The sequence below is a fragment of the Colobus angolensis genome, unplaced genomic scaffold, assembly GCF_000951035.1.
Source record: "Colobus angolensis palliatus isolate OR3802 unplaced genomic scaffold, Cang.pa_1.0 Scaffold264, whole genome shotgun sequence".
Classification (NCBI taxonomy): Eukaryota; Metazoa; Chordata; class Mammalia; order Primates; family Cercopithecidae; genus Colobus; species Colobus angolensis.
Genome location: NW_012115866.1, coordinates 2,557,020 through 2,628,861, shown reverse-complemented (window position 1 = coordinate 2,628,861; position 71,842 = coordinate 2,557,020). Strand labels below are relative to the sequence as shown.

Here is a 71,842-nt window from a genome sequence, read left to right as displayed (position 1 = left end):
TCCATTTAAAAGGAAGATACAAAACAAATAGCTAACTGGACGGCAGAAATCCTACCTTATCCATAATTAGTTTAAATGTAAATGAACTTAAATTGTTCATTTAAAAGGAAGATACTGAGAGATTTGATAAAAATAACATGACGCATATACTTCCTATGAGAGACATGATTTAGAATCAAAGACACAAATGGGCTGAAAGTAAATAGTTGCAAAAACGTATATCATGCAAATAATAACCAAAAGAGAAGTAGAGTGGCTATACTAGTATCAGGCAAAACAGACTCCTTCAAATTATCTACAGATTGATGTAGTCCCTATTAAAATCCCAATTTATGTCTTTTCTTTTTCTTTTTTTATTTTTCTTTTTTATTTTTATTTTTATTTTTTTGAGACAGAGCTGGAGTGTAGTGGCATGATCTCTGCTAACTGCAACCACTGCTCCCAGGTTCCAGTGATTCTCCTGCTTCAGCTTCCCAAGTAGCTGGGATTATGGGTGCCTGCCATCATGCCTGGTGAATGTTTTTGTATTTTTAGTAGAGACAGGGTTTCGCCACGTTGGCCAGGCTGGTCTCGAACTCCTGACCTCAGGTGATCCACCCGCCTCAGCCTCCCAAACCACTGGGATTATCGGCATGAGCCACTGCACCCAGCTCCAGCTGATTTCTTCACAGAAGGCATTAACGTTTGATATTTCTGGCTCTTGTTATAATGAGTGATTTTTTTTTTATTGTATCCTAGACATTTTGTATATTATGTTAGGGGGCTCTGCTTCTATATAAATGTTTTATTCGAGCAGGGAGTCATCTTGTTTACCTTGTTTATGTTAGGAGGCAGGTCCTGGTCTACTTTTGTGGGCCGTGGTTCCAACGACAATTTAATTTTCCTTATGATCTTTATGCTGCTATTTTAATCTGCTTAATTTATTTGGTGCTTCTGGGGCCCCAACTTGCTTCTGCTGATGCTGCCTGAGGGGTGGGAGGAGTATTCCCTAGGCCAAACCACCTGGCAAATCTAGGTTAGGGCAAAAGAGTCATTGTCCTGCAGGGAGAATGAGCACTTCCCAGGCAGGGCTGGTTATTTTGATGGGACAACCCTGCTGATGCCACCTAGCCACCTTGTGTGTCTCAGTGGGAAAGGGGAGTCTCAGGCCTGTTAGGGAAAGGAAGTGGTTCCTTTACCTGCTTGTTGTCAGTGGGGCTCCCAATCAACCCCCTTTGACTATGCTGCCAAGATCACCTGATGTTGGGACACCTATTCTATCTTGGGGAAGGTTGAGCCTTCCTGGGCTGCCTTTTGATGCTAGGTTGACAATTAGGAAATGCCAGGTTGTGGTTGCCTGCTTCTCTTGGATGGGTGATCCGTGATGCCCTGCAGTTGTGCTATTCCTTCAATCCTGTGGTCCCATCCCAGCTTGCTTTCTTCTTATCACTTTTTCAAGTATTGGTGGTGTCTTGCACTATTTTCAGAGTTTATAGTTGTACTTTGAGAGGAAGAGCAGGGAGAAATTAGCTGAAACTATCTTTTGTAGACCAGAAGTTCCTGTGAAGCATTTCAAAAAATCCTTATTAATTGTCACAAACGATGAGCAATATGTGATTTCTATCATCAAGGAACTATGGTCTAGTGGAAAAGATGAGACAAGAGTATAAATAATTCTAATAGCTGCATTTACTATTTAACATATTTTAGCTTATAGTTAATAAATATTCAGTTTCAAACATTTATTAACTTGTGCAACTTCTGAGGGAAATACTTATATGTTGCCCATTTTAAGGATGATCAAGAAAATTTAAGCAACTTGTTCAATGTCACATAGCCAATAGGTAGCAAAGTCAGGATTGGGACCTAAGCAGTCTAGCTGAAAAGCTGCTGCTCTTACGACTATGCTAAGTCACGTGCCAACAGAAAGAGACAAATGAATGACTATAGTGTTTAGGAGAGCAAATGAGCCCATCATGATGTGGAATTCAGGAGGAAGTGGCCTTTAGGGGGCATCATGAGAGATAAATAGGATTTCCAATGGGCAAAAGTGATGGAAGTCTAGATGGAGGGAACAGCATGTACAAAGGCCCTGTGGTGCTAACAATGGGGGCCTACCAAGGAAACAGCTGAAGTATCCAGTATATCAAGAGGTGGGAGTTAGGGCTGCAAAGGAGGTTGGAGCCATAAGAGAAAAGGCTTTTAATGTCAGCCTGAAGAAGTCATTCTTAATTTCATAGGCAATAGTGACCTCACAAAAGGCATGGTCTGAACAGTTGGGTGATACTTAAAGAACATTCTGGTGGCAGTAGTTGAGAAGGATGGAGCCCAGTGGAGGCTAGGAATAAAGGCCTGACCTAGGACCATGGCAGCTGAGATGAAGAAGAAGGGACAGATTCACGAGATATTTAAGAGGTAGAATCAGCAGAATTCTTGCACTGATTAGAAATGGAGACTGAGTGAGAGAAAGGAGTCGATGATAACTGTCAGTTTAGGAGCCTGGAAGACTGGAATGTTGAATTCTTCTGGCTTCATGAAATGGAAAAGGCAGTATAGATCCTCTGTATAGCAATTATTTTGAGACATAAAGCCTATTCTGTTGACAGACAGACAGGCAGACTTCTTTTTTCAAGGCAAAATTACTTTCAACTTTCCTCATGGATTCTATTTCCAACTGCTATATTCATTTTCCTTTGCTTTCTTCTGGACATGCTTTAATCTCTGACACTCTCAGAATGCAAGACACAGGCAGAGTGGTGAGGGTAGGGTGGAGGGAGGGAGGCAGAGAGAAAGAAAAAAAAAAGTGTGTTGGGACAATGAGTCTAAGACGTAAGAATATCCGCTGGATTCTAACCTTTAACTCAGAGGAGACAAAGAGACAAAAGGACACTGTGGATAACCTATTCCATCAGTACTACAGTTCCCACGTCAGAGCCTTGTCCATTTTGACAAAGAATCAGAGGACAAAAGAGTGATGATGAAGCCTTCAGGGTTAAGACAACGAACCATGAGTCCTGGAGCCTAACTCCAGCTCAGCCTCAGATCATTGGAGGGACCTTGGAAAATTCTCTTCTATTCCAGGTACTCTCTTCTGCTATAAATACTCAATTAGGTTTAACCATATGTAGTTGTCAATACTAGGCTAGTTTTGATTGACACAAATAGCAATATCTCATGGTTCAACTTAATACTCTTATCTATTGTAGTCATGTGCCTGCTTATTTTACCAGCCTGTATGCATGTGCATTCACACATAGATGCTAGCATGCATGCACACACAGACAGACACACACACATACACACACACACACACACACACACACACACACACCACTGCTAGATTGGCAACTCCCTTGTGGCTGAGACAGGTCTGGATCTCTGGGGAAAATAAAATAAAAGCCCTGATTTATAGTGTCTTCTGATTTCCATTGTGGAAATTACTCCCACCATAGCCAATTTCAGTCTACCAATGTGAAGTCACTGGATGTAGAGTTAAGAAGAGATGTGTACAATTGGCTCTTGAGAGCTGTTACCAGCTGACCCTGGCACATCACTGTTTGTTTCCATATCTATAGCACCTAGCGCAGGATCTCAGACTTAGCATGAGGGCAGTAAAAATTTATTACTTTGGAGATGCAGCCTCCTCCCTGAGAATCCAAGCTGCACAGATAATGCCAGTAATAATGACAACCATTTTGTCTTCTTCCTTTACAGCTTTCAAAATACTCTTTATAACCATTGCACAGGAGGGGGATATGGCAGAGATCTGTATTCTTACCTAATGGCTGAGGAAGCTGAGCTCTAGAGCAGTGAGGGAAGTGCCCAAGGTCACAAAGATGAGCAGGCCAGAACCAGAAAGGCAAGTCTTTGATCTAACTCCCAGGAGGATAAGTGAACACTCCTACTGCCATTGGACTGTACTCATTGGAGCTCAGCTCTATCTCAGGTTATGGTGAAGATACTTTATGACTCATGAGCCTAAACCTGGGATGCTGCAAACAGTTTCCACCACCTGCCCACAATTACTCTGAATAGTGGCTGCCATGAATAAAGCCAGCCAAGGAGGAAGCTACATGAGACCATCTGTACCCTGCATGGTCCTCTGGCTAAGCCAAGAACATAGTCAGTCTTGATACTGAGAATGAGAGCGAGAAAGAGAGGAATATCAAAAGATTGAAATTGAGGAGTTGGGAGCAGCAAGAGAGTGAATTCCTCTAAGTATGCCAATTTTTCATATTCCTAAAAAAAAAAAAAAAAACCCCACTCACAAGTCAAAAATAAAACTCTAAACTTACTGTGTCCAATGACTAGCCTATCACAGTGTTGGTCTCACTACTGGCAGGTTTAAAGGATTTTTTAAAAAATTTTTTCTATTATTAAAAAAATAAATTGTGGGTATGCAGTAGGTGTATATACTTATGGGGTTCTTAACATGTTTTGACATAGGCATGCAATGTGAAATAAGCACATTATTGAGAACAGGGTATCCATCTCCTCAGGGACCAAGCCTCGTGACAGAGATGAATTCATAGAGGGCAGAGGACAACCAGTGCCAGAGTATTCGCATAATACTACCACCTTGAATTTCTATATCCTTTTACAATTTTCAAAAATTAATTTAATATCCCGTGTCTACAGCATTGTTCAGTGGGGGAAATGAGAATGGCCTCCACTGGATCACAGGGCTGGTGAGAGGGAGGATCACTGGGCATTACTGATCCTGTTTAGCAGCTAAGAAAACAGACTCAGACCTATCCAGGTCTCAAAGACTTGCCTGTTACTCTGGCTGCTCCCAACACAGGCCTGTCCCAAACAGTTATTTCAAGTTCCAAGTGAACAGGGTTACTTCTCAGACTGGCCTACCACTAAGCCCAGCCCTAAAGGTGGAACCAGAGATATCCTACAAATACTTGGCTTTATGTCTGGACTACCCTGAAAGTAGTGCTCAATGGACCCTGAGGAAAGCATCTTGGTGGATCCCCTGTTTGCAACCTGTATGCAGATATGGCTCATTCGCTCACACACAAAGCTACTGGAGATTCATAAAAGCCCAGCCTTGGCACCAAGCACTAGCAACTGTCATCTCCTTCCTGCTCACCTGTTTGGTCCCACTGTTATGCACTTGCTTCCCCCCTTGGCACTAGACTTCTGATGCCCACTTTAGGTTCCTTACTTACATGATGATTTTAATTCTGATTAAGCAGTTCATATCTTAGCCTGGTTTTTCAGGTACAATGTGATGCAGGTCTCTGGGCTTTCAATTGCAGGTCAAATAAACACTTGCCACTGACTTCGTTTGAAGTCTCCATTTCAACCTTCCCTGAGAAAAGAGCATTAAACTTTGAGCCTGAATGCTGACAGCCCTGGGTCTCCTGAGACCCCGGGTCTAGCCACCAATAGACACTCACATAACTCAATGAGAGAAGCACACGAGGTCCACACTCTTACATTTCCATCTGCTGAGCCCTACAAAAATGTGATCATTTTGACCAAATTATCTCCAACTACAGGGTCCTACCAAAGATCCAAAATGAGGCTGCCTATGTGTCAAGGATAGGAGACACAATGATAGTCAAGACTGACCACCATATGTGCAGGGCCTGCATGGGGCAGGCAGTAGACAGAGAGGCTTTATACACATTATTGCTCTCTCCCATGACGAGGTGAAGATTATTTCTTCTATTTTGTAGATTAAGATGCTGAGGCTTAAAGAAGGTCTCATTTACGAAGGTCATACAGCAGGTAGGTCACAGAGCCAGGAATAAGACTTGGGTCTGTTTGACTCCAAAATTCATAATATCACTTAGACTCTTACAGGTATCCAGGAATCATGACAAAGAGCTTCGGTAAATTTATCCAAATTGTTCACCTTAGCATACTAAAATATAGAATTACCTGCTCTATGATGGTGACTTTTTAAACCTTATTCATTCTTCCTCAAAGAATGTCAGCATTAGGCCAGGCACAGAGGCTCATGCCTCTAATTCCAGCACTTGGAGAGGCTGAGGTGGGCAGAGAGCTTGAGTCCAATAGTTGGAGACCAGCCTGGGCAACATGGTGAAAGCCCAGCTCTACCAAAAATACAAAAAAATTAGCCTGGCGTAGTGGCCTGTGCCTGTAGTCCCAGCTACTTGAGTCTGAGGTGGGAGGATTGCTTGAACCTGAAAGGCGAAGGTTGCAGTAAGCCAAGATTGGGCCACTGCTCTTCAGCCTAGGTGACAGAGTGAGACCCTGTCTCAAAAAAAAAAAAAAAAAAAAAAGTCAGTGTTAAAAGTATGCTAGAGAACATCAAGGAAATAATGGCCCCATACCTCCCTGCCTAGGTTAGGCAGTCCCTAAGAGATCATATCCTATTCGGGGACCCATGCTTGAAGGGGGCACCAACACACTGGGGTATATCTAAGAGGGAGCAAGAAGGCTGGGGAGGGGGCTAAGACCCAAGGCACATAAGGAAGGACTGAAAGGAACTTACTTGTTATGGTCTGAATGTTTGTGTAATCCCCAAATTCATATGTTGAAACCTGGCCCCCAATGTGATAGTATTAGTAAGTGAGGCCTTTTGGAGGTGATAGGTCATGAGGGTTCTGTTCTTATGAATGGGATTAATGACCTTATTAAAAAGGCCCAAGGAAGCTGTTTGCTCCTTCTACCATGTTAGGACAAAGTAAGAAGGCACCAGCTGGGCATGGTGGCTCACGCCTGTAATCCCAGCACTTTGGGAGGCCGAGGTGGGCAGATCACCTGAGGTCAGGAGTTCGAGAGCAGCCTGGCCAACATGGCAAAACCCCATCTCTAATAAAAATACAAAAATTAGCTGGGTGTGGTGGTGCAAACCTGTAATCTCAGCTACTCAGGAGGCTGATGCAGTAGAATCACTTAAAACCAGGAGGTGGAGGTTGCAGTAAGATGAGATCACACCACTGTACTCTGGCCTGGGTAACAGAATGAGACTCCATCTGAGGGAAAAAAAGCAAGAAGGGTCACCATCTATGAGGAAGTAGGCCTCACTAGACACTGAATCTGCTGGCACTTTAATCTTGTGCCACCTAGCCTCCAGAACTGTGAGACATAAATTTCAGTTGTTTATAAGCTACTGAGTATGTTATAACAGGCCAAATGGACTAAGACAGAGCTGAAGCTAGTTAGGCATGGAAAAGACACTTCTACAGGTGACTTGAGTCAGCTCATGTCACTGCTCCCACCTCAGGAGTCTTTACAATATACTTACAATTATCTACAAGGCCCTGTTTCATCCCTCTAGCCCCAACACTACCTCTACGATATTGTCTCCTAGCATTGTCCCCCTCACTCACTCTACTTCAGCCATACTGGGCTTATGTTTGTTCCTCCAATACATTATATGGTCTCACCTCAGAGCCTTAGCTCTTCTCTCAAATGTGACCTACTCAGTGAGTCTTCTCTAGCCACTCTATTTTAAACTGCAACCCCTTTCTCTCCTCCCCTACTTAATTTTTCTCCTTTGTACCTATCATCATTTGACACACTATTTTATTTTATTTTCTGCCTCCCTACTCTCACAAAAAAGTAAGCTCTGTGAAGGTAAGGGTTTTATCTCTCCTGTTCACTTCCATATGCTTGGCATGGAGAACAGAGTCTGACACAAAACAGGCACTCTAATATTTATTGATCCAAAGAATACCACCTCTGCCTTCAGATCTGGAAGGGCTATGATGGGATAGATAGCAGACAAGATCTGTGTGGCACCCAAGGACTAAGCTAGGCCAATTCCAGCTCAATATAAGAAGGGGCATCTTAGGTATTAAAACTTCTCCAGGAGTCTATGCCAGCTGCAGTGAGCAAGCAGAGGACACATGGTGTATGAGGGGACTTCAAGCATCAAAAGGGGCAGGGTGAGACAAGAACTGCAGCTCAAAATTCTATGTTCTCCAACCCCCGCTCCCCACATTTACAGTGAGGAAACTGAGACTGAGAAATCACCCAAGTTCCCAAGAGTTATAGGAAGAGCAATGACTAAAATCTTGGGGTCTTGAGTTCTAGGATAGTGAAATCACTTTTTTTCCCCAATGAGAAAGTCTTCTGTGGCAGAGTAATTTCTAGAAATATTTATGCTTGCGTATGTTGTCTCTCTATGTCCCCCTTCCCCATTTTTCTGCTCCATGGAGGTAATCAGGCCCTTGACAGACCTCTTACAAGAGGGATTTTGCAGTGTAGAAAGAAGAAGCAGACTGAAGCCACTAAATCTATCATTCTTTTATAAAACCCCCCAAACCACAGTGAAGACATAATATCCTACAGGCAAAGGAAAGATGGAAGAGACTTCTGAGAGCCCAGAGAGAGAAAAGAAGAAAGATTCCTACCATTCCCAGCCCCAGCTGGGAAGGGAGAGTTCCTGAGTCTGGGACTGTAGGAACCCTTAGCTGTAGAACCTCCTCCTCAAGGAGATGGTGGACATAGTCCTAAGGTGCTCAGAGGGAGGAAGAACCTAAGATCTCAGGGCTCTTACTACTATTAGTGTAAAAAATGAGGGTGTCAGTGACGACTGGAACAGATGGGAGATTAGTTGCCCTTGACCTGGTTTTTGAGCACCACAAATAGTCCCTGGATTCCAGTGCCACCCTTGAGGGAGTGGGGACTCCCAGTCATGACTGACATGGAATTTCCCACTTCCCTGTTTGGACGGGGAGTCCGGGGTCAGAATTCAGTTACTTCAAAGAAAACAAACAATGGCTGTTTCTTGCCCTGACACATCTGAGTCTGAAGATGCAGATGGATGCCCATTCCGTTTTCGGCCTCTTAAAGGACATAACATTACTTAGAGCATCCACTTCCTGTTGGTGATGGGTGCTGCACAGGAGCCCTTGGAAAGCTGCATGAAGTGCCCCACGGGCTGGAAGGAGCAGAGAAAATGTGCTCGGGCATCCAGAGGGAGCAAGTGGGAAAGTAGGAGAGAAACTGAGTGAACAAAGAACAGCCTTCAAGAGCCCATCAGACAGCAATTATTCCCCCAAAGAAAGAGACTATTTCCCACTGTGGCTATTAAGTGATTTACAATTAAGTAGCTCCTCATGAGGCAGTGCTCCAATTGATGATAAAGGTCTGAGTGGCGAAAGCAGAGTGGTGGGAGGCCCTGTCTCCAGGCATGTAAGTGCTTATGTCTATTGACTCACTTTGCTATTCATCATCTTTCCCAGGCCACTTATCAGAAGATTTAAGTGAGAGTAGTGTTGAGCTCACCTGGAGGGAAACAATTCTCAGAGATCCAAGGCTGGGGGTTGGGAGGGGGATGGGAGTCCCACCCTGGACTCCACCAGGGCCACAGCCACCAAGCTCCCCTGCTGACTGGGGGTGGGGGCCTTGGAGCTTGGAGGCTGGGCTGGGCACAGTGGGATAGGGAGGCAGCTAGCAGTCCCTTTCAGCTTTCGGATGCTCTGACCTGAGGCCAGCTGCTGGGACCATTGCTGTGAGTTAGCCCTAATGTTCAGCTGACAGCTTCACTAAAAGTGCAACGGTAAAAGCACAAGATATGGAGTCCAGTGAGCTAGTTGGGTGAATTTTGGAAAGGGTCTTCACCTCTCTGAGTCTCAGTTTTCTCATCTGAAAATAGGGATAACAACAAATGTCAACTTCATAGGGTTGAGGATTACACAAGAAAATGTAGTGTTTAGTGCCCCGCACATATCGATGATATTATTCATTCTGTGCTTGGAGAATTATTAGCAGTAAACTTTCTCTTCTACCACCTCTTCTACCCCAGCCTGCCCTACCATCTTTTCCACACTGACTTGCGGTCAGTATTCTGCATAATCTTGTAACAAGTCACTCTACTTCTCCATGACTCTATTTATTCATCTATAAAGTGGGGATGAAATTACCTGCTCTTTTCATCTACTTTGTAGGGCCATTTAGAAGATAACAAAGATGGAAGGAGTTTGCAAACTACAAAATGTCACCCTCAGGTCACTTGCTCTTACTAGCTAATTTTGGCTCCCAGAAGCCAGGCAGCTCAGCTAAAGCCTAGGAGTTATTAAGCAAAGGAAGAACATGATCAGTAGGGCCCACAGCCCAGTCAACCTCCTTGGGAGTGGGGCAGTGGGAAACTAGCAGCTTGCCCACAGCAGTTTCCAAAAGGCTTACAAAAAGCTCTCTTATCTGTTGGATTTACGTCTGCTTTAAACATTAACTGGGAACAAGGGCAGACCACTTGCTAGGCACAACCCCAGCCCTCAAGCAGACCATAGAACAGTGCTGGAGCTGACCAAAGTGAATTTCTTGATGATAAAAGGAAATTCTTAAGAAATTCCCTCCATTGCCACCACCCACCCCTCTGGCCCCCCACCCCAATAAGCACTGCAAAGCACTCCTCAGGGGACCACAGCAAAGGCAGCCATCTGTCATGGCAGAACAAGAAGAGCTCTTGTCCAGTAGGTTCAACACACCAGCATCATGTGGGTAAAACAATAAATACTCCCTCCCAGGCCACCTGAGTCAGAATCAGGGTGAGAAATCCTGCACTTAGGTAGTTGAAAACGTCCTGAGTCATTTGAGGTAGCCCAGTCTTCTGACTTACATATGGGAACTAGTCAAGTAAAGTCTAGCCCAACATTTGGCAAAAATGAGATTTGCCCACGGCCCAGTTGATTAACTGGGGGCAAAAACTGGGCAGAAACCCAGGCCTCTCAGACTCCAGGACCCCTAGAATTTCTAATGGATATAATGAGATTTTATGGACTTTCCCAGAGGTTCCTGCTCCAAAAGTTCCTTTAGCACCCATGCCTGCTCCTTCCCTCCCTGGACAGCCCAGGAGAGTTAATCCAATTTCTATGAAATATCAACTCCCCTCCCATAAGTTTCTCTTTTCTTTGTCTTGCTAACTTGCTTTTAATTGGCTTTGCTTGATTCATGAAATACCGAGGGCCACCAAGCTTCTTTGTTGGTCTGGGAAGGGGCCCTAAGGATCCCTTCAATTATATCCATGGCAGCACTGCCCACAGCACTTTCAAGCAACTGTGGCTTGCTTAGAGATTGCAGTTGGGGGGAACTCAGGAATGCATCTACAGCAGGTGCCAGATGCCCTTGCTTGCCAGGGACTAAGGGTAAGAATCTGGATTAGAGAAACCAAAGCCATGTGCACAATCACCTTCTCTTGGTTGGTGGCACAGGTAGGCATTTGTGTGGTAACAGAAAGTGGCAAGTGATTCCTACCTAGGCTAGGACAGGCCTGGAAATCAGCACATGTCCCCAGGGTGACTGATTGTTGCTGTGGTATACCACTGGTGCTCACTGGATAAGATGCCCTGCAGTAAGTGGTAGAAGCCACATTCCCCCACCCAGCCCAACAGCTGAATAGGTGGGGCAGGCAGCTATCTGGCCAGCATCTCTGCCCATAGGCCTGGATAAAAGATGCCATTCCTGCAGCTTGGCCTGCTGGTCCCACCATTAGACATAACCTTTTGATTGAGCCATCAGCAGGAGGTACACATCTTTGTCTCCTGGCTGGTAGGGAGACCGCATACTTGCAGAAATTGAGGCTAATTTTAGAAGTGCTAGCCAGCCCCTGGCAGTGCACAGGGACGTAGGGGGCAGGTCTTAGGGCATAGAAGGCGTGATAGAGTGTTTACCAATATGGCATCTGACTGGGATGTAAGGCATGGCTTTGATGAAAAACTGCAATTTCCTCTACTTTCAATTTCAGCCCTGGCTTCTGTTTCCCCTGCTAGGTTCTCCCCACTCCACCTCCACCCACCACCTCCTTGGTTTCTCAACTTCTCTCTAAGGGCAATCTCAACAACCATAGGTTACAGGCACGCTACTGTGGAACAAACCACAAGAATGCACATTAGTGACTGAGGGGTTCCCTCTTGAACCCAGAAGTTTATTAGCATTCAGCAAAGAAGTATATGTTGTTACAAACAGGCAGTGCATCCAGATATCCAGATGTCAGTGAGAGCTAGAAGTGGAGAGGTCAGAACCCAGGTGATTCTGTGATGTCTCAGAGATGGAGAAGAGGAAGCTCAGGTACAGCCAGGGGCCACACTCCCCTTTCTGCACTGGGAGAGAAATAACTCTTACACCTGGGGTGATGATGTACTGCAGTTCCTAATTTCTTCCCTCCTTCCTCCAGCCATTTTATTTAACATGACCTAAATATACATTCCTGTCTTATTCCCCCACCCCCACCCCCATATACAGCAGGAAAAATAAGCACCAATAATAATAACAATAATTAAAATCCCACCTCTCAATAGACCCAACCCTCACACATATACATACCATGTGGATTTTCTTCTTTGGAGTGACTATAGGATTGGAAAGTTGGGGATCAGGCCAGCAAGCCATCACCCTGAAAGTCACTGTTCCCCAAAGTACCATCCACGTGTGAGCTGGAGCAGGGCAGGGGAGGGGGAATGGTGGTAGGGGAGGAGATTCCCCCAAAGCAGCAAGAGGGGTGAAGGAGTTCCCCAAAGCCTCTTCTGGGCAAATGTCACAATCAACTGAGCTCCTAGGAAGTCCTATGCAAGGGTTTCCTCAGCGAGATGGTAAATTCCTGATAGTGCAAGCATCATTTTCATCTGTCTCCCACAGCTTCTCGGGGAAAGGGGACATGGTTGAAACCCCCTGCCTTCCCCATTGGGTGGAGAATGTCCCCAAAATGCTCCTTTGGAGAAACTCAACAAGACAAATAGCACAACATGGGCACTCTGATTTCAAAACAAAAGCACAAAACATAAAGGGGGAAAAAAAAGGCACATGAGTACTCTCAGAAGGTCTAGACGTGGGGAAGGAGGGTTCAAAAGAAAGAAAAACATAAAATAAAGCCAGAAAATGACAAGCTGTCTACCAGGTCCCACAAGCCTGAGTCACCTGGCGTTTGTCTTCAGTACCTGGGCATCTTCTGCTGTCCCTATCATGAGGGGAGGGAATGGACAGTGTGATACAGCTAACATAGGGAGAGGGGAAAGAGGGAGGGCCCTAGGCAGTTGAGATGCCAGCCCTCTGCACAAGCAGCAGCAATTTTTGTGTCATCTTTGTTTTGTTTAAAACTGTAAACAGCACCACTTAAAAATAAATCAGAAAAGAACAATTGATAAACATTGTTTTCCATGAATATAAAATGCAAACAATATAAAAATAGATAATTGACTTTTGATATATATATATATTAAAAACAACTTGAATGCAACATACACATGGGTAAACTTGAAGTCTCCCTGCTAAACCCCATGCCTCCCTCTAGCAACTGGGCCTGGGGGCTGAGGACAGGTGGGGTGGTGGCACTGGCACAGGTAAGGAAAGCTGCTGGCAGCAGGATGAAGGGTACATACCCAGCCTCCTGAGTGTGTGAAGCTACTTCCCTTCTTGGCATAGGACTAAGGATGGAGAGAGACTGGTGTTTACTGAACCCATTATCTGGGCAGTCTTGTGGCCTGGTACCCAAGTTGAGGCCAGATAGGTAGGGCTGGCTTGAACTGGGCCCCAAGGCAGTGCTTCCTTGGAGACTCTAAAGCACCAAGAAACTGGCATCCTGGCCCTGGGAGAGACCTACTAAGTAGCCTTCTCTAGCCACATTCACTAGTTCTCCAAGGATCAGTCTCATCTGGGAATTCTCAGGATCACAGCTGTCTGGCACTAGGCCTATTGGGTAACAAGATGAAGGCAGCTGCTTTCACTAAGTCCCATTTTCCCTTAAAGTCACATCCAAAAGCGTTATTCTAGGACCTTGCAATGGAGACATGGTGTTCATTTAGTCATAGTCTTGGAGGTGTGGACATGATATCAACAGTTTTAGTGGTCTGGGGCGTATTTGCTGCCAACCAAGTCAGCACTGGTCTGTGTCTGCAAACAGGCCTGAAGCTTGGCTGGCTCTCCCAATGTCACCCTGTGCTGTCATCACCATGGGTCCTCAGACAGGTCTTCCTTCCTCCTCTAGGCTGCAGTTGGATTTCAGCCATAAACTGCTTAGCTCTAGAGATTCAAAGGAACCTGCTTCTGCAGCCACATATCTTGGCTGCCCCACTGCAGGTGGTAAGGATCCTATCTCTGGGCTGGCTAGGGCAGTGAAGGGACTTGCAGGCAGCAAGGCTGTCCAAACCATGAACTCTCACTCAGCCCCAGGCCCTACTCTGTGGTGTGTGACCTTCCAAAGCCCATCAAAGTGTGTCAGGGCTATGCCAGTGCCCCTCAGAGACAATGCCTCATGCTGCCTTCCTGACCCTGAGGGCAGCTCTCAGCCCTTAGCCAAAGGTTGACTACCTCCTTTTTCTCTTCCCGGATGGGCTGGTGGCCCTTCTCCAGCAGGGTCTGGAGGCTGGTGATGGCTCTACTGCCTGCTGTGGCTGGCATAGTCCACATGTAGACAGGAGCTCAAGCTGCCCTGAAAGAAGAGGCAAGAGGTGGGTTTTTCCCTGTTGTAAAGGCATTTGGTGAGTGTTTACTTCCTGCCAAACAGCCAGGCCAATTTCAGCCCCACCATTCCAGAGCAGCTTTGGTAAGAGGCCAGAAAGTTGGAATTCGGGCACTTCTCTCTTGGAATGCTGTGCTTGGGGTAAGGAGGGCCTTCCTCACCTTCTTTCATTCTCCAGCTCCACAATAGATACATTTCTTCACAATGTATCTGTAGCCAAAGTCAGCTTGAAGAGCTGGTCTGGGTCCCTTGAGTGGTGGTGTTAGTGCCATGCAAATTCATGTGGTGCTTCCAGGGGTGCAGCTTCTACCAGCCAGGTCTGCTATTTGTGAGTAAGGGCCAACCCCAATCTGAGAAATGGTGACAAAGACCAGCATGGACACATCCCCTGGCCAAGAAACAGTTTACCCATAAAGTCACCTTGACTTAGAGGGCAAACACCATCTGTTTCCAAGCTAAATTGCTGTATCTCAGGAATGGCAAGAACCCTGTTGACTTCTTCTCTCAACAGGCATGGAGATGGGGAGATGTGGGGGCAGGGGTGCAATAATCATAATTTGAGTGAACACAGCCAAGCAAAAAATGTTCCATATGCCATTTCCAATAAAGACATGTAAAAGGAACCCTCTCCTATAGGTGACTGAGAGGTTGGGCTTGGCAAGGTTAGCCTGTTCCAGTGGCTTCCTGACAGCAAGCTCTTCCCCACCAGTATTTCCAACCTAGTTTAACATGAAAACTGCATGGATGCAGGAGAAGGGAGGGTGCCATTCATTCCATAAAGGGCTGCAACTGCCAAGAAGCCCTGTCCTTTGATGATGCTGAGGACTTGGCTAATTGGAAGATAAAAGGGCCCAGAACAGCAGCTGAGATGCCTTTGGTATCCTGTCTTGGGAGTGCAAAGCTGGGGCCTTATTGCAGAGTTCAAATGATGGCGTGGGCAAGGCTTAAGGAACTTTTTGTGTTGGGAGGCTTGAGAAGGGAGTAGTTTTCCCTTTTAAGAAACTGAGATACCTCAAGCTCTGCAAAGTCTGAAATCCCCTCTCTTGCTGGCTGTGATAAAAGGACCCTCATTTTCTATCTTTCCTCTACACCCCACAAAAACCCCAGTCCCTATAGTCAAGCCTAATTTAGGTTGCTTCTCTTCCCTTATCTCAATTAAAAGACCAAATTCCTTGTGATGAGATTATGAAAACTTCCTTTAGAGGAAAAAAGAGCAAAAATTCAAAAGTTTCTGCAACTCAGGTAGTCACAGGCTTAAAAGAAAGAAAAAAAAATCCTATCATTCCAGAGCTCAAGACTCTACGGCAGTGTCCACAACAGAACTTTGTTTTGTCTTCTGTTTGCAAATGGATGAATTTTATCGCTCCATCAAGGGGATTAGCGTTTTTGTCTTTAACCCAAGCTATGGCAGGACAGGTTAAAAGGCCCCCATCTGGTCATGATGCCGAAGTCCACAGCGATAGGCTATGAGACACATGCTACTTGATCCTAAGGACAGCTAGCTGGGATGAATAGCTTATAGTCATCTGATATAATGATGGCAGCTACGCCAAGGCTAGAAGGAATAGGGGTGGGGAGGATCTGTACCATAATTTCACATTGCTAATAGCAAATAAGCCCCACTTCCCCAAGTGGGAGGCAATGCAGACTTGGCTGCTAATCAGTGGTTCATCATTCACTGGGGGAAACGGGCAGGGGACGCTAAAGGTTTAGCCTGTGTCAAGGATGCATGCTAAATATGTGTGTGCGTGTGTATGTTTGTGTGTGTGTGTGTATGTGTGTGTGTATGTATGTATATATATATATATACATACATACACACACACATATATATAATCACTAACTTGGCAACTGGAATAGGCACAAAATTACAGCATCCCAAACCTGGCATGGGGTCACAAGAAGAAACCTCAAAAGCAAAAACTGGAGTGCAGTAGCAGCAGCAGCCTCCCTGGGCAGATGCACTTGAGTTGAACGTGGCCATAGATGGCAGAAGAGGGAAGTGGGAAAACCAAGGTGAAAACTCATAGGAGTTTTCCTTGGCCCAGAGGGTTTTCAAGTTAAACAGCAACCCCCACCCCCCCACCCCTCTGCCCAACCCCTGATCCCCATTCACATGCTCAGGCCCGTGCCCCTACTCCAGAACTGATGATAACTACTTGGCTAGGTTTCCATTCATGGCAGTAGAGGAGTAGCTGGTGGCAAGAGAGGTACCTTGCTCGGACCTCTCCTTTGACAGGTCAAGGCTGGAAGGTCCATAGTGAGTGGGCTGAGGCTGGGGGTGCTCAGGCTGGACCCTGGGCAGCTGAGGAATGCCATGGGTGATGCCCACAGGCTTGGCCTGTGGTAGAGGGCTGGGGCTGAAGCCTTCAGAACTGGAAGAGCAACTGGGCTCATCAACAGGCAGCAGCACATCTCGAGGCCTGGCCCTCACACTCTGGGAGGCCTGTGGCTGGAGGTTATAGCAAGGGCCCATGGGCAGGTGTAGGTGTGAGGGACGAGCTAGCTGAGGCCCGGATTCCCCAGGTGCCCTTGACTCTGGCACTGATAGTGACATTGACGTGGTCATAGGAGGTATGCAACAGGTTGCCTGCTCATATGGAGACTGGCTGGAAGGTCTGTCCAACTGGTTAGGGCTTACCCAGGCAGGACCTGGCCCCACTGGAATAGGGCAGGGAGCCCAAGCAGGCCAATCATAGGCCCCTGGGGGTTCAGTATAGAGGGAAAGGGGACTGTCTCGGCTCCATTCTCCTTCTTCCTCCTCTTCGTCTTCTTCATCTGAATCTTCCTGCTGGGCCTGCAGCTCATCAGACTCCAGGTAGCCCTGGGCCAAGTGGGAATTGGAGAGCTCCATCTCCAGGGTCTCTGCAGTGTCGAGAGAGCGGCTTCTCCTGTTGAGGGCCATAGCAGCAGGTGGAGGTCGAGGGTGCAGGCCAGGCAGTCCCAAGTATCGAGGGAGGCTGCTCACACCCCAAGGCAGGCCTTGGTAGAATCGACTATGGTAGTTGTTGAAGGTATGTTTGTGATAGTAGCCCAGCTCAAAGGCTTCCAAGGAGGCTGCAAGATCTTCATCATTGTGGAACTCAGGATTCTCTTCACACTTGCCTTCCCCATCTCGTTCCACATCAGCGATGTCAAAGGTCACCATGGGAGGCAGCTCAGGGAGGTTTTGAGTGAAAGATGAGTCAGAGTCAGAGCTGTACGACATGCTGGAAAAGAGGTTCCCATTGCTGGTGAACTCTACCAGGGCCTGTGAGAAACTCACAGTGGCATTCCCTTCCTTCTCAACCTCCTCTTCCTCTGGATCTTCAGGGGGTGAATAAGTAGGGTAGGCCCTCCTGGGAGATCCTCCAAAATTTGCTTCTTGCATATCTGGCTCAAACATGGCATCACTCTGGAAGAGCTGCATCAGGCAGGTACTTTGATCTTTCTTGGAGCAGGTTCCTTCATAACGCTTCTCCAGAGGACGGAAGTCCCTCCAGTCTGGCTCGCTGCTTGCAGTGGTGGGAAAAGCTGAGGTAATTCCCCGGTGGGAAATCTGAGAGGTCCCTGATAGCCCTGCTGCCAGGCCCATCACTGATGGGCCTAAGGGCCTCATCTGATACTCTAAGACGGGCTTCTCCTGCCGGGCCTGGGCCTCTCGGACTTGAGTCTCTCTGGAACGAGCCTCTCGGGCCTGGGGTTCTCGGGTTCTGGCCTCCCTGCCATGAGCTTCCCAAGTGTGGGCCTCCCTGGCATAGGCTTCCCTGCCATGAGACTCTCGAGTATAGGCCTCCCTGGTGTGGGCCTCCCTGGCATGAGCTTCTCGGGCACGTGCCTCCTGGGCCTCAAGCTGCTCCCGCCGAATCTCCCAATACAACAACTGTTTCTGGATGGTCACTAGCCGTTCTTCCTCTGTCTCCATTGCCCCAGGTGGCCGGGAGGAAGAAAAGGGCTCAAAGTTTAAGAAGGGGTCAAACATCTCAGAGCTTCGACCATGGAGGTCATAAAGGCAGTCATCTCCAGGTGGAGAGTTCTCAAGGCTGTCATCTGGCTCATAGAACTCATATAGGGCATCTCCACTGTAACTGTCTCGGGGTAGACAATCCCTGTGGACAAGCCCCAGGGCCTCACCTGAATCATCCTCAAATCCAGGTGTGGTGGAGTCATAATAACCTTCATCACTATTGGGGGCGGATTCTTGCTGGTCACTCTGAGGAGTCAAAAGTTCCCCAGGGGCTAGGCCAGGATAAGACCTAACTGGGTCAAGGAGCATGTAGCCATGGTGGCCTGGGGATGTGGTGGGATGGTAGCCCAGGTTCATATCGGGCCTTGGATACATCTGAGCAGTTGCCCACAGATATTCTAAGTCATCATCTTCTTCCTCCTCTTTAACCTCCTCTTCTTCCTCCTCTAATTCTACCTCTTCTTCCTCTTCCTCTTCCTCCTCGTCATCATCATCTGGCAAGGCCATCTCCTCCCCACCTCCTTGGTAGGTCACCAGGCAGGAACTTCGCTTGGTCCCATCTCGGTTTGCTCTCTGGCCCCCAGAGGCCATGCTGTCTGTCATACTGTCCATGTCCTGTTCTGCTATAATGTCACCACAGCCTGTCAATGAGTCAAAGCTTTTCAGGGATGTCACATCCCCAAACAAGAGGCTCAGCTGGTCCCCCACAGGGCCATTGGGTGGGTTTACCTCTCCTGCTACTACCTTCTCCCCTGTTTCTGGGCTATGGGGTTCCTCTAGGCTACTGGATTCAGGGGCAGGTTTAGGTTGCACATGTGCTGAGGCACAGGCCTCCATGGGTTTTTCTGGATCTTTACAGGCCATTTTCTCAGTAGTTGGTGGAGAAGGCTCTGGTGTTGGAGAAACTTTTGGCCCAGAGGCATCTTGGGGGTTAGCATTTTCCTTTCTAGGGGCTTGGAAGGTCTCTTCAGAGCAGGGCACCCGAGGGGCTGAGCTCACGTGTTCATGAGGCCTGGCTTTGACCCTCTCAGGCCCCTTGGCCCCTGGCTCACTTTGCTCAGCCCCAGTGACCTTGCTCTTCCGGTGACGGCGGATACTGCTAAAAAAGCCTTTTAGGCCTTTCTTTGGCTTGGGCATAGAGGGAACCTTCTCAGCCACAGCTTTCTCTGTGGCTCCAGCCACAGACGTGTTACATCTGGAGCCTGTCTCCAAAGCCCCATGGGCACTCTGAGAGCTGGGAAATCGGCAGGGTAACTCAGGCAAAGGCAGGGAGAAGCCAGTTCCTTCACTGACAACATCTTCAGGGCCATGGGCTGCTTCACTCAGGCCATCGTGGGTCTTGCTCTTGCTGAGACTTTTCTTGGAGCTGCCTTTCCCAGAACCTTTGCTCCGTCCCCCTCCAAAGAAACTAGGCAGAGTACAGATACCCTTCTTGCCACCAAAGAGTTTCATGGCAGTTTTCTTCAGCCTACCTGGGCCGGATGAGGATGGCTCCAATGTTGGTCCTTCTGTCGCCTTAGCTGCCTTGTTCTTGGCTCCTTTTTCTGTCGTTTGTTCATGGGTACTCCCAGAGGCTGCAGCTCCTTTGGCCTGAGTAGCTTCATCCTTTTGGGTCTCCATGATGATGGGGACAACTGAGGTACGTCCAGCTGGAAATTCAGCCTCAGGCTTCCAGGCACTGTTATAACATTATCAGTCAGGAAGCATCACAGTGGGGTCTGGAGGAGATAGGAGAGACAAAGACAGAGAGACAGATACTAGTGAGCAAGCATCCAGGCTGGGTTTGCTTTCACCAGACATCAGGCTTGAGTGGAACGAGAAAGAAAGTAAGGGAAAATGTGGGGCAAATCTTAATCTACTCGATATGCTTGGCTTGCTGGGCCAGCTCCCTCTGGGCCCCAAGGCAGTAAAACTCTACACTGAGCAACAAGAAGCCTTCACCCACTACCTTCTTGCTGGGTCCACTCCCTTCAGACCATCCTAAGCTCAGGGGACCACTGGCAGGGGGACCTGCAGTTGTGTGAAAGGCCTAGTGGTGCTATTGGTTGTGGGAGGTATTATCAATTATCAAAGGGGATGAGGATAGGGAGAAACAAGAAAGGAAAAAGGGATGTTGGCTCCAACATCACAGAATTTTTGAAAAGTATCTGGCAAAACAGTCTATTGAGTCCTCACAGGGTTCTGTTGGATTCAAGCTTCAGTTTCACATTAGTCTGGGCTCTTACTGACATTTCATCTGAGACTGAGAAGTGGCCCTGAAGTTTCACCTTCCATCCATAGCTTCCTAAATTGCCTACAGAACCATGCTCAGGCTTCAGAATCTCAGAATTGGCTGTCCTGTTGGGAAGATATTTTAATGTGGTCATCAATGGAACTCCAAATTCCCCTTGAGAACCATGAGGTGGCCTGTTTCTCCTCTACTCTCCTCCTCTTATTATTTTTGTCCCCATCTAGCTCCCTATCTAGGAAGGGAACTTCTTGAAGGCCTTACGTGATTCATATTCCTGGTGTGTGAGATAGGTTCCCAATAGCTTTTTAAATAAATAAATCTGGTGCAAGCCACACCCTTCTGGTTAAGGCTGTCAATCCTCCAAATGCCCAAATACCAACAAAGATGGAATAAAAACCAGACCTAGCCACTACCCACCACAATATACCTCTGCACCTCTGGTCATCGGCTAGCTCAGTGACCAGCCTGCTAAAACCCAATGACCCCTCCCTGGGAAGTCCCTCACCAATGTGTCCCCTCTCTGTATAGTGGCACCAGCAGATGGGGGATCTGGGAGGAGAGGAGAGAGGGGAAGGGGAAGGGGAGGGAAGGAAGAGGAAGAGAGGGGGAGAGAAGCAAGCACCCTTGGTCCAGGAACAGCTGGACAGTACACCAGGCCTGTGATTGCTTGCCACAGTAATAAGATTCACACATTCACCTGAAGTGGAAGACTGTGGACCAGCACTGAGCGTGGAAAGAGGCTGGCAGCTACACTCTAGCCTTGGAGCTCCTGCTTCTGTCTGGCAAACATTAATTTTGTGCCGGCTGCCTTGCTTGGCTTGACACTTGAATCATTAGTGTGATAAAGAACACGCTACATAACTGAATATTAAAATTGGAGCAAGATAACAGCTGGCTATCCAGAAAAGAAAAGAGCAGGTGAAAAGGAAAGTTCATTTGAACCTCTCTCTGCAGAGATCTGCATTGCCATTTGCTCAGGTTAGAGATTTTTCTGTGACATATTTTGACATTACACTATTCCAACTCAGACCTGCAACTGATAGTCCCACAATAGACAGCACCCCCTCCCACCTCCAAATACACACACAATCATACCTAAACACACAATCATCTAGTTTCCTGCCCCTGGGTCTAGTGGGAATAGGGGTCCTATCATGTCTGAATGCCCCACTTTCCACAGCACATTTTTACCTCAGCCTTAAAATTACTGGTAAGGTTATCGTCACGGTGTTGGGGATAGGGGATTGGGGTGGCAGTACTGGAGTTGTTTGTGAAATTCTATTCCTCTCTGGAATTCAGTGCTGCAGGGCAGATCAAGAAGGGAGAACTCCCAGCCTTTGCTTCTAGGGAACTCCTAGGCTAACAGGGAGAGTCCTACATGTAACAGTCTGTTAGAAACTGGACCACACAACAGGAAGTGACCAGCAGGCAGGAGAGCGAGGTGAGCATTACCTGAGCTCCGCCTTCTGTCAGATCAGCGGAGGCAGATTCTCACAGCAGCGTGAACCCTATTGCAAACTGCACATGCAAGGATCTAGGTTGCACTCTCCTTATGAGAATCTAACAAATGCCTGATGATCTGAGATGGAACAGTTTTATCCCAAAACCTTCCCCCTCTCCATCCGTGGAAAAACTGTCTTCCACGAAACAGGTCCCTGGTTCCAAAAAGGTTGGGGACTGCTGCCTTAAAGAATAGCCCGTTATTTCTTAAGCTGGTTGGTGGAGTATTATTCTTTATACCTTGTAAACATATTCAAAGATAAATGTGAAAGGGAGAAAGACACTTCTTGGGCAGTAAGGCTGGACCTCAAGTGAGAAACTTTATGGACCTAGACATCCTTGTGAATCAAAAGCTGACTTGTCCTGCTGGGTTTGGGGCTGGAGTTCCTGGGAACAGTGATTAGGCAAATTGAATCACAAAGAAGGCTGCTTTCTGGAGCCTTGATGCCCCAGTTGAAGGACAGTCTCTTTGGGCTTTCCCTTTCCCTTGCTCCTATGCTCTGTGGAGTAGAGGCCAGCCCATCCACCTCTCTCTGTATTGTCCCCTTTCCTGCCACAGGGAGCTGCAGTTTGTTGTGGAAGGAGCCATGGACCACAGGGCTGGGGTCTAGGCCATGTCAGCCTCCCATCTGCCAAGGGACCCTGAATGTGCCAATGTAGCCTGCTGAAACTCAGGTACTTGTGAGCTATTTTGGGATCAAAACAGCTCCCCTACCTATCCTTCTACCTGCCCACTACAGTGGTGTGACGATTTGATGTGATAATAGGCACAAAAAAAGCACTTTATAAACTGTATAGTACAGTGCAAATGAGAAAGACTGTCATTACTGTTATTATTACTCCTTCTAGGTCAGATCCCAGTTTCTTAGGAAGCAACTGACCATGTGTTAAAGGCTGTTCATTTGGGAAAGCTATTCACTCACTGTGGGAAGCTCAGGGACTTGCTGCCTTGGTCCATGCTGAGAGGGAGACAGATACGAGGGGATTTTAAAGAGGTGGGTGTATCTACACAAACTCCTCTGCTAAGAGGTTTGAAAAGTCCTCTGTGTGTGTTGTGGGAGATAGATGAATTAGGCAGGGTGTCCCTGGGATGGAGTTTCTCTCCCTCCAGTTCAGGCCCTTCTCCTAACCAAGTCCAGGGTCATCTTTGCTGGCAGGTACCAGCCTTAAACTGGTACTCTGCGTTCTCTCTCCCAGAGCCATGTACCCCTATAGCCATTCACAGTGTCTCTGCCTATGTTACCCAGAACACTGGGAAGGAAGGTAGCAGGGTCACCCATAGCTGGTAGCTCCCTAGCCTAGCCCCACCTAACTACCTCTGCCCTAGGCCTCTTCTCCATACTCTTTGCTATCCAAACAGGTGCCAAAGCTATCCTTCCTCAATGGGTTATGCTGCCTTTACTTAGGACCACAAGAGTTCACCAGGAGAGTCAGGTGGGGCAGAAAGCAAAGGAAACAGTTAAGGACAGACTCTGCAGATCCCCTAGGCTGGGACTGGTTTTCCCTGGGGGTCCTGCCAAGAAAGTGACACTGCCAAATGCAGGGCCCCATAACCCTCATGCTCCTTAACCAGTGTGGCTGAGTTTCAAGTGGGTTGGGGGTTAAGAGAACCCTCCCAAGCCACTCTGTGGTCCCTTGCAGGGGCTGCCTGCTGCAGTTGCTGCTATCATGGCAGAAAGCAGACTGTGGTAGAAAGTGCTGGGGCCATTCCAGCTCCCTGAGCCAGATTTAGGCCATTCTGGGGCCAGTGGAAGGCTGGCTACAAAGGAAGAGCTTCTTCCTTCTCCTCTCCACTTAAAACATAGGCAGGAGGCCAACCACATACCCGCCCTAGAGACCCTTCTCAAGGAGAAGGGACAGCTGCAACATGAGCCTTGCACATTCTGCTCCAAATCAGCTTCCTGGGGCCAGCTTGGCCAACTTAGAGAGGGCTGAATTGGGGGAAGAAACAGAAGCATGTGGATTTATGCAGTAGCTCCAGAGACATGGCCTTGACTAGCCATAGTTCCTCAGGCCTGTTCCAAGCAGTCTTCCTGAAAGCAAGCCCACTTCAGGCCCACCTGCCCTTCTGTATGTTGGGGAGGGTTGGTTAAAGAAAAAATGGTGAGGATGGCCCTCCAGAGAGCTGGCCAGTTCTGCGCTAGAATCAACTCTGCCCAGCTAGGGGAAATCCAGGAAATTTTTTTTCCCATGTTTATGCCTCAGTTTCCTTAACTGCAAGATGAGGCCATTGAGAGTGCCTACCTCTTAAGGCTATTGTAAGAAGTAAAACCAATCCACATAATGTACCAAATCAAGTGCATTACATAGCAGAAGCTCAAAACGTTATAGTAACTAACTTTTATTCATATTTTATTCAAATTATGGTAGAACAATTTCTAGAAGTAAAATCATCTCAGTCAGGTTCAGTAGGGTGCTCCCTCAGGCTCTGTGGGTAAGTCACCAAACCTCCTTGGGGCTCAGTTTCCCCAAATGGCAAATGGTAAATGAGGATAACTGTATGGTCATGTCATAGGAGGCTTTACTTGCTCATTTAGCCAACTTTCGATATTCAGGAACCTAAAAGAGTCAGCTAGCTACTGGCTAGCAGCCCAGGATTATGTGGGACTTTCAACTAGCCAGGTTCTCTAGCCCAGGTCAAACTCAGCTAAAAGTACCAACATCAAAGGAAATGCAAATCAACAGATATTCTTCACACTCGGGGTATTTATCACTTTATAAAGCACTTCCTACTCCCACACACCCCATTTGCCCTCCTCAACCACCCCATTAATCAGGCCTGGTGGGGGATGGCAACTCCTTGTCACAGAGAAGGAAACTGTGCCTAGACTTGGGAAAAGACTTGTCCAAGGTCACATAGTGAAATGGTGACAGAGCCACACTAGCTCCCAGGACTGTTGAGTCTCAATTTCATGCCATTCTGCTGCACCGTGCAGGCCACCAGTCAAAGGAGGAAGACTGAGCGAGAGAACTGCAAAGGTTCCCCTCACACCAGTAAGAACTATAATCTCCCACTCCCATCCCACCTCTGTCCCAGCCCTGCTAAGCCTTCTTTGCCATATTTCCAGTCCTCACTGGTTGCCACTGTTTGGATCCTACCAAACATATTCCAGAAAGCCTGGTGACATCAGAATCTAGGGGCCAACAACCCAGCCTGTGGCTGCTCTCCTCATCAGCAACCCTACTACCACTCCTCTCAAACTACAGGACATGTCACTCTACTCCCCTTTTCCTTAAGAGATAGGTTTGAGTGGCCCAAAAAACAGAAACCTGCCAACATGGACAAAGATGCAGAATTTGAGCTATTTAAAGAAAATGACTTATCAGATCATCTGGAACTTGAATGATCCATTTCTAACACCCATAGCCAAGTACTGCTCTCAAAGCTATTTGGTCAGAGCCTGAAGGAAGGGCTGCTTGGCTTGGTACCCTCTGATGGAGTTGCAGAGGCAGCTGGCAGAGCCCCCTCAGCTACCCCTTCATTTACTCCTCCCCTACTTTGCAGCCTTCCTGCTGAGGGGCACCTCCTGCCCAGGGGGCATCTCACCAACTCCAGATTCAGCAAGACCCCAAACTGGGACTTCTCTCTCCTGTCCCTATTCCCCCACTAGCCCCCCTCAACTGACTTGTTCACATACTGAGCTTTGTATAATTCATCCTGACAGGCTTTGGTCTGTTCATTCATCTCTCTCAAATGGACCCTCCTTCATCTTACAGTCACTACATCTAGCACATAGCAAGAGCTCAAACAATGCTGATTCAACTGAATTCTAATTCAGCTGAAGTTTCTTGGTCCAGAACAGGAATGCCAGTCTCACCTTCTATAGGCTGTGTGGTTTGAGAAAGTGACCTAACCTCTCTGACACTCAAATGCCTTATCGGCAAAATGAAGAAAATGCTATGAACCATGCAGGATTTTGGTAAGGATTAGAGATGACCAATGTAAAAGCAAACTGGTAACTACATACTAAGCAGATATTCAATAAAGGGCTCTTGTGATGAGGCCACTTGCAGGCACCTTTTCCCCTCCAGTTCCTCAATTGCCACCCCACCTTCTCCGAAGATGACACAAGCCTCTTAGCTGAGCTCCCTCTAGTCCCTCCCTGTCGTAATACCCCTTGGCTCCCCTCTCCCATCTCATTCATCCTGTACATTGTTGCCAGGTTTATTTTCTTACAACTCCTATTTCAGCACATCACTCCTCCACTTACCAAATTATTCTGCACTGCCTATAGGATAAGGGCCAAACCCCTATGTCTGACGTTCAAGGCTTGCTCTCCCTGAGTGCCCCTTGGAAGTTTCTCAGCCTTGTTTCTCCGCCTCTTGGCCCCAGCCCCAAATACACAGAGGTTTGCCCAGTCTGGGAGATGTGGTCACCCAAATACCACCTCTCCCTAGAAATGGGCTTTCCTGGTGAGTCCTCTCAGTGCCCCAGGTTTGTCCTCAGGCTCTTGAGGTCCCCTCCCTGCCCAGCTTGCCTTGAATGACAGGGGCTTTGGGAGCCACTTACTTGCCACTCCCATCTCAGGCTCCCAAACTTTCTTAGAGAGAAGTGTATCTGAAGTGGGTACCATGCCTGCCTGCATAGGCTTCCACTAAGTCAGTACTAGCCCAGCTAGAGTGAGATCAGACAGGCACCAACCCTTCCCCAACCCCTGTTCAAATGAAGAACAGGAGAGGAGTTAACTCCAGAGAAACAGATGTGACAGAGCAGCCAAGGAAAGCCTACAGAGGAGCAGCTGGGTCAAGTGAACAACAGATACCTCTGACTTTCCTATGTGTCCACTCCCTTCTACTAACCATGCCCTGTATGAGAGGCCAAGTGAGGAAACTGAGGCTTGGGAGGGGACTAGGAGAGTGTAATTTGAGGAAGAACTCTGGAACTGAATTGGGGACCAGGAGCTTTGGACTTCTGAGTAAACTTGAGCAAATCCTTTCCCTGTTCTGGACCTCAGTTTCTTCATCTAGAAATCGGAGACTGGACCAGGCAGTCTGCTTGCTCCAGGTTGCTCTGAGAGGCTGGGGGAGGAGTGGTCCTGTGCCCAGTTTTCTAATGGCTGCTGAGTCAGAAGGCATAGCAGGGGGCACTGGATTGGCTTTGGGGGTCCTCGGTCTTACTGGTAGGCCTGGTTACCTAGCTGGTTGGACCTAGTTCACCACTTCAGGACAGAGGTGCACTGTGGCCCAGCCTCACTCCTTGCACCACCCCTCAACATTTTGCTCTTTCAAAATGCACTGAGTTTGGCCTGTGAATATTTCCAACATATCCAGAAAGGATGGGGCCCAGAACTGACCATGCCGTTCCTCATTCCCCTGAAAAGAGCCACAGCCCCCAGCAAGAAGGACTGAGCAGATGGAGAGGGAGGCTTGAGGCATGCTCACTAGGGATGGAGGGTTAGTATCCACTTGGAAGCCCAGCAGGGGGAAAAACTGTAGGAGATGAAACTTGGGAGCTTCATAAGGGGAACCTTTCACTCGTTTCATGTCTCTTTTGCCTCTTGGTCTTGGTCTACAGCTCTGCCAGGACTGAATATTTCAAAAGGAGAGGAGGTAGTTGGAAGAATTTGGCAGTCTAATGATCCCCTCCTAGTATAGTGGAAGTGTTAAAAATTCCTTAAGGGCCAGGCATGGTGGCTCACACCTGCAATTCCGGCACTTTGGGAGGCCTAGCCAGGTGGATCACTTAACCCCAGGAGTTCGAAACCATCCCTAGCAACATGGCAAAACCTCATCTCTACAAAAAATACGAAAAATTAACCGGGTGTGGTGGTGTGTACCTGTAGTCCCAGCTACATGGAAGGCTGAGGCAGGAGGATCTCTTGGGCCCGAGACATCAAGGCTGCAATGAGCCATGGCCACGCCACTGCACTCCAGACTGGGCCGCAGAGCAAGACCATGTCCCAAAGAAACAAAATTCCCTCAAGAACTGTTACATTTCCACTCGTAGATAGTGTGTATGGGAGAAACAACCCTGCTCTAGCAGTGAAATCTCTATTTCAAAATGCAGATCAAAGGGTCACAAAGGCCACTGCAGCACCAGTATGCCTGCCTATGACCACACCAAGTCCCTCAGGTCATTTCTCCATTGTTCATATTTTCTCCTGATTCCAAAAGGGGAGGTGGAGGGAGCAATGTACTCTTACTGGGCTAGCATCTGTACCTCTGTAGTGGTTCTGATTTCCCTGCCTGCCTTTGCTAGAAATACACTTATACATGCACAGGTTTGAAAAATGAGACAAAGCAGAGGAGACGGAAGACCCTGAGATTATTTAATTCAGAGAACACAAGTTGGGGATGGAGAGAGAGTTTAATGCCTATGAAATCTCCAATAGATTGTTAAGCAGAAGAGCAATGGAGGCCAGCTATTCACAGCTCCTTCCCCCAACACACACACACACACACACACACACACATATGCAAGGTTTAACTACAGCATGACAGGCTCAGATTAGCCCTGAGAAAGAACTGGGCAATGAGGCAGGTGACCCAGGAATCAGTGACACAGAAAGGCTATGAAATATTGCCTCAGGGGCTTAACCCTTTATCACCCACACTGTATCTTCCCAGACAGGATTCAGGCAGGGAAACTGAAATAACGTTGGACATTCTTCTAGCCTCAGATAGCCTATCTGTTAAGCAAGGGGGCTGGAAACCCCTTCTCCCTCTTGGTTCTACCTGCCAGGCTTGCTGCTGTTTCCTAGTGGAGCAGGGTTGTTTCTCCCATACACACTATCTACGAGTGGAGATGTAACAGTTCTTGAGGGAATTTTGTTTCTTTGAGACATGGTCTTGCTCTGCTGCCCAATCTGGAGTGCAGTGGCGTGACCATGGCTCATTGCAGCCTTGATGTCTCGGGCCCAAGAGATCCTCCTGCCTCAGCCTTCCATGTAGCTGGGACTATAGGTGCACACCACTACACCCGGTTAATTTTTTGTATTTTTTGTAGAGATGAGGTTTTGCCACGTTGCCAGGGCTGGTCTCGAACTCCTGGGGTCAAGTGATCCATCTGGCTAGGCCTCCCAAAGTACTGGAATTGCAAGTGTGAGCCACCATGCCTGGCCCTTAAGGAATTTTTAATACCTCCACTATACTAGGAGGGGATCATTAGACTGCCAAATTCTTCCAACTACCTCCTCTCCTTTTGAAATGTTCAGTCCTGGCAGAGCTGTAGACCAACACCAAGAGGCAAAAGAGTCATGAAATGAGTGAAAGGTTCCCCTTATGAAGCTCCCAAGTTAACTCAGTCCCCATTTCCTCTTAGGGAGTGAGGGAGGTAAGATGAGGGGGATGGTTAATGAAATCTGCATTGATTGGAAGCTGCTGGTTCCATGGGACACAGTGGAAAGAGCCACTGTACAGGAAGCAGGAGCCTATCCTTAAATAGTTGTGTGATCTTAAGCAAGCCCCTGATGCTTTCCAAGGTTCAGGATTCTCATCTGTAAGCATAGCAGTTCAAACTGGTGCTCCCCAAGGACTGCCCATCTTAGAGGAAGGTGTTCAGCAGAGGCCTGGGGAATACTTCTCCGCCCCAACCATGTTGGTATTTTGGCCCCACTTCCCATCTCTTCCTGCCCTTTCCCCTGCAATGCCAAAGGGAGGCTGACATAGTAAAACTTTCCTTTGGAGGTAGGCTGCCCACAGCTCTACTTCCAGATCCAAAGGTGGCCTCTTAACTGGCTGACTTTGCAGCATGCTTCTGATCCCTTTCTAAGACCCCATTCTAACACTCATTCAAAAACCTTGTTTGTATTACAGCATATTTATATACAAAAATAGCAACTCCCTGCCAATTCCCTACTCTTTGATGCCCCCTTCCCCTAAAAGGATCAGATTCCCATTCCACAGCCTGTCATCTGGGAAACCCCATCACTGAGCCTCAACCTCTTCTCTACCTCTGAGCCACACCATCTCAACCAGAATAGACTCATTCACTCCCCTCTCCCTGCCTGTCAATCACTTTCTCTTCTCCCATTCCTGGGTCTGCTTACCCTTTGCCTACCAAACCCCTCTACTTTCTGGCAGCTTCCAAGGATGATCCCCCTGCTTATACAGATCTTTCATCTCTCTTCACATAGTTTGTCTCTAGGCTCATGAATCAGCAACCAAAGATATGCATGGTCTGGGATCTGAGCATTCCAAATCCTGAGCCTGTTGTTGGGGGAGGATATATCATTATTTTTTTTTCTTGTAGTTGCAATCATCCCCCTTCTAATCCATCCTCATTAGGCACACTCAATACAATACATATCTGAGCCTTGAGTACCATTTCTCTAGTCACTTTCATATGAATCAGGACAAGCACAAGTTGGAAAGGTAAAGGTCTACTCGAAAACTCTACAAAGAAAGCAAGTTCTTCCGGAACAATCGTTAACTGCTCTGCACTGCTTGGCTTTGAGAGGGTTGTGGCTGAGGTCCAGGTTTTATTTACTCCTCCAAAGGGTTCTGAGAGAACCCAGACATCCATGATATCAGACAAAACAGAGGCAGGCCAACTTAATTATAGTCTGCATCCTATTATAATTTAAGCCTGAATATGCCCAGGAGAAGTAGGCAGTCCTGGAGGAGTTCCAAGAAGAAAGAAGTCATCATGGGTGGGCAAGAGCCAGGCAGGAAAGGCACCAAGGAAAAGGTAGGCCCAGAACTGAGGTCTGAGAAGGAAGAAGATTTGGACAGGTGTAGGCTGAGTGGGTTTGGGTGTGGGCAAGGGAGTTACACAGAGCAGATACATTAGGTGCCTGTTGGCCTGAGACAAGGCAGAGGGCAGGTGCAGCCCTGGGCTAGAGATGCCCAGCCGCAAGTAGAGGTTTGTGTTGGGGCCTAATCAAGGTGGGAGGAGGTGACTGTAGTGTGATATCTGAGGAATTTACTGGGTCTCATTGCCCCTCCTCAAAGTGCCCAAGCTTTGCTTGGGCCCTGCAGCCCACAGGACTCTCCACACCAGAGATTAATCAAAGGTCCAAGAAGAGCCTACCAAGTCCCTCAGTGGCTTCCTCTGTCCTATTCCTCAAAAAGGCCTAGAGAGACCACTGCCAGAGGTGCACCGTGGTGCAGTGACTGTGCAGTGGGTGGGGCCGAATGAGGGAAACCGCACTGGGGGAGGGGGCTCTGCTGGAATCCTGGTGGGACAGGCAGTCCAACAGTGCAGTGCCCTCCGCCTTGCCCATGCCCACGCCGCTGCAGCAGGTAGGCAAGCAGAGCCGCAGAGGGAGGTATCTGTGTGTTGAACAAGGCTCGCCTTGACCCCGCGGCCCTTGCCAAGAGAAGCCTGGCCAAACGGAGACCAGCTCTGAGGGACCAGTCCAGCTGCCGCCTAGGCGCTTGGGCTGTGACGCATGTAGCGGGCGCAGCCCCTCACCACTGGGGGAGCCAAGCAAAGTCCAGCGTTCAGGCGGTCACCAGTGTCAGAAGTGTCTCCAGCAGACAATGACAGTGGCCTAGAGGGCTGGGTATGTTAAGTAACTGCGAAGTTGGAGGGCTTGGCCACCTCGATAGCTCTCCTGTACACACAGAGACTGTATGATATGTTCCGTACTACAATGAGGGCTCCTTCGGCCTCAGGCAAGGAAATGTCCCCCAAACACCGTGCCTATCGCTATTTTTAAACGGGAGACTGGAGAGAAAAACGCGGCCAGTATCCTCCAAGGGAAAAGGAGGTGAGGTGAGGCGGGAGACAAAGCGGCCTTGCAGCTCTAACTCAAGGACTAGCTTGCGCCGCTGCTCTAACCCAAGGACCAGCAAGAGCCCGGCTGCCAGCCAGCCTGCTCGACCGCGGGGGCGGGCGCCAGATGCGCCGGGAGGCCCAGGAGGAGGGGCGCGGCTAGTTGGGGCCGCAAGGCCAAGGTTCTGAAGGGAAGTGTGCGACTGAGCTCAGCCCACAGGCCCAACTGAGCTCCTCTGGAGAGGGGGCAGTCTGTGGATGTCCTAATCCACGCCAAAGCCGGTTTCCGTCGGGCCCAAGCCAGCACGCCAGCTTGAGTCCGCAGAAAGTGGGGAGAGGCTGGAGATGCACAGGGGAGGGGAGGGGCGGCAGCCAGGCAGCCGGGGTGAGGGGTGAGCGGTACCCGCGTTACACAGCTGTTCCAGCAAATGTGCTACAACAAAGCTGCAGAGCTCCCGGCCTACAAATGCATGGCTTGGGGTGCTGGCTGGCGGCGCCCTTCCCGGGACTGTGCGGCAGCACGTGCGGGCCCATCCCCGCCCCCCCGAAAGCCGGGAGGCATGGCCCAGGCTAGCCTGCCTTCCTACCCTCCCTCCCCAACCTCCCCCCGCTCCCCAGCCGTGGTCGCTTGTGCCCAGGGGACTCAAGGCCGCTCGGCCTCTCCACCGGACACTCCGCAAAGCGGCTTCCAAAGGAGAGGGGCGAGCGACCAGGACTCCGACCCGCCCAGTCCTTAGCGCCCTTCTCCAGTTCGTAGGAGCAGAGCACGCGGGAAAGCACCCGACCGCGGGCAGGCGGAGGCGCCTGGCTGTACGCAACGCTTACCCGGCCGGGTCAGGTTCCTAGCCCGGTTATTGTCCGCTGAGCCGCCCTGGGCCGGGCTGCAGCCTCGGCTGCCGCGGCTGAGAGCGCCGCCACCGCAGCTGCTGCTGCCGCCGCCGCCGCGGCTCCAGTCACCTCCAGCACTGACTCCCCTTCCCCAGGCTTTGGGTAGCTCCCCCATACCCCCTCCCCCAGTACTCCAAGGCCACCGGGTGGGGCAGCTGCGTCTTGATTGGCAGGCGTGTGGTCCAATCGCTATGGTGGGAAGGCGTGCCCCGGCCCGCCCACTGTTTTCCTTGGTGCGTTTCTCTTTAAATGCAAATAAGTGCAGGCGTGGTGTTGGCAGGGGGCGGAGAGGGTGCGGAACCACTGGCTGGGGCTCCCCACTCCCGCCTCCTCGCCAGGCTGGTAGTGGCGTGGCTGCACCGTGGCTTCAAGGAGCCGGTCCTGCCCAGATGGGGCTCGCAGGATCCCTGGAGCTCGGTTTCGGTTTTCACGCACTGCCATTTCCGTGGCCGCTGTGCATTCGCGTGTGCCCTGGCCGCCAGCAGGCCGTTTATTCCTGAGCTAGAGGCCGGCGGGGAGTAACGAGGCAGAGAGGTTGAGGAACCTGGGGAGACTGCAGAAACCCTTAGCACCTCCGCCGGCCCTTCCTTAGTCGTAGAGACAAGGCCCTGCGGATCGCGCCGCCAGGCCACTCAGAGGAGGGACTCACCTGCCAGGAAAGCCAGCTGCAGCGCCTGCGCCCTAACTTCGTCCGCCTCTCTGGCACACCAGTGCCCCTAAGACCATAGAGGCCAGCTTCCACCCGTTACCGACGGGCCCTCTGCTGCCCCGAGTAGGGAAAGCCCCTCCCCACAGTTACCCAGCCTGCCTGCGACATGGGCCAATTTGGAATACAGAGCCCCGGGCTCCCCTTCCACTATTACTTTCACTTTTCTTCTCTGAGATGATACCTGTTTTCCATAGTTTGACCCTCACCCAAATTTCCCACCTTCTATGGAATGTGGAGGGAATCCCCAAGGTCTTCAGAGTCCCCCTTCCCCCATCCTTTGTGAGCCTGGCTTTGTGCAGGCCTTTTTTCCTGAAAAATCTAAATATCGAGAGGAAAATCTTGTTTGGGCCCAAACCGGAGGTCAGGCTGAGGACAAAATGAGGAGGCCTGTACCAGCCTTGTCTGCTACTGTGTGTGGGATGTGGCAGGGAGCCAGCCGAACTTGGGTCTCTAGCCTAAGGACATTAAGTGGCATCAGGGGCTGCCAGGGCCAGGTGAGAGGAGGCAACAAAGAATCTAGTTCCACCTCTAGTTCAAGAATATCCAGAAGGCCCAGCCCTAAAAGTCTGTGCTTGTCTAAAAAGGGAGGTGGGTGGATTAAAGTTGAGGATAGAGAGAAGGATTAGAGAACAATGCGTGCTATTTTTGCATTGCAGGAGTGTTCTCTGCTGCTTCTGGGTCCTGACAGTCTTGAAAAGATCCAGCTGCTGAACTGGTAAGAGGTGGACTTCTGCCTCTGCATGTGTAGAGCACAGGAACTGACATGGCTGCTAGGGATCTGACTCTAGCTCTACCTCAGACTTGCTGGACACCTTGGCCAATTAGTTTTTTTTTTCTCTGTGCCATTCCATCACCCCGCCTCCACAAGGAGAGGGTAAGCATCATCAGGCTCCCTTGATATCTTTGAGATCTGACAGTTCAACTCATTTTTTTTCTATAGTATTCCATGACCTTCCACGGAATATTATAGAAAATATAGATGTTCCATGACCTTCCATGACATTCTATACATTGCCAACAAAAATCAATATTGAACATCAGACTCCCTTCCTAGTACCGAGTCTAAATAAATGGTGAGGAGTAGGGAGCTGCTGCTGGCTCATTATGTCATTTTTTTCCCATCTGAATGGCTGGACTATAAAAGTTTCCCTGAGGCTATGCTTTCCTGCTTTGCAAAGTCCTGATTCTCATTTGTAGGCCTGATTTGGAAGTTTATTTTGTTTTCCAGAATCTCCATTATAGACTTCCTCCCTACCTCGTGCCTCTGGTCACTGCCACTTGCTCGCATTTCACTCAGAACCTTGATTCTCTGAATTAGACCAAGATTATGATTTGGAGACGGCAGTTTGCAAACCTGGGGTCCACGGAAACAAAGGGTGAAAGCAGTCTCAGTTGTGGAAGCAGGGAGAGAGGAGGTGTGCAAAGTAGTCAGGTGGCAGGCTTGAAATAGTCCCAGGCACTATTGTGCTTCTCCTGTCACAGGGACTAGTCTTCTATGCCTTCTGCCCAGTCACCAAACATTCTGTCACACCAGGATGGTCTCTATCTCCTGGCCTCGTGATCCGCCCACCTCGGCCTCCCAAAGTGCTGGGATTACAGGCGTGAGCCACCACGCCCGTCCGAAACCAGTTTTTAATATAAACACACATAAGCCTATGATTTCTTATGCACAGATTCACTTTATTGTGCAGACCTAGACCCAGTTTTCCAGGGCAAAATATTTTGTTCTTCTTCATATCCTCGGCACTCAACAGAGAGTTTGGCACAAACTTGTCATGAGCATGTATTTACTGAACATAGTCAAATGAGGCATTTCAGGCCTACTATCAAGCTTAAGTGCCAGCATCCACCAGTGAAGTGTGATGTTACCACTCACTGGGCATCTCCTTTGTGCCAGGCCCTGTGTTAAGTGACACACTCATTACTCAGAATGATGGACTACACACAGCTTCTGGTCTCAAGGGCAACCAGTCTAGTGGAAGAGGAAGAAAACTCCTGAGTTTCTTGCTTGGGCAAGGGACTGCTGGATGGTGTTGTCATCAACTGAACTGAGGAATATAAGAACACAATTAGGAAAATGTAATGATTCTGTTTAGGACATACTGAATTTGACTTGTCAGAAATCCCACCTCAGGGCCTTTGCACTGGCTGTTCCTTCTGCCTACAGTGTTTGTCCTCTGAATATTGGCATAGTTTGCACCTCATTTCCTTCAGGTGGCTGCTCAAATGTCATTAATAATGACACCTTCACTGAACAGTTGATGTATAAAATAGCAATTCCCATTTCCACCCCCTTCACTCTCCAATTCTTTAATTGGCCTTTGTTTCTTATCCATAGCATTTACCACCTCTTGGTATATTTCTTATTGTTATTTATTTTAGAGTCATTTTTAAATTTTCTGTTTCTTATCATGAAAATGGAAGCTCTGTGAGGGATAGACAATGAACAAATAAATGCATAAAGTATGCAATAGGTCAGATGGCAATAAATGTGATGGAGATCCTGTGGCAGTGGCTCATGCCTGTAGTCCCAGCTACTTGGGAGGCTGAAGCAGGAGGATAGCTTAAGTCCAGGAGTTCTGGGCTGTAGTGCACTATGCTGATAGGGTGTCTGCACTAAGTTCAGCCTCAACATGGTGACCTCCCAGGAGCAGGGGACCACCAGACTGCCTAAGGAGGTATGAACTGACCGAGATCAGAAACGGAGCACATGAAAGCTTCCATCTTGATCAGTAGTGGGATTGCACATACGAATAGCCACTGCACTGTAGACTGGGCAACATAGTGAGACCTTGTATCTTGAAAAAATAATGCGATGGAGAAAAATAGAGCAGGGAATGGGTACAGGGATTACTGAGGGGTGCTGTTTTAAACAAGGAAGTTGGAGAAGGTGATATTCTAGCAAAGACCTAGAGGAACTGAGAGAACGAACCATGAGGATATCTGGAGGAAGAGCATTCCAGGTAGAGAGGCCAGTAAATACAAAGTCCCTGAGATGGTGACATGCTGAAATGTTAGAGGAGCATCTAGGCAAGCCAGTGCACCTGGAACACAGTGAGTGAGGAGGAAAGTGGTAGGAGAGGAGGTCAGAGAGGACATAGGGAAACAGACAATGTATAGTTTTGTGAGTCATTTTAAATACTTTAGATTTTGCAGGATTTTGAGCTGAGGAGTTACATGACCTCAGTAAAGCATTTAGGGTGCTATAACAACAAAGGAAGAAGCAGAGAGGCCAGGAAGGAGGCTCTGATAGTGATCCATAGCAGAATAGAGGCAGTGGAGGTGGTGGAAACTGATTGGGCTCTGGATGTGTTTGGAAGATAGAACTGGCTGGACTTGGTGTTGATAACTTAGATGAATGATGTGAGGGAAAGAGAAGAGTGAGGAATAGAAGCCCACAAAGCCCTGAGAAAGAGGGATTGGCAATGTGAAACCAGAGCTAAGAGAACTGGCTCTCCTAGAAGCCAAGTAAAGTACTGGGATTTTATACAAGACAGAGTTACCAAGAGTGTATGTGTCAGATGCTGCCCAGAAACCCAACAAGATACAGGCAGAAAAGATGCCACCGGATGGGCAAGTCACTGGTGATATGGGCAAGGCCAGTTCAGGACAGAGCTGTAGATATACACCAGACTGCGCTGGGGTGTCAAGAGAATGGTCTGTGAGAAAAGGGAGAATGTATACAGCTTCCTTGTTCTAGAAGTTTGACCGCAAAGATGTGGTAGCTAGAGGGGGCCCTGGTGTTCAGGTTTGTTTTTACAAGAGGGAAGGATGTGAGTTTGTTTATGTGCTGAGAGGAAAAGAAATCAATCAAGTAGAAGATACAGGAAACAAGATAATTGATGGGTGGGGGCTGCAGGTGGGAGTGGGGGATGGAATCCAGAGCCCTTACAGATGAATTAACCTTTGCTGGGACGAGGGATCAAGACAAGAGGGAAAAATGGGTGGATTCAGTAGAGTTTGTTGTTATGGAAGGTTGAAGATGTCACTCCTTATGACGTGTACCTGCTCTGGGAGGAAGGACGCAAAATTCCTAGTTGACAGTGAGAGAAAAAGCAGTTCTGAAGGGAGGTTCAAGGAAGTCTGTCAATATTGGACATGGTTTGAAATAGCCACTGCAGACAATGGGCTAGTTGGTAAAGGTCCAGCTAGGCTGTCACCCAGGAATGTATAGCCACCCCATTGTGTAGTTTTGTGACATCCTGCTTCCTAGCTATGTGACCTAGAGCAACTTCACTTAGCCTACTTAACTTCACTGCACCTCGATTTCCTCATCTATAAAATGGGCATGAGTAAAACAAAGCCATTGAAATAAATGAGTTAATCCATGTGAAGTGATGATACTGAGGACACTGCCTGGAACATATAAGTGCTTGATGGAAATCAACTCTTTAGAGTTATTTTTATTTTTGATTGACAAATCATAATTGTATGCACTTATGGGATATAATATGATGTTTTAATATATGTATACAATGTGGCATGATTAAATCAAGCTAATTAACGTATCCATCACCTTGTTTACCTGTCATTGTTTTATGGTGAGACATTGGAAATTTACTCTCTTAGTTACTTTGAAATAGATCATGCATTCTTATTGACTGTAGTCACCCTACTGTGCAATTGATCTCAAAACCTATTTCTCCTGTGTATTAGTGTTCTCTAGAGGGATAAGACTAATAGGATATATGTATATATGAAAGGGAGTTTATTAAGGAGAATTGACTCACCCGATCACAAGGTAAAGTCCCACAATAGGCCTTGTGTAAGCTGAGGAGCAAGGAAGCCAGTCCAAGTTGCAACACCTCAAAGGTAGGGAAGCTGACATTGCAGCCTTTAGTCAGTGGTGAAGGCCCAAGAGCACCTGGCAAACCACTGGTGTAAATCCAAGAGTCCAAAAGCTGAAGAACTTGGAGTCCAATGTTCCAGGGCAGGAAACATCCAGCACAGGAGAATGATGAAGGCTGAAAGATTCAGCCAGCCTATTCCTTCCACATTCTTCTGCCTGCTATATTCTAGCCCAGCTGGCAGCTGATTAGATGGTGCCCACCAGACTGAGGGTGGGTCTGCCTCTCCACTGACTCAAATGTTAATGTCCTTTGGCAACACCCTCACAGACACACCCAGGAACCATACTTTGAATTCGTCAATCTGATTAAGTGGACACTCGATTTTAACCATGATAAGTCCACCCTTTGTCGACTTGAACCCATACACATCTCCTGAAATCATGTATAATCTTTAAATAAAGACAATAATAAGGTCAAAATTAAGCCTAACATAACACAGCTATCCTTTGTACAACCGGAAGCTGACTAATCCCTAGCCTAAATGCTATTACATAAAGATAACAACACTTAAATGCTGATAGGAAGTCAATAAATCTTAAGTCACATGATGAAGGAAAAAGAAAGGAAATAAAATGGATATTCTCTTAGTACAAGTGTATACTTGCACAAACATGTTCTTAACGAAATAAGGAGGAAATACACATGACAATTACAGTCCTTATTTCTGCAACTGATCTGAGCTGTTATTGATGACTCTAATCTTCTAATACCCATTTGGCATCCCCTTTGCCTTCAGCAAGCACCTCAGCAGGTCGTGGTTTTTTTACCTGATGGAGTGACCCAAACTTCCATTCCTGAAGGGTCTGGGCTCTTTGTAGTCCTGCCTGGATTGTATTGTTGTAGTTTCTCATTGACCTTAATCACAGGATATGGTAATACTAAGAGATGCTCGAAGGGACCTCCCGTATTCCACACATACTCTTCCTTACCTCCACTGTGGAGTAGTAGACTGATTTCATCTTGATGGTCCAGGTCATTCACACCAGCCAACATTGGAACTCCCTTCTTAGCCTGTTGACTTAGAGGTAGGAGGAGCCCAAAGTGTCCAGGTGGCAATCTTAACTTCCAGTTTAATGGAGTCATTGTTGTGCCTCCTGGTGGCAGTATTCCTCCTTCTGGAACTAAGACCTCTAGGCCAGTAGAAAGTAATGAACAGGAAGCAAAAATTTTGTTAGTGGGTCACTAGGGGTAATGGTGAGTGGTGCCACCCATTGATGACTGGACCTGTGAATCCTGGCTATGAGAGGAACAGTACCATATACTGGACACTGATTTAGAGCATACACAGCCTTCTGGAGAATTTTGCCCCAGCCCTCCAAAGTATTGTCACCTAGTTCACATTGTACTTGTGACTTCAAAAGGCCATTCCACTGTTCTATCATTCCAACTGCTTCAGGATGATGGGAAACATGGTAAGAAGAGTGAATTCCATGAGCATGAGCCCACTGCTGCACTTCTTTAGCCATAAAGTGAGTGCCTTGGTCAGAGGCAATGCTGTGTGGAATACCATGACTGTAGATAAGGCATTATGTGAGTCCACAGATGGTAGTCTTTGCAGAATCATTGCACACAGGATGTGCAAACCCATATCCAGAATAAGTGTCTGTCCTGGGGAGGACAAACCACTGCCCTTTCCATGATGGAAGAGGTGCAATATAATCAACCTGCCACAAAGTAGCTGGCTGATCACCCAGAGGAATGGTGTCATATGGAGGGCTCAGTGTTGGTCTCTGCTGCTGGCAAATTGGGCACTCAGTGGTGACTGTAACCAGGTCAGCCTTGGTGAGTGGAAGTTCTTATTGCAGAGCCTATGCATAACCTCCATCCTTGGCACCATGGACAATTTGTTCATGGGCTCATTGGGCTATGACAGTGGTGGCTGGGGAAAGAGGCTGAGTGGCATCCACAGAATGAGTCATCGTATCCACTTGATTATTAAAATCCTCCTCTGCTGGGGTCACCCTTTGGTGAGCACTCACATGAGATAAAAATATCTTCTTAATTTTAGACCACTTGGAGAGGTCTATCCACATACCTCTTCCTCAAATTTCTTTGTCACCAATTTTCCAATCATGCTTATTCCAAGTCCCTGACCATTTAACCAAATTATTGGCTATAGCTCATGAAACAGTAAAAAATCACACATCTGGCTATTCCTCCTTCCAAGCAAAGTGCGCAACCAGGTGCACTGCTCCAAGATCTGCCCACTGGGAAAATTTCCCTTCACCGCTGTCCTTCAGGGCTGTCCTAGAAAGGGGCTGAAGCTGTTCACTTTTGGGTGGTGCCTGCGTATCATGAAGAACCGTCTGTGAACCAGGCCCTAGTTTTCTCTACCTCTGTTAACTGATCATAAGAAACTCCCCATGAGGCCACTGGTGCAGGCTCGAGGAGAGAAGGCAGGGTGGCAGGAGTGGGGACCTTGGACATTTGAGTCATTTCTTCATGTAACTTACTTGTGCCCTCAGGACCTGCTCAAGCCCAATCATGTATATACTACCACTTTCATTTGATGATGGAATGCTACTATGCATGCCCCACTTTATGGCTAGATGGGTCAGAAAGCATCCAGTTCATGACAGGCAGTTCAGGTCGCATGGTGACTTGATGACCCAGAGTCAAACGTTCAGTTTCCACCAAAGCCCAGTAACAGGCCAGGAGCTGTCTTTCAAAAGCAGAGTAGTTATCTGCAGAAGATTGCAGGGCCTTGCTCCAAAATCCTGGAGGCCTCCACTGTGGCTCACCTGTGGGGGCCTGTCAAAGGCTCCAAACAGCATCTCTATCTGCCACTGACACCTCGAGCATCATTGGATCTGTTGGGTCATATGGCCCAAGTGGCAGAGCAGCTTGCACAGCAGCCTGGACCTATTTCAGAGCCTTCTCCTGTTCTGGACCCCACTCGAAACTGCCAGCCTTTCAGGTCACTCAATAAATGGGCCAGAGTAACACACTCAAATGAGGACTGTGTTGCCTCCAAAATCCAAATAGGTCCACTAGGCATCGTGCCTCTTTCTTGGTTGTAGGAGGGGCCAAATGCAGCAACTTATCTTTCACCTTAGAAGGAGTATCTCGACAGACCCCACACCACTGGACCCCTAGGAATTTTTACTGAGGTAGAAGGTCCCTGAATTTTAGTTGGATTTATTTCCCATCTGCTGGCACGCAAATGTCTCACCAATAAGTCTAGTGTGTTTGCTGCTTCTTGCTCAGTGGATCTAATCAGCATAATGTCATCAATGTAATGGACCAGTGTGATATTTTGTGGAGCAGAAATGTGATCAAGATCTCTGTGAAAAAGATTATAGCATGAAGCTGGAGAGTAGGTATACCCCTGATGTAAGACAGTGAAGGTATATTTCTGGCCTTGCCAGCTAAAGGCAAATTGCTTCATATGGTCCTTATGGACAAGAATGAAGAAAAAGGCATTTGCTACATCAGTGGCTGCATACCAGGTGCCAGGAGATGTGTTAATTTGCTCAAGCAATGAAACTGCATCTGGTATAGCAGCTGCAATTGGAGTCACCATTTGGCTAAGCTTATGACAATTTGCTGTCAGTCTCCAAGATTTAATCTGTCTTCTGTACAGGCCAATTAAGAGAGTTGAATGGGGTTGTGGTGGGAATCACCACCCCTGCATCTTTTAAGTTCTTGATGGTAGCACTAATCTCTGCAATCTCTCCAGGCATGTGATATTGTTTTTGATTTACAGCCCTCACCCTATCACCCAAGGAACCAGTGTGGGGATTCTGCCAGCTGCTAAGTATGTCTATGCCAATTATGCATTCATGCACTGGGAAGATGACCATAGGATGAGTCTGGGGACCCACTGGACCCACTGTAAGTCAGGTCTGGCCTAAAACTCCATTAATTACCTGACCTCCATAAGCCCCTACTTTAACTGGAGAGCCACAATGACGTTTTGGGCCCCCTGGAATCAATGTCAGCTCAGAGCCAGTGTCCAATAGTCCCCCAAAAATCTGATCATTCCCCTTTCCCCAATGCAATTATTCTGGTAAAAGGCTGGAGGTCTCCTTGGGGAAGGATGGGAGAAAGATTAACAGCATAAATTGTTGGTATTGTAGTTGGGTCTTTCTTCAAGGGGATTTGGCTTCCCCTTCATTCAAGGGATTCTGGGTCTGTAAACTGCTTCAAGTATGTAAATTGATTGAGGGGCTGTGATTCTGTATTTTACAATTCAAATTAGTCTTTTGTCCACTTGACCTCGAAGTTTTCTGCTCATACAAATTAAGAAAGAATGCAGTAGGCTTTCTATCAATTTCACTTCCAGGAACACCGTGTTTCCACGCAGAGCCAGAGCTCTGCACAAGTCAGACTATTCTGATGGCTGCTTTGCCCCTGCTGTACATTACGGTAACTACACCCATCTTGCCTTTAACGGTTGAGAGTCACCACTTGACTCCTGCCACCTCAGGATCCAATTATTCCCACTGCATTTAAATTTTTCTAATTTAGTTACTGCGGTTCCCAGTGTGAGTTCTGGCATACAGAGAAGAGCAATTACAGAGCTCTTCAAGGATGCAGGTGCTCCCATCACAAATCTGTTTCACAAACTACTGGTGAAGGGTGTGTCTTCTGGATCCTCCCAGCTGGGATGAGTAGGTCTAAAGTGATTAATCCACTCTAGCATTCCAATCCCCCTAAGCCTTTGGATCCCTTCCTCTATAGTAAAACAAGGGAGATCAGGCATTTCCAGCTTGCTCACAGTAGGCCATCTTTTGATCCATATTTCAGCTAACCAAGCAAATAAACTATTAGAATGTTTATTAACTCCCCAAGCTGCAACATTAAATGCAGGATCCCTGCTTAGTGGGCCCAAATCAATAAATTCAGCCTGATCCAACTTTATATTCCTTCCACCCTTATCCCACTCCGTTAATATCCATTCTCATGCCTGTTCTCCAGATTTCTGCTTATATAAATTAGAAAACACAAGCAGTTCTTTTGGAGTATGTAGTACATCTACTTGTGTGTCACACTCTAAACCTCATCTCTAGGGTCCTGCCAGGACTTAAGTCTAGTTATAGGTCTAGAAGCAAACAGTGGTATTGCAGGTGGGTCTTGGGAGAATCAGCATTGTCTTGCCTGGCAACTGCCTCAAAGCAGGACATTACTGTTGCCTCAGGCAGTTCATGGTTAATCTCCTCAGACAAAAGTGGAAAGGCTGATGGCAGCGTGGGTAGGGAGGGGATCTTGCCACCACTGGGGATAAGGAGGCTGTTTTCTCTGGCAAAAAATGGCTCATCACAATTTAGGGACTCAGTGCCTGCAGCCTCATCAGTGTCCTCCCGCATGTCCTCATTCCAAATTGCAGGGTCCCACTCTTTTCTAATCAATGTCCTCACTTTAACAGTAGACAACTGGTGAGGCTGTGCATGCACCTTTCATTGTAGGTCAGCCACTCGCATGACAAGAACTTGTGTCTGATTTTACACAATTTCAGCTGTTTCTCTATAGGAGATAAGACTCTCACTCAAGGCAATCTTAGAAGATTTGAGGATCAGTATGTACTTCTGGAGCTGGGAGTTACAATCCCTGAGTTCATCATTTTCTTTCATTATTTTGTCCAATTAACTTAGGAGCAACCAACCAACATTATTATATTACTTGGTTCTCCACATATGGTCAAAGGTATTATGTATAGTCACTAAACTCCTTGCCTCTCACAAGCAGTGAATCAGGAGTATCAAATGTGTTTATTTTTGCGTAACTCTCCAAACAGTTCACACCAAGGACTATCAATCTTCTCCATACTATTAGAAGTAGAGTCCTTAGCATTTGGGGGTCTAATCATATTAAGCAACCAACTCCAGAAACTCCCAAACCACCTAAAGAATTCCATCCTTAACATTCTGTTTCTCTAGAACCACCCTACATCTGGTACCAAAATCTGTAATAGGGTTCTCTAGAGGGACAGGACTAATAGGATATATGTATGTATAAAAGGGAGTTTATTAAGGAATATTATTGACTCCAACAATCACAAGGTGAAGTCCCACAGTAGACCTTGTGCAAGCTGAGGAGAAAGAAAACCAGTCTGAGTCGCAACACCACAAATGTAGGGAAGCCAATATTGCAGCCTTCAGTCAGTGGCTGAAGGCCTGAGAGACCCTGGCAAACCACTGGTGTAAGTTCAAGAGTCCAAAAGCTGAAGAACTTGGAGTTTGATGATTGAGGGCAGGAAGCATCCAGCACAGGAGAATGATGAAGGCTGGAAGGCTCAGGCAGTCTATTCCTTCCATGTTCTTCTGCCTGCTTTATTCTAGCTGAGCAGGCAGCTGATTAGATTGTGCCCACCCAGACTGTGTGAGGCTGGGTCTGCCTCTCCCAGTCCACTGACTCAGATTTTAATAGTCTTTTTTGGCAACAACCTCACAGACACACCCAGGAATGATACTTTGCATCCTTCAATCCAATCAAGTTGACACTCAATATTAACCATCATATCCTGTTTATCTGAAACTTTGTACCCTTTGATGAATAATCCCCCATTTCTTTTTCCCCAAAGTCCCTCAGCCTCTGGTGACCATCACTCTTCTATCGATTCTTTAGATTTCTATGATGATTAGTCATTTCTATTTCTTCTATGGTATTCCTTAGACCAGGCTTAGGAGAGGACAATGGCTTGATCCAAAGTTAGTGTGGAGAATGAAGTGATTGAAGACAGAGTCAAAGATGGACAGTGAGGGAAAGGAAGACAGGGGAGAGGGGAAATGCAAACAAATTAGGTTATGTGGTTCCTGAAATGCAGTTCCTGACACAGAATAGGTACTCAATAAATACCTGTTGAATTGATTCTGTGGAATCAAACCATAGAGTTCCAGGAATGTAACTTCTGGGAAAGCAAGCAAATCTAACCAGAAAGGGGAACCTGGATTTCCAGGTAAGGCTAAGGATACTAAAATGGAGAATGAGGGGTGGTGTGAGAGTCAAGGAGGTGAAGGAACTGCAAGCCAGAGCATTGGAGGTATCAGTGGACCAGAATCTGCCACTAGCCTAGCCTCTGCTTTTCTCTGGGGAAGAAGCAGCCTACTTGGAGACAGGCAAAGTAGGAGCTAGCAAGTAGTCTAGTATCTGGAAGCTAATGTCTTCTGTGCCTATAGGTGGATAGAGCTCAGAAGATACCAGCATGAAGCAGATGGTCATTTGCTTGACTGTTTAGGAACAGGGTTTCCTCAGGGTTGAGGGAACAATGAAACCCCTTTAGAGTTTGGAAATTACCAGCAAAGTAGGATCGGGGCCCCCCTGAGCCCTGGGCAGGGAGAGGGAGGCCTCTGATCTTCCCATATGCCCAGCCCCTCACTGCAGGCTTACCCCAGCCCCTTTAGCTTATCCCCAGTCACTGGGGCTGCCACCTTTTCCTACCTCGCTACATCACTCCTTAGTGCCAAGCTCTGTTGGCGGGAGGGCGGGGACCCAGGCCTGCAAAATGAAATCAGAGCTTGCAAACTCCATGCACCACCCCTGCCTCAGTGCTAACATTCACATATGAAGCAAAGCAGCATCTTGGGAAAGGACAGTGACTTGGGTGTCAGGAGTCTTGTGGGTTCAGTCCTGGCTCTGCCACTGCCTCACTGTGTCAAGTCCCCTCCCTTCTCTGGGCTTTAGTTGTGACATCTGTACAAAAACTTTTCTGCTTACTTCACAGAATTGTTCTAAGAAGTAAATGAAATTATAGATGTGCAAATAACTTGTAAGTAGTAAATTGATATGTGCACATAAGACAATGGTTTAGTTAATGCTAGCAGATATGTCCTGGGAAATCAGGGAACATGTTCTCTATATGCTCAGGAAGTCATTCCTGCGACTGTAAGTGTCCCATTCTAAGAACTGAAACCTTCAACTCTAAAAAACTAAGGCATTCATGGCTCTCTTCGGTCTAGTCCGCAACCTAGCTCCTGTTCAAATTCACTGAACTGAAACCAAGCTGCCCTGCATTTTCCCACTTCTATGCTTTTGCTCATTGAGTTCCCTCCACTAATACCTTTTGCTTCCTCTCTGCTGATTAAATTTTTTTCCACCTTTCAAAGCAAATATCAAATACCACCTTCTCCATCAGGCTTTCTGTCAAGTTAGTAGCTGAATGGAGATCTCTCTGGTTTCTGGAGTCCCATGGGCCATTTTACACTTTGGATCTAGTCCTTGGGGGCCATCTTTTTGAATAAAGAAAAACAATTTTCCCATTGCAGGAGAGAGTGCAGACTGATAGTGGCATGTAGAAAGCAGAGCCAAGATCTAGGATAATGGCAATGTCAGGAAGGAAGAAAGGGAGGTGTCTTAGTCTGCTTGCACTGCTATAACAGAATGCCTTAGACTGGACAATTTATAAACAACAGAAATTTATTTCTCTCAGTTTGAGGGGCTGGAAAGTCCAAGATCAAGGTGCCAGCAGATTTGGTGTCCAGTGAGGGCCCACTTTCTAGTTTATTAACAGCATCTTCTTGCTGTGTCCTCACATGGTGAAAGGGGTGAGGTGTGTCTTTGGGGCCTCTTTTATAAGGTCACTAATCCCATTCATGAAACTGGAGCCTTCATGATTTAATCACTTCCCAAAGGCCTCACCACCTAATACTGTCACACTGGGGATTAGGTTCCAACACATGAATTTGGGAAGTACCACATTAAGATGATAGCGGGAGGGAAGAAAGGAGGGAGAGAGGAAGGAAGAAAGGCAGAAAGGAAAGGGAGGTCAGGAGGAGAGATAAAAGGGAGATAAGGGGCCTAGCTTACCTGAAGTAGTTAAGATTTGGCCTTCTGAAAGCTAGTGACTGTGCTGGGGGTAAGGGGGATTGAGGAAACTGAGCTTTCACCTGGACAAGACACTAAAGGCCAAGAGGAAGATTTCACTCTAGGTGCGGTAATAGCATCTCTGCTTTCTCCTCATACTTCCTAGGCAAAATTGCCTTGGAAAAGTCATCATCAGAATTTGAGGTGATTCATTCCAACTCCTGGCCCATTTACTGGATGGGAATGATGAGGCCTGGGGAGGGTAAAATATTAAGGCACCAGGCCTTAAAGTTGTCTCTTCTCACTAACAGCACAGGCAACCAGAGAAGGAACAGCTAGGAATGTTCTGAAGAGCTGGAACGTAAATAATAACATGGGCACTTACCTTAGTTGGGTTCTCAATTCCCTCATCTGGGAAATTGAAGCTAAGAGTTTTGGCCCTTCCTCTTTACCTAGAATTTTGTACATTCCTATAACCTCCTCAAGCACATGAACTTTGAAATGCCCAAAGTGTCCATGTGCCTTCATGGGTCAACCAGAATCTGTGTCCCAGATGCCATGGAGGAGGCCACCTTGCCCAGGTCCCATTCGAAGGGTGTACTTTCCTGGGGAACTATAGCAGATAGGGCTGCTGAGGTTGACTCAATCCCCAAGGGCCCTAAGGGAATCACAGGCGGGGCTAGGGGTGAGGTTTTGCACAAACTACCACTTAGGAGCCCAGATTGAAAGAAAGATAGAAGAGAGCTGAGGATGCCTACCCTGAAGCCCTGAGTTCTTTAGTTCTCATGCTCCTTGGAGAAAAACAGTTGCACTGTTTCCCAAAGTGCCTAAGAATGAAAATCTGAAAGCTGGGTGGGGCGGGAGCATGGAGATAGATATCCAATTTTCTCACCTTCCTTTCTAAAGTCTCTCAGGCAGAAGCAGCTAGGGAGAATGGGGGAGGTGAGAGAAGTAGGGGGCAAATCAGATTAAGACTCCGTGCTCTGCCTCCCTTTCCCAGTGATAGGGGAGCATGATGTAGGAGACCATCAAAGCAGCTCCCAGGAGGGGCTCTAAATATGTAAAGTGCTTCCTGGGTACAGATTATCTGGGCTCTCCTCCTCTACCCCTTAATCTTGTGTCCCTTTCACTGCTCACCCATGTTCTCACCCACAGTTGTACAGGAGAAATACAAGAAGGTCCTGTGGAGGGATTAAAATTTAGTAAAATGAATTTCCCTGGATTTAAGTGGATATCTGTGCTGGTCCAGGGTCTGTTTGCCTCCTTCCCCTGTTCTCCACATTATAGGGGGTCTGACCCCTACAGGCTGTGTTTCCCAGGCTCCCAAGTCAACTACCTTCTGACTGGGTTTAACCAATAGAAGGCACTGGTGGGAAGGCAGGGAAAATGGAGAAACCAGGGTACTTAGCCTCTGCCTTCTCTGCCTTGGGTGGTGCCCCTGCTGTGTCTCCTCTGTGGTTCCTGCTATCAGCATACTTCCAATTCTGCTGTGTGATTCCAGCTCCTGGTTTAGGTCATACTACCTCCTCTCATGGTCCCTCCATTCTTCACCACCCAAATCATGAGCAGGCCTGTGATTTGACTTTCAATCAGATGACCCCTGTCCCTCCTCCCTTACCCCTGAAGCCTAGAAGTTATGCTGGCTTCCTGCACTTGCTAATCTCTAGGTTATCTGCTTGTCTTACTTGAATTCTCAGCCTATCACCTATGTAACCAAATTATTTTTCACATTAGATATTCTGTCATAAATATTTGATAGTTTACTTACCCAGGTAGATCTTGAACATAAACTGGACTAGCAGAAATGCAGCCTATGATTCAAGGTGAATGAATGGGAGGCTCCTCAGTCACTTGACTCAAAGTAATATGAGACTGGGGGACAGCCAATGAAAAGGTGTCTTGCAGCAGCCAGAGAATTGAAGGGAGGCACAGGGCTGGGCAAGCTGATGCTACCCTTCTACCCACTTGTATTATTCAGGACCTTGCTTCCAGGGCAACACAGCTCCCAAAACTCTCTAAAGGATCTTGGTGTGGAGGTATAGGCCATTGGGTTAGTTTCCTCTTTTGCTCTTACAGACTCCTGTGCCTGTCAGATACCAGACCATTTGCTATCCTTCCCCATGGCCAATCATACCCCTTCCCTCAGTAACACCCACGCCCCCATCCGTGCCCACACACACCAGACACAACAGACACTGGGACTTATTTTCTGGATAATTTTATTGTGGAGGATAATACAGGAGAGCAACTCCAGGTAAGTGGATGAGGCTGTAATGCCCTCCAGCTACCTGAGTCCCCAGGTGGTTTTTGGAGGCATCATAAGTTCCTGGGGAGACTACAAGATTACAGTTGGTGTTTTAGATAGCTAATCAACATGGGAGGAATATCCAGCTGGTTGATGGCTTGTGGCTGGCCAGCCTGGCACAGGGCTCTGCGGATGACTAAACGGGCCTGTGATAGAAGTGACCGTGGAGTGGCTACAGCAAGAAGAAACAGGTCATGAGGAGCAATTATCAGCATAATTCTCCCACACAAGCCTACATCCACCCTCCCCTGGCTACTACAGCCCTAATGCTCTATCCTTTCCAAGAAATAAAACAGTCATTGGCAGAGCTAGAACCAGAAATTGGGCTAGTGCTCCCCACCCCCACCCAACCTTATCTTAGTGACCTTTCTCTAACATGGAATACATAACCTCTTCTCTACTGGGGCCCCAGGAGAGGGAGGAAAATGGAGTTTTCTCCAGTGCATCTCAGAGGATTGGCTTTTACAGTGATTTGGGGCCCTGAGACCTCCAAGCCTCGTGACCCAAGGCTGGCCTGTTCACCACTCACCTCGGGCCTGTAGCAGCAATGCAATGCCTTTATCATCTTGTGAGGTCAGGTCAAGGGAGAGAGATGGAAGGTAGATATTAGCACCAAAATCTATTAACAGCTGGATGTACTCTGGCTCACAGTTATGGTGTAGGCAGATTTCAAGGAGGGTGCGGGGTCGTGGGACACGAGCCAATAGGCCCTGGTCAGTGCAGTTGTAGTCAGGGTCTGCCCCGTGGAGCAAAAGCAGGCGGAAACAGTCAAGGTGCCCGTAGACTGCGGCCAAATAGAGGGGGCCAGAACATGAAGCTATGTTTGATGCCCAGACTGGTAGTTTAGCTTTGACGTTGGCCTCTGCACCATGGCCTAGGAGCTCCTGCAGGATAGCAACAGCACCATCGCGGGCAGCTGTGAGCACAGGAGAACAGTTGTTGTAGACGCTACCACCAGGGCAGGCACCAGCTTCCAAAAGCACACGTACACAGTCCAGATGGCCATGACTGACAGCAGTGAAAAGTGGCGTCTGTGCCTTGACATCCAAGCTGTCAACATCAGCGCCATGTGCTAAGAGGACCTGCAAACAGCTCAAGTGTCCATAAGAAGCAGCCAAGCGCAAGGGTGTCCCAGGAACACCCCAGCCACTCCTGCTGTTGATGAAACGTTTGTAACGCTCCTGGCGCAAAAGCTGGTCCAAGGTATAGGAGTCGTTGTCATACACTGCTTGATTGAGAGCCTGTTTCTCCTCCGTGTCGGTGTCCTCCTCCTCCTTGTCGGGCTGCAGGAGGGAGAAGATCTTGGTGATGTCCATGAGGTTCATCTTGGCTAACTGGAGAACTATTCTCATTATGAGCACAAGGAAATGCCAGATCTGTGGGTGACAAACAAGTGGGAGAGAATGAGGGTACCCATCAAAAGCCTGACCACACACCCTCCTTGAAATCTGCCTCCATTTCAACCCTTTGCCCCCTGCCCTTCACCATCAGGCTACTCATTCATGGGTCTCCTACTTCTCACTCCCAATCCCACTGTCTTATTTCAGGCCCCAAAGACACTGCCAAAACAGGTCAGGGCATTTTATAGTTTGATGCCTTTGCATATACTCTTCTGCCTGCCCCTCAAACTCCTACTTCTAGGAAGCCTTCCCTAATCTCCTCTTCCTGCTCAGGGATTCTGAAGGATCACAACTAAACTTCAGCTATGAACTTTCACACCACATTTCTGCTTATCTATATTCCATTAGTGTATAAACTCCAGGGCAAGGACCCTGTATTCATTTTGTATTCCTCTATCCCTAGTAGGGCTATATCATGGCTGGAAATTTGGTAGATGCATTTTCCTCAGATCAGAATGTGTGGATTAGTAAGGTGGTTCTGGCCTGGCACTGGCTAGGCCAATAGAACCATACTTTGTGGTGTCAAGCTGTCATCCCTGAGCTTTCTGACATCAGTCTTTTGGGGCAAGCCCTTAACTCCATTTTCAGATAGTTTAACTCTTCACAGCCCCTCATATATGACTAAAGCTCCCTCACCCGAGTGTTCTGTAACCTTCCCTCAGATGAAGGCCCCACATTTCAGGAACAGAAGTATTCAGGAAATTGGTATTGAATGATATTAATGATTAAATGAAGAGGTGGCGTTACAAAGAACATATTTCAAGTAAAATGAAGACAGATGGCAGGAAACAGTCGAGTTTCCTCTCTGATTACAACTAGATTCTCCCCCAGGGCCAATTTAATCCAGGAGTCCCTTTGATTGCCAACACTGCCTCCCCATTCCTCTGGTTTAACCCTTTTTCCATCCTCTCTGTCTGACCCAGCCTAGAGCCTTTGACTCAACCTTCAACTCTTCTCTTCCCACAATCCTCAGGCCCTACAAAACCACTCATGGCTCAATGTCTGACTCAACCTAACTTCTTTTTTTTTTTTTTTTTGAGACGGAGTCTTGTTCTGTGGCCCAGGCTGGAGGGCAGTGGTGTGGTGCAATCTTGGCTCACTGCAAGCTCCACCTCCCTCCCGGGTTCACGCCATTCTCCTGCCTCAGCCTCCCGAATAGCTGGGACTACAGGCGCCTGCCACCACGCCCGGCTAATTTTTTTTTTTTTTTTTGTATTTGTAGTAGAGACAGGGTTTCACCGTGTTAGCCAGGATGGTCTCGATCTCCTGACCTCATGATCCACCCGCCTCAGCCTCCCAAAGTGCTGGGATTACAGGCGTGAGCCACCACACCCGGCTCAACCTAACTTCTGATCTTACCAGTCCTATTCCTAGTGCTTCAGTGTCAAGGTCACCCGCCTCAGTTTGTAATGTCATCAGGGTGAGCTGGCAGGTTTCTCAGAGCTTAAGTTTCCCTGATCTCCCATATCCTGCAGCCAAGGTCTCAGGGTCTCATACCTCCTTTTATTCACTGTCTACCCCCACCTCTCTTTGTTAGTCTGGGACCTCAGGTAGCTACCTCATAGAAAGAAAATTATGAGGTGGGTGGGTAGGGTCACCCTAAACTTTAGGCCCCTCCCCACCCACCAGCATCAGCTCCATATATGGTCTTATTATTTATTTATTCTTGGGGTGCAATGGAAAGGACAGGAGTTTAGAAATCCAGCAGACCCAGATTTGCAGCTCAGCACTCTCAGTTCCTAGCTGAGTAACCTTGGGTAAGTCTCTTCCCTTCTTTGGGACTCAGTTTCCTCACCTATAAGACAGAAATGAAAGTCTCTTTCTCATGAAGTTTTTAGGAGTAAGAGGGCTACTACATACTCTGCATCTTCAGCCTCCTCACACTGGCTCCTCCCCCTCAACCATCTTAGGAGACGAAACATTAAACTTCTATGGTCCTTTGTCCCACTCTAGCTATCTTTCTCTTCATCTCTCCCTTCTTAACCAAACATATCCAAAGAGTTTTCTACTATGTACTTCACCACCTTCCATTCACTTATCCAATCTCTGTAGTCTGGCTTCACCCACCCTCAAACACACACCAAGAAAGCTCTTCAAAAGGTCATCTTTGTGGGTAAATCCAGTGGATGTCTTGAAGATCTTTTCTTCCCTGACTTTTCTGGAATATCTATCCCTACAGACCACGCCTCCCTACAAACTCCTCCATCATCTTCCTTGCCAGCACACTCTCCTGAGTTTTCTCCCTTCTCATTCTCCCCTGAAATATTTATATTCTCTTCTCCATCCTCTTCTCTCCAGTCATGCTCACCTTTATTCTGATTATTTTAAACCTCTCTGTCCAAGCCCCCAGCTCTCTCTTTAGCTCCAGGCATGTATCTACTGAGTTTCTTCAAGCACTTCAAAGACAGCAGTATCACATCACCACCACTACCACCATGATAAAACTTGATCCATATATCATTTCCTCACCATTTACCTGGTCAACCAAACCAAAAACCAAGACCCCTGTCAATCCTCTTGCATCTTTATCTCACTCTCATCAAATCCCATTAAGTCCTGTGGATTTTACCTACTAAAGACCTCTCCAGACCATCTGTCCTCTTCAGGGACCATTCTCATTGACCATGCTTTATCTAGGTCCCCGCTGCCTTTTGCCTTAGCAGTTATAGTGGTCTCATAGGTAGTTTCTCTTTTCATTATTTTCTCAACATTGTTGATAAAGTGGTAATTTTAAAATACATATCTGATCTCTGCCAATCGTCTGTTTTAAATACTTTAATGACTCCCCTTTCTTTCCAGCTGCATCCCAAATACTTTAGCCCAGCTCAGAGGTCCTTCATGAACAAATCTTGGCCAATGTCTCCAGCCACACTTCCTACTACTCCTTGACTTATACCCTGAGATCCAGTGACAAGAGACAAGAAATGATGGCTCTCCATATACACCATGTTTCTTTCTGCCACAAGCAACTCCTTCTGCCAAGTTAATTCCTCCAGAGAATTGTAACTCCTTTATGGGTCTTTGTTTGCCCCCAGTGCAGATAAAGAGGCCGTATGTGGTAGTGGCAAAACATGGGAGTTCTGCTTCTACCCCAGCTCCAGCATTTAGTAGCTGTGTGACCTAGGGCAGGTCACTTAATCTCTCTGTGCCCATTTCTTAATCTGTAAAGACAAAATAACAATAGTACCTGCCTTGGAAGGTTGTTAGGATTAAATGAGTTAGTACATAGTACGTGCTTAGAATAGTGCCTGTAAGTAGTTCTCGGTAACTATTTTTACTATGAGGATGATTATTACTTATGTCTCCATTTTCTATGGCTATTGCTCCCTACTTAATGTTTTAGAACCTTAGAGCTGTAATGGACCTTGTAGATAACTTAATTTAATTTTTTCAATGTAGAGATGGGGAAACCAAGGTTCAGAGCAGAGCAGGGACTTTAGTAATGTCACATGGTTGTTATTGTTAGTTGTCTCATGAACAAGAACTCAGAACACACTTATAATCCTATAGTTTTCAAAGCAATTTCATGTAACAAAATAGGTAATATTATCCCCATTTTTTGGATGGAGGAAACTGAGTCCAGAGAGGGTAAGGGGTTTGCCATATGCCTTACATCAAGGCAAGAGCAGAGTCAGAAACAGAATCCAGGTTTCTCTACTCCTACTCCTGTTCTTTATGTTACAAGATGAAACACAAACACATAACCCCCTCCCTTGACTCCAGCAGAGTCACATTGCAGCTCCCAGGATCTTCAGCTTTTCAGTGTCATGATGAATTCCAGGGTCTTCGGTAATGGAAGGTTCCTTTACAAATAATTTATTCTGAAAACTGGTAGGAATTCCCTCTTTAGTATTTTATTTTGGGGACTAGGGTCTGGGGAGATAATGTGGCAGGGAGTGGCAGAGGAAAATGCCGAAGCTCTTGCAAAGGTCATACCAAGAGCCCACAGCAGAGCTCATATAATGAGCCTCCAGAGGGAGACCAAGCCATGCTCTCCAGCTGGCTTTGGCACTGGAGTGAATTGTGCCTCCTTTAGATAAGGACAAGAAAATCCAGCTAGCCTGTTGTCTAACCTCATTTTGCTGTAGTTTATTAATCAAATAGTTATTATGTGCCTCCTACATGCACGGAGCTCCTTCCTGATCCTAAAGATGTAGGAATTTTAAACCTTTTTTTGTGATACTGGTTCCTGTGACAAACTAGTGAAGTCTGTAAACGTCTTTCAGAATGGTTTTTACTACATAAAACACATAAAATTAAAGGAAACCAATTATAATAAAATGTGAGTGTCAAAATATTTTTAAATGCATGATATAGTAAGAGATGTTCTTTAGTAACACATTAAATAAAAAGGTCTAGTAATAATTTCTAAGTGGTAATAAATGACATTTCAAGATATCTGCCACAACTGTAATATGATATGAAATATCTGTGGTTACAGGAACTGGTTATGCTACTGCCATTTGCTACCTACATTCATCCTTGAAGGAAACAGTAAATTTTAGTTAGGGGTTAGGGGAAAAAAAGGTAATTGTCTACTCATCCAAATTTCTGGACCCCTTGAATTCTATCTAAGGTCCTCTTGGTGTCTGTGAATACAGGTTAAGTACTCCTACAGGAAAGTGATTGGTTTCTGTGCCCTAGAGCACTCCTTCAGGCATTAGTAGAACGTTTTTAAGCCTTATCTTCCTTCTCCCACCCTTAGGAGTTCTGCCCTTATGCCCTTAAACCCACTCCAAGGCACCCATACACACAGACTAGCCAATACCACCACACAGGGACACAAAGACAAATCTCCACACTTCCTGTAGTGTATAATCTCAATTGCTTTCAAGAAGCAGGTCTGTTTAGACTCGAGGTCCTAGGCAGACATATCCTCTTGGGACACACAAGGCAGGGAGCTGGCATTATATCCCTCCTCCCTCCTCCTGGTGGGTTACCCTAACGACCTCCCAAGCGCCTCCCCCAACTCCCACCACATCCCAGACCCAGTGGAAACAGCCTACGACGGGTAGTGGGTGATCACAGGTCTGCAAGCCCGCAGTGTTCACTCTTCTCAAACCAGTCCTAGGCTCCAGGTACTCACCGGGCTTCAGCCTGAGGCCGTGCTGCCCGGGGTCGCTGCCCCCACCCGTCTGTGAAACATTGGGGCCTTGGTGTCCCCTCCTTAGGGAGCCTCTACCGCCCCAGCCTGGAGCAGCTGGGGCTCTCGGTTCCCACTGTTAACAATGCCGCTGAAAGACTAGGAGTCAGCCCCTAGTCTTGGTCCAAGGGGCTAATTTTAGGCTGCCCTCCACCCCCTCTTCCCAGGCCGTGTTATCTTACCAGTGCCATTCTGGGAGCGATTTCAGTAAGAGGAGGGGCTCGCCTGCGGGGAAGTCCTGGAAGGACTGACTGACAGATAGACAGGTGCCTGGCGAGGCTAGGGTTCCTGCTCCCAGCCTGTCCTCCTGTATCCCTCCCTGCCACTCAAATGGGAGACAGGGTGAGGCCCCTGAGCTGTGGGTGTTCCCACACCTCCACCAGGAGGCACTGAGAAGGCCCAGCCTCAGCCTAGCACACATTTTTTTTTTCTCTTCTGAACTGAGCCTCTCTGAATATCCTCCAACTCATTGCCCCTCCCCTTCCCCCACTGCTCAGAGTGAGGAGGAGGGTGGGAAGGAGAAGCCTCCATAACAGAATGTGTTCTCACTCAGCTTTTCTAAAGCTTAAGAAACGCTTGGTCATTTATAAAGACCTTCCCAGTCCAGCAACCCACCAGGCTCAGCCTGCAGAAAATGCCCACAACCTCCCACTCTCCTCACCCTAAAGCATCACCATTAGTTTAATGTGTCCAGCACTGGGAACTTTGTCAAAAACTCAGCTCTCACTTTTTCTTCCCCCAAAACAGCCCTCTAGGGATCTGAACCCAGGTATTATATCCTCCATGTCACCTTGTTTCAGGGAAAACAGCCCCAGCTCCTTCATCTTTCTTTCAATCTGGTATCTATTTAGTTCCCTCCCCAGTCTTGTCTACCTCATTCATGAAGTGGTCAAGCAACCTGCTTGCACATTGATAGTGCCAGGGAGCTCACAGAAGACCAGATCACTCCTCTGGGAAATGTTGGAATGTCCTAGTGTGATCAGTGACTCTGAAGATCAGAAATATCAAAAAGCATACCAGTTTCAGGTTAGCTTGAGCCAGTAGACTTTGTCTGAGGCCTCATGAAAGCCCATTTGCAGTCAACAAATAAGCTATTATGATCCTCAAGATGATAGAGTAAGGTGTTATTCTTGAAAAAAAAGATTTGCAGGATTTTTTAAAGTAAGTTTTCGTTGAGATAATTGTAATTCATATGTGGTTGTGGAATTAATACAGATTCCAAGTACACTTTACTGAGTTTCTCCCAAAGCTAACATCTTGCAATACTATAGTACAATATCTCACGTATGACGTTGGCATTGATACAATCTACTTATCTTATTTAAATCTCCCCAGGTTTACTTTTACTTTTTTCTGTCTGTGTGTGTACATTTAATTCTATACAATTTTATTACATGTAGCTTGTGTATACCACCTTAGGAAATACACAGAATAGTTCTATCTCAATTAGGATATTTCACATTGCCTTTTATAGCCATATCTACTTCCTTCCTACTTCCTTTCCATTCTTCCCACCTTAGTCCCTAACCTCTGGAAACCTCTAATCTGTTCTTCATATCTATAATTTCAAACTTATATGAATGAAACCATACATTATATAAACATTTGGAATTAGATTTTTCACTCAGTATGTCCTTGAAATTAATTCAAGTTGCTGTATGTATCAAGTTTGTTTATTTTTATTGCTAAATATGATTTATAGTAAGTATGTAGCATAATTTGTTTAATTATTGACTGATTGAAGGACATGTGGGTCCTATTTACTATTTGTCTACTATGAATAAAGCTGCTATGAACATCTGTGTACAGGTCTTTATCATTGTAGTTATATAGTAGGGTAGAGTGACTCCTTCAGCTTTACTATTTCATTTCAAGATTGTTTGAGCTATTTTAGTACCTGCATCTCTTTACATAAATTTTAGAATAAGCTTATCTATGCCTACAAAAAACCTCTTTGAGATTTTGATAGAAATTGTGTTAAATCTATATATCAGTTTGGGGAGAATTGAGTGCTTTGTTATACTGAGTCTTCCAGTGTATGCACATGATGTGTTTTTACATTTATTTAGGTCTTCTTTGATTTCTTTTATCAGCATTTCGTACTTTTCAGCATATGGATTGTATATTTTGTTAAGAAAATACCTAAATATTTCAATTTCTGTGGTGCAAATGTACATGGCATTGGATTTTGATTTGGGTTTCCATGTATTTGGTTCTTCTGTTCCAAATGTTTGTTTCTTCGTAGAAATGCAGTTGGTTCACATGCACTCGTGTTTATTGCAGCACTATTTGCAATAGCAAAGACATGGAACCAACATAAATGCCCACCAGTGATAGACTGGATAAAGAAAATGTGGTACATATACACCATGGAATACTATGCAGCCATAAAAAAGAGTGAGATCATGTCCTTTGCAGGGACATGGATGAAGCTAGAAGCCAAATCCTCAGCAAACACAGGAACAGAAAACCAAACACTGCATGTTCTCACTCATAAGTGGGAGTTGAACAATGAGAACACAGGGACACAGGGAGGGGAACAACACACACTGAGGCCTTCTAGGAGGTGAGGGGCAACAGGAGAGAGAGCATGAGGACAAATATCTAATGCATGTGGGGTTTCAAACCTAGATAATGAGTTGATAGGTGCAGCAAACCACCATGGCACATGTAACAAACCTGCATATTCTGCACGTGTATCCTGGAACTTAAAGTAAAATTAAATTAGATTTTAAAAAAAGAAATGTGATTTTTTTGTGTGTGTGTTGATCTTGTATCCTAACTGAACTCCTTAGTTACAGGAAAGATTTTGTAGTTGTTGATTGTTTACTTTTGTTTTTGTTTTTTGGTAAGTTTATTGGGATTTTCTACATAGCCAATCATGCCATCTGCAAATGAGGGCAATTTTATTTTTCCTTTTCCAATCTGTATGCCTTATTTGTTTTCTTTGCCTTAATACAATAGCCAGAACATCCAGGACTATGTTGAAAAAGAGTTGTGAGAGTGGACATGTTTGCCTTTTCCCAGTCTTAGAGAATTAGCATTCAGTTGTTCACAATTAGGTATGATGTTAATTGTACTTGTTTCAAAGATGCCCTTTATCAAGCTTATGAAATTCTCTTCATAGTTTTATGAGTTTATCAGGAATGAATGTTACATTTTGTTAAATGCTTTTTTTTCTCCATCAGCTGATGTGATCATTTCATTTTTCTTTCTTTAATCTCTTGACTGGTGGATTATGTTTGTTAGTTTCAAATGTTGAACCAGACTTGCATTCTTGAAATGATCCACATTTGGTAATGGCATATAATTCTTTTTTATGCATTGTGGGATTTGGTTTGCTAATACTTTTGCTGAGGAATTTTGCATCTGACTTGATGAGAAATATTGGTTTGTAGTTTTCTTTTTTTGTTTTGTCTTCGGTTTTAGTATCAGAGTAATAATGGCCTCACAAAATGAGTTGGGAAATGTTCTCTCCTTTTCTATTGCTGGAAGAAATTGTGTAAAATTGGTGTTAATTCTTCTTTAAATTCTTGATAGACTTGTCCAGTGAAACTGCCTGGACCTAGAGATTTCTTTTTCCGAAACCTTTAAATAATAAACTGCATTTCTTTAATGGGTATAGAATTATTCATATAACCTATTTCACCTCTTTTAAAGTTTTGATAGTTTGTGGTTTTTGAAAAATTGGTCCATTTTTTCTAATTTGTTGAATTTATGATGGTAAAGTTATTCCTAGTATTCTTATTTGTAGTTAATTATTTTATTATGGCTATATATGTACACACACACATATATATTACCGATTTAACTATTTATAAGTGTACAATTCAGTGACACTAACTACATTCACGGTGCTGTACAAACACCATCATTATCCGTTTCCAGAGTTTTTTTTTTGTTTTTTTTTGAGACAGAGTCTTGCTCTGTTGCCTGGGCTGGAGTGCAGTGGCCGGATCTCAGCTCACTGCAAGCTCTGCCTCCCAGGTTTAGGCCATTCTCCTGCCTCAGCCTCCCATGTAGCTGGGACTACAGGCGCCCGCCACCTCGCCCAGCTAGTTTTTTGTATTTTTTAGTAGAGGCGGGGTTTCACCGTGTTAGCCAGGATGGTCTCGATCTCCTGACCTCGTGATCCGCCTGTCTCAGCCTCCCAAAGTGCTGGGATTACAGGCTTGAGCCACCGCGCCCGGCCAGAGTTTTTTTTTAAAATCATCTCAAACAGAAACTTTAAATAAAAATTCCCCATTCCCCCCCTCCTTTCAGCATCTTATAACTTTCTGTCTCTATGAATTCACCTATTCTAGGTACTTCATGTGAGTGGAATAATACAATAATTTGGTTTTGTGTGTGTGTGTGTGTGTGTAGCTTATTTCACATAGAATAATGCTTGCAAGCTTCATCCATGCAGCATTTATCAGAACTTCATTCATTTTTAAGGCTGAATAGCGTTCCATTGTATGTATGTACCATATTTTGTTTATCCAATAATCCTTTGATGGACGCTCAGATTGTTTTTTCCTTTGGGGCTATTATGAATACTACTATGAACATTCATGTGTAAGTTTTTGTATGAACTTGTCTTCATACATTTATCTTTGTGTATACCTAGGAGTAGAACTGCAGGGTTATATAGTAGCTTTATAATTTTTTTGAGGAAAAGAGACACACTGTTTTTCCATTACAGGTGCACCATTTTATATTCCCACCAGCAATGTATGAGTTCCAATTTCTTCATATCCTAGTCAATATTTGTCATTTTCCTTGTTTTTATTATAGCCATCTCAGTAGGTGTGAGGTGGTATCTTGTGGTTTTGGTTTTCATTTCTCTAATTACTAATGATGTTGGCCTCTTTTAATGTGCTCATTGGTCATTTATACATCGTCTTTGGAAATATGTCTATTCAAGTACTTTGCCATTTTTTTAAATTTTAGAACATACTCATGTTTATTAGCTGGTTTATACTTGAGAAAGCAAAGGTAGGTACACAAAGAGCTGTTTGACAAAGTCTCAGTTATCAAAAAATAGTATTTATCTGTCTGCCCTACTCAGAGGGCACTTACATCTACTCCTAGGTGACTGTCCTCTGGAATGCAACCATTCAGTTTATGACATTGCACTGCTGTTGTATTGCACACAGAATGCAGACCTGTGTGCATCTAGTGTCAAAGAAGTGGTCCATTAAACACACTAAAAGCACTAGTTCTAAATGTCAAATTTAAATGTTAGTAACTACCGAACACTAATTATGTAATAGAATGGTCAGAAAAACAACAAGCTTTGAATACTGTGTAAACTACAGGCTCTTATAAAATATAGGCTCTCATCAGCTGCCTCCAACTTATTTCCTTCCTTGGCCAAAGCCTGTGCATTCATGCCAAATCAAGTACCTATAACGCAACAATTTTATTTAAAAATTGTGATAAAAACAGATAACATAAAATCTACCATTTCAACCATTTTAAAGTATACAGTTCAGTAGTGTTAAGTATATTTACATGTTGGTGCAACAGATCTCCAGAACTTTTTCCCACTTGCAAAATTGAAACTCTATATTCATTAAACAACTCTCCAACTCTCCTTTCCCCCAAACCCTGGAAAGCACTATTTTACTTTTTATTTCTATGAATTTGACTCCTGTAAATATGTAATATAAGTGCAACCATGTGATATTTGTCTTTTCGTGACTGACTTATTTCACTTAGCAGATGTCCTCAAGGTTCATCAAAGTTTTCATTAGTAGTATGTATTAGTCCATTCTCACATTGCTATAAAGAACTACATGAGACTGGGTAATTTATAAAGAAAAAAGGTTTAATTGACTCACAGTTCCACAGACTGTACAGGAAGCATGGCTGGGGAGGCCTCAGGAAACTTACAATCATGCCAGAAGGCAAAGAGGAAGGAGTCACATCTTACATGTCCAGAGTAGCAGGAAGAAAACAAAAGGGTAGGTGGTACACACTTTTAAATGATAAGATCTCATGAGAACTCACTCACTATCATGGGAACAGAAAAAGGGAAATCCACCCCATGATCCAATCACTTCCCACTAGGCCCCTCCTCCAACACTGGTGTATTAGCCAGGGTTCTCTAGAGGGACACAAGTAATTGAATATATATTCATAAATACATATATAAATATATATATAGAATATATATATATATATATATAGAGAGAGAGAGAGAGAGAGAGATTATTACTAAGTATTAACTCACACAATCACAAGATTCACACAATAGGCTGTCTGCAGGTTGAGGAGCAAGGAGAGTCAGTCTGAGTTCCAAAACTGAAGAACTTGGAGTCTGATGTTCGAGGGCAGAAAGGATCCAGCATGGGAGGAAGATGTAGGCTGAGAAACCAGGCCAGTCTCACATTTTCACGTTTTTCTGCCTGTTTTATATTTGCTGGCAGCTGATTAGATTGTGCCCACCAGATTAAGGGTGGGTCTGCCTTCTCCAGCCCACTGACTCAAACGTTAATCTCCTTTGGCAACACCCTCGCACACACACCCAGGATCAATACTTCGTATCCTTCAATCCAATCAAGTTGACACTCAGTATTAACCATCACAAGTCCACCCCTTGTCAACATGAACACATACATATCTCCTGAGATCATACATAATTTTCAAATAAGGACAATGATAAGGTCATAATTATGCCTAACATAATACAACTATTCTTCCTATGACCAGAAATGAACCAATCCCCAACCCAAATACGATTGTGTAAAGTTAACAATACTTAAATGCTGATATGATGTCAATAAAGCTTATATCACATGATAAAGGAAAAGGAAATACAATGAAGATATTTTCTTAGTACAAATGTATACATGCACAAATATGTTTTTAGCAAAAGAAGGAGGAAATACTCATGACAGTTACAGTCTTTCTAGCTGCAGCTGGTCACGTGGTCATAGTTGGTATTGATGACTACCTTCCACTACCCATTCTATATTCCCTTTTCCTTCAGCAAGCACCTCAGCAGGTGGTGGTTTTTTTCCTGGTGGGGTTACCCAAACCTTCATTCCTGAGGGGTCGGGACCATTTGTAGTCCTGCCTGGATTGGGCTGTTGTAGTTTCCCATTGACCTTAATCACAGGGTATGGCAATACTAAGAGACACCCTAATGGATCTCCTGTATTCAATGACTCTTCCTTACCTCCATTATGGAGTAGTGACTGATTTCATCTTGATAGTCTGAGTCAATCACCCAAGCCAACACTGTAACTCTCTTCTTAACCTGTTGACTTAGAGGTAGGAGGAGCCCAAAATGTCTAGGTGGCAATCTTAACTTCCAGTTTAATGGAATCGTTGTCACATGTTCTGGTGGCAGCCTTTTTCCCTCTGGTACTAAGTTCTTTAGGCCAGCAGAACATTATATCGCAGGAACATGAAGCAAAAATTTTCCTAGTGGATCAAGAGGGGTAATGGTGAGTGGTGCCACTTCCACTTCCACCCCTTGATTCCTGGACCCATGAATCCTGGCTCTGGAAAAAACAGAACCATATACTGGATGCTGATTCAGAACGTACATAGCCTTCTTGAGAACTCTGCGCCACCTCTGCAAAGTATTGTCACTTAGTTAGCATTGTACTTGTGATTTCAAAAGGCCATTCTACCATTCTATCAATCCAGCTGCCTCAGGATGATGGAGAACATGAAAAGACCAGTGCATTCCATAAGCATGAGCCCACTGCCACACTTCTGTAGCTGTAAAGTGAGTGCCTTGGTCAGGGGCAACGGCAACACTATGTGGAACACCATGATGTTGGATAAGGCATTCCATGAGTCCTCGGATGGTAGTCTTGGGAGAAGCATTGAGTGCAGGATAGGAAAACCCATATCCAGAGTAAGTGTCTATTCCAGTGAGGACAAACCTCTGCCCCTTCCATGATGGAAGAGGTCCAATATAATCAACATGCCACCAGGTGGCTGGCTGATCACCTTGAGGAATGGTGCCATATCGAGGGATCAGTGTTGGTCTCTGCTGCTGGCGAACTGGGCACTCAGCAGTGGCCATAGCCAGGTCAGCCTTGATGAGTGAAAATCCATGTTGCTGACCCCATGTGTAACCTCAATGCCTGCCACCATGGCCACTTTGTTCATGGGCCCATTGGGCAATAACAGGAGTGGCTAGGGAAAGAGGCTGAGTGATGTCTACACAACGGGTCATCCTATCCACTTGATTATTAAAATCCTCCTCTAGTGAAATCACCCATTGGTGACCACTCATGTAGAATTCAAATATCTTCACAGTTTTTGACCACTCAGAGAGGTCCATCCACATACCTCTTCCCTAAATTTCCTTGTCACCAATTTTCTAATTATGCTTTTTCCAATTCCCTGACCATCCAGCCAAACCATTGGCTACAGCCTATGAGTCAGTATATAATCACACATCTGGCTATTTCTCCTTCCATGCAAAGTGCACAACGAGGTGCACCGCTCAAAGTTCTGCCCACTGGGAAGATTTACCTTCACCATTGTCCTTCAGTGATTTCCTAGAAAAGGGCTGTAGTGCTGCAGCTGTCCAGTTTTGGGTGTTGCCTACATATCATGCAGAACCATCTGGGAATCAGGCCCTAGTCTTCTCTTCATCTGTCAACTGATCATAGGGAACTCCCCATGAGGCCATCAGTGCAGGCTGAGGGGTAGAAGGCAGGGTGGTAAGGGTGGAGACCATGGGCATTTGAGCCACTTCCTCATGTAACTTAGATGTGCCTTCGGGACCTGCTCGAGCCCGATCATGTATATACCACTTCCATTTGATGATGAAATGCTTCTGTGCATGACTCACTTTATGGCTAGATGGATCAGAACGCACCCAGTTCACAAGAGGCAGTTCAGATCACATGGAGACTTGATGACCCATAGTCAAACGTTCAGTTGTTGAACTGAAAGCCCAGTAAAAATCCCAGTAAAAAGCCCAAGTTAAAAGCTCCACCAAAGCCCAGTAAAAAGCCAAGAGCTGTCTCTCAGTAGGAGAGTGGTTATTTGCAGAAGATGGCAGGGTCTTGCTCCAAAATCCTAGAGGCCTCTGCTGTAATTCATCTATGGGTGCCGCCAAAGACTCCAAACAGCATCCCTACCTGCCACTGACACCTCAAGCATCACTGGATCTGCTGGGTCATATGGCCCAAGTGGCAGAACAGGTTACACAGCACCCTGGACTTATTGCAGAGCCTTCTCCTGTTCTAGAACCTACTCAAGCTAGCAGCCTTTCAGGTCACTCAATAAATGGGCCAGAGTAACACACTCAAATATGGAATGTGTTGCCTCTGAAAATCAAATAGGCCCATGAGGTGTTATGCCTCTTGCTTGGTTGTAGGAGGGACCAAATGCAGAAACTTATTCTTCACCTTAGAAGGAATATGTCATCAGGCTCCACACCACTGGATCCCTAGAAATTTTACTGAGGTAGAAGGTCCCTGAGTTTTAGTTGGATTTATTTCCCATCTTCCAGCACATAAATGTCTCACCAATAAGTCCAATGTGTTTGATACTTCTTACTCACTGGATCTAATCAGCATAATGTCATCAATGTAATGGATCAGTGTGATATCTTGTGGAAGCAAAAAGCGATCAAGGTCTCTCCGAGTAAGATCATGACACAAAGCCAGAGAGTTGATATACCCCTGAGGTAAGACAGTGAAGGTATACTGTTGGCCTTGCCAGCTGAAGGTAAATTGCTTCACATAGGACTAATGGACAGGAATGGAGAAAAAGGCATTTGCCAAATCAGTGGCTGCATACCAGGTACCAGGAGATGTGTTAATTTGCTCAAGCAATGAAACCACATCTGGTACAGCAGCTGCAATTGGAGTCACTACTTAGTTAAGCTTACAGTAATCCACCGTCATTCTCCAAGGTCCGTCTGTCTTCTGCACAGCCAAATGGGAGAGTTGAGTAGGGAAGTGGTGGGAATCACCACCCCTGTATCTTTCAAGTCTTTGATAGTGGCACTAATCTCCACAATCCCTCCAGGGATGAGATATTGTTTTTGATTTACTATTTTTCTAGGTAGAACCAGCTCTAATGGCTTCCATTTGGCCTTTCCCACTATAATAGTCCTCACCGTACCAGTCAGGAAGCCAGTGTTGGAGTTCTGTCAGCTGCTAAGTATGTCTATGTCAATTATGCATTCTAGCACTGGGGAAATGACCACAGGATGAGTCCAGGGACACACTAGACCCACTACAAGTCAGACCTGAGCTAAAACTCCATTAATTACTTGATCTCCATAAGTCCATACTTTAACTGGAGGACCACAGTGATGCTTTGGGTCCCCTGGAATCCACATCAGCTCAGAGCCAGTGTCCAGTAGTCCTCGAAATGTCTGATCATTTCCCTTTCCCCAGTGCACAATTCCTCTGGTAAAAGGCCCAAGATCTCCTTGGGGGAAGAATGGGAGAAAGACTAACAACATAAATTTTGGTAATGTAGTGGAGTCCTTCCTAAAGGGTCCCAACCTCCCCTTCATTCAAGGCATTCTGGGTCTGTAAACCGGCTGAAGTCTGGAAATTGATTGAGGGGCCATGATTCTCTGTTTTTATAATTCACATTAGTCTTTTATCCATTCGACCTAGAAATTTTCTACTTGTATAAATTATGTAAGAATTCAGTAGGCTTCCTATCAATTTCACTTCTAGGAATATGGTAATTAATTAGCCTATGCCAGAGCTCTACACGGGTTAAACTATTCTGATTGCTGCTTTGCCTCTGCTGTCCATTACGGTAGCTACATCCACCTTATCTTTAACAATTGAGTGCCACCACTTGGCCCCTGCCATCTTGAGATCCAATTATTCCTACTGTATTTACATTTTGTACTTGAGTGACTGTGGTTCCCACTATTAGATCTGACATACAGAGAACAGCAATTACAGGGCTCCTCAAAGATGCAGGTGCTGTCCTCACAAATCTATTTCTCAAGGCATTGGTCAAGGGTATATTTTCTGGATCTTCCAAGCTGGGATGAGTAAGTCTGAAATGACTAATCCACTCCACTGTCCCAATCTCCCTAAGCCTTTAGATCCCTTCCTCTACATTAAACCAAGGGAGATCAGGCATTTCAAGTTCACTCACAGTGTGCCATCTTCTAATCCATATTTCAGCTAACCAAGCAAATAAATTATTACAACCTTTTTTAACTCCCCAAGCTGCAAAATTAAATGCAGAGTCCTTACTTAGTGGGCGCAAATAAATAAATTCAGTGTGATCAAACTCTGCTCCTTCTGTCATCATCCCACACCCTTAATATCCATTCCCATGCCTGTTCTCCAGATTTCTGTTTATATAAATTAGAAAAATCTCTTTCTTTTCAAATGTAGCACACCTCCTCATGGGTCACACTCTCAACCTCATCTGTAGGGGCCAAGTGGGACTTGAGTCTAGTTATTGGTCTAGTAGCAAACAGGGGTGTTGGGGGTGGCTCCTGAGGAGAATCAACATTACCTTGCCTGGTAACTGCCTCAGGGGAGGCCATCATTGTTGCCTCAGGCAGCACAGCGTTTATCTCCTCAGACAAAGGTGGAACGGCTCATGGCAATATAGGTTAGGGAGGGGGTGTTGCCACTACTGAGGAGGGGGAAGCTGTTTCTTCTGGCAAAAATGTTCATCAGAGTTTACAAACTCAGTGTCCCAAGTTTCATCAGGGTGTTCCCATATGTCCCCAATCCAAGTTGCAGGGTCCCATTGTTTTCCAAATCAATGCCCTCACATTAACAGTAGACACCTGGCAAGGCTGTGCATGCACCTTTCGTTCCAGGTCAGCTACTCACATGGTAAGAGCTTGTGCGTATTTTTCCACAATTTCTGCTCTTTCTCTACAGGAGATAAGACTCCCACTCAGGGCAATCCTAGCAGATTTAAGGCTCCGTATCTGTTTCTGAAGGCAGGAGATAGAATCCCTGAGTTCATTATTTTCTTTCATCACTTTTTCTACTGAACTTAGGGACAACCAACCAGCTTCATTGTGTTCCTTGGTTCTCCACATATGGTCAAAGGTATTTTGTATAGTCACTAAACTCCTTGCCTCTCAGAAGCAATGATTCAGGAGTGTCAAATGCATTTATTTTGCAAAACTGTCTAAACAGTTCAAGGCAAGAACTATCAGTGTTTTCCATAATATTAGAAGTAGAGTACTCAGTATTTTTGGTTTTAATCATATGAAGCAGCCAACTCCAGAACTTCCCCACTTCTGGTACCAAAATCTGTATTAGGGTTCTCCAGAGGGACAGAAGTAATGGAATATATGTGTATATATATGTATATATATATACACACACACACATATATATGTGTGTGCATATATATAGCAGATTTAATTATTAAGTCACACAATCACAAGATCTCACAATAGGCCATTTTCAAGTTGAGCAAGGAGAACCAGTCTGAGTTCCAAAACTGAAGAACATGAAGTCCTATGTTCAAGGGTAGAAAGCATCCAGCATGGGAGGAAGACGTAGGCTGGGAGGCTAGGTCAGTGTCGCATTTTCACATTTTTCTGCCTACTTTATATTTATTGTCAGTTGATTCGATTATGCCCACCAGATTAAGGGTGGTGGGTCTGCCTTTCCCAGCCCACTGACTCAAATGTTAATCTCCTTTGTCAACACCCTCACACACACACCTGTGATCAATACTTTGAGTCCTTCAACCCAATCAAGTTGACACTCTGTATTAACCATCACAACTGGGGATTACAATTCAACATAAGATTTGGGTGGTGACAAAAATCCAAACCATATCATAGTATGTTACAGAATTTTCTTCCATTTTAAAGCTGAATAATATTCCATTGTATGTATATGTCACATTTTGTTCATTCATCCATCACTGGATGCTTGGGTTGCTCCCACCTTTTGGCTTTCATTAATAATGTTACTATGAACATTGGTCTACAAGCATCTAGTTGAGTTCCTGCTTTCATTCAATTCTCTTCGGTATATACCCACAGAAGTGGGATTGCTGGATCATGTGGAAGCCCTATTTTAAAGTTTTTACGAACTGCCATGTTGTTTTCTATATCAGTTGCACCATTTTAAAATTCCATCAACAATGCACAAGGGTTCAGATTTCTCTAAATCTTTGCCAACATTTGTTACATTCTGATTTTTATTTTATAGTAGCCATTCTAATGGGTGCAAGATAATATCTCATTGTGGTTTTGATCTGTATTTCTCTAATGATTAATGATATTGAGCATTTTTTTCATGTGCTTTTTTTTGCCATTTGTGTATTACCTTTAGAGAAATGTCTATTCAAGTTTTTTCCACATTTGAAATTTATTTATTTGGTTTGTTTCATTGTTGTTTTGTTGTAGGAGTTCTTTATTATTCTGGGTATTAACCCTTTATCAGATATATAATTTGTAAATGTTTTCTGCATTCCATAAGTTGCCTTTTCACTCTGTTATTAATTTTTGATGAACAAAAGTTTTTAAGTTTGATGTATTACCATTTGTCTATTTTTGCTTCTGTTGCCTGTGCATTTCATGTCATAGCCATGAAATCACTTCCAAATCCCATGTCATGAAGTTTTGGCCTATGTTTTCTTCTGGGAGTTTTATATTTTGGGGTCTTACATTTAGGTCTTTAATCCATTTTGAGTTAATTTTTGTATATACGATAAGGGTTCTTTTGTGTGTGAATATCCAGTTTTGTCAGAACCATTTTTTGAAAAGACTCTCCTTTTCCCCATTGAGTGGCCTTAGCATGTGTGGAAGATAATTTAACCATATACATGAGGATTTATTTCTGGGATTTCTATTTTCTTCCATTCATCTGCATGTCTGTTTTTATGCTAGTACTACATTGTTTTAATGCTAGTACTACATTGTTTTAATTACTATAGCTCTGCCTCGGACTTCCAGTACTGTTTTGAATAGAAATAGTGAGAATGAATATCTTTGTCTTATTCCTGACCTTACATGAAATGTTTTCAATCTTTAATCATTGAGTATGATGTTAGCTGTGTACTTTTCCCATTTTTAAATTAGATTTTTGTCTATTTGTTGTCGAGTTTAGGAGTTCATATATCTGAGACACTAAACCCTTATAAGATAAAAGTCATCAAATATTTCCCACCATTTTGTGGGCTGTCTTTTCACTTTATTTGGTTCTTTTTCTGTGCTGCCATCCCAAGTTTCAATATTTGAGAATGTTTTTATCATTTCCTTGCTGGAATTACAGCGTTCTTTCAAGTGTGGTTTTTTTGTTGCTAAGGTCTTTCTTTGTGAATGAAAAGAGCATGAGACACGTCTAGTCAGCCATCTTGATAATGTCTCTTTCACTTTCTCAATAATGAGCTTTGATACATAAAATTATTTAATTTTAATGAAGTTCAATTTATCTATTAACTGCTTTGTGGTTTGTGCTTCTTGTGTCCTCTACAAATGCGTTGCTAAACCCAAGGACATGAAGATTTACACCTTTTTTTTAACAATAGTTTTACAGTTTTATCTATTATATCTGGGTCGTTGATCCTTTTGAGTTAATTTTTGTTTATGTTGTGGGGTAAACATCCAACTTTGTTACTTTGCATATACAAATTCAGTTTTTCTAGTATCATTTGTTGAAGAGACTTTTTTTTTTTTTTTACTCATTGAATATACCTGGAAGCTTTGTCAAAAAAAAAAAAAAAAAAAAAAAAAAAAGAAATGGCCATAGATGTGTTGGTTTTTTTCGGACTCTCAGTTCTATGTTACTGGTCCGTATGTCTATCACTATGTGAAAATCACACTTTTAAAAAATTTATACAAATGTATAGGGTACATGTGAAATTTTGTTACATATATATGCTATGTGGTGATCAGTTCAGGGTGTTTAGGGTTTCCATCATGTGAGTATAATATAGTTTTGTTAACTGTACTCACTCTACTCTGCTATCAAATATTGGATATATTCCTTCAATCTAACTGTATGTTTGTACTCATTAACCCACTTCTCTTCATCCTCCTCAATTCTCCCATTCACCCTTCCCAGTTGATATAGTTTGGATATTTGTCCTTTCCAATCTCACGTTGAAATTTGATCTCCAATGTTGGAGGGGGTTCCTAATGGGAGGTGTTTGAGTTATGGGGATGGAACCTTCATGAATGGCTTGGTTCCATCCCCATGGTAATGAATGAGTTGTTACTCTATCAGTTCATGGGAGAGTTAGCTGTTTAAAAGAGTATGACACTGCACCCCACCCTCTCTTTCCTCCTCATCCCTGATCATGTGTTGCCTGCTCCACTTCATCTTTCACCATATTTGGAAACTCCCTGAAACTCACTAGAAGCAGATGTTGGTGCTATGCTTTTTGTACAGCTTGCAGAACCAGGAACTCAATAAACCTATTTTTTAAAATAAATTACCTAGCTTCATGTATAGTAATGCAAATGGACTAAGGCATCAGTCTCTGTTATCTATCTTTTCCCTCTCTACTTCCACGTAATCAAACATTTTAGCTCCCACATATGAGTGAGAACATGTGATATTTCTGTTTTTGTACCTGGCTAATTTCTTTTAAGATAATGACTGCTAGTTCCATCCATCTTGCTGCAAATGACTTCATTCTCTCATATAGCTAAGTTGTATTCCATTGTGTATACATACCACATTTTCTTTATCCATTCATTCATTGATAGACATATTGATGGAGTGCATGTATTACTTGATATATTTATTTCCCTTTGGATAGATACATAGTAGTGGGATTGAATGGTAATTTTACTTTTTTTTTTGAGATCTCTCTCTACTTCTTTCCATAGCGTCTGTACTAATTTACATTCCCAACAACAGTGTATAAGAGTTCTGTTTTCTCTGCATATGATTTTTTTCATATTTTTAATAATGGCCATTCTGACTGGGGTAAAATAATATCTTATTATGGTTTTGATTTGCATTTCTCTAATGATTAGTGATGTTGAGAATTTTCTTAAATTATACTTTAAGTTCTAGGGTACATGTGCACAACGTGCAGGTTTGTTACATATGTATACATGTGCCATGTTGGTGTGCTGAACCCATCAACTCGTCATTTACATTAGGTATATCTCCTAATGCTATCCCTCCCTCCACTCCAACTCCACAACAGGCCCTGGTGTGTGATGTTCCTCT

General features: G+C 45.6%; 2 protein-coding genes across 2 annotated transcripts; both read right to left on the bottom strand.

Annotated features, from left to right (window-relative positions):
• Window positions 1-11,801: 11,801 nt before the first annotated feature.
• AMER1 (APC membrane recruitment protein 1) lies at window positions 11,802-32,699 on the bottom strand. Its single transcript, XM_011947408.1, has 2 exons — window positions 32,522-32,699; window positions 11,802-20,026 (listed from the first exon to the last, which is right to left on the bottom strand). Exon 2 carries the CDS (start codon window positions 19,926-19,928, stop codon window positions 16,518-16,520), a length of 3,411 nt encoding a protein of 1,136 aa, XP_011802798.1. The 5' UTR covers window positions 19,929-20,026; window positions 32,522-32,699; the 3' UTR covers window positions 11,802-16,517.
• Window positions 32,700-49,085: 16,386 nt separating this feature from the next.
• On the bottom strand, window positions 49,086-55,843 carry ASB12 (ankyrin repeat and SOCS box containing 12). The gene is made up of 3 exons (XM_011947407.1): window positions 55,677-55,843; window positions 49,720-50,566; window positions 49,086-49,362 (listed from the first exon to the last, which is right to left on the bottom strand). The coding sequence occupies exons 2-3, from the start codon at window positions 50,540-50,542 to the stop codon at window positions 49,229-49,231; spliced, it is 957 nt and encodes a 318-aa protein (XP_011802797.1). The 5' UTR covers window positions 50,543-50,566; window positions 55,677-55,843; the 3' UTR covers window positions 49,086-49,228.
• Between the last annotated feature and the right edge of the window lie 15,999 nt (window positions 55,844-71,842).

What these genes read in the sequence shown, in the direction of transcription:
- AMER1 (XM_011947408.1), bottom strand. Translation starts at nt 19,928, where the DNA reads ATGGAGACCCAAAAGGATGAAGCTACTCAGGCCAAAGGAGCTGCAGCC.
- ASB12 (XM_011947407.1), bottom strand. Translation starts at nt 50,542, where the DNA reads ATGAGAATAGTTCTCCAGTTAGCCAAGATGAACCTCATGGACATCACC. An exon ending in ATTGCTGCTACAGGCCCGAG is followed by an intron (nt 49,363 to 49,719) that starts GTGAGTGGTGAA and finishes TTCTTGCTGTAG; the next exon opens with CCACTCCACGGTCACTTCTA.